General features: G+C 40.6%; 2 protein-coding genes and 1 pseudogene across 3 annotated transcripts; 2 read left to right on the top strand and 1 right to left on the bottom strand.

Annotated features, from left to right (window-relative positions):
- Positions 1-7,927: 7,927 nt before the first annotated feature.
- LOC129553827 (large ribosomal subunit protein eL6 pseudogene) lies at positions 7,928-8,802 on the bottom strand (annotated as a pseudogene).
- Positions 8,803-13,698: 4,896 nt separating this feature from the next.
- On the top strand, positions 13,699-48,991 carry NLRP14 (NLR family pyrin domain containing 14). Of its 2 annotated transcripts, none has more exons than XM_055422535.2 (11): positions 13,699-13,990; positions 15,261-15,332; positions 19,392-20,988; positions 23,120-23,284; positions 26,993-27,160; positions 33,036-33,206; positions 33,621-33,791; positions 36,599-36,769; positions 39,082-39,252; positions 47,994-48,164; positions 48,856-48,991. In XM_055422535.2, exons 1-11 carry the CDS (start codon positions 13,699-13,701, stop codon positions 48,989-48,991), a joined length of 3,285 nt encoding a protein of 1,094 aa, XP_055278510.2. The 2 variants fall into 2 exon arrangements, with proteins under 2 accessions (XP_055278510.2, XP_088699586.1); XM_088843460.1 differs by having other exon boundaries at positions 23,114-23,284.
- A 6,649-nt stretch (positions 48,992-55,640) lies between these two features.
- On the top strand, positions 55,641-56,822 carry RBMXL2 (RBMX like 2). The gene has a single exon (XM_055422534.2). The coding sequence runs from the start codon at positions 55,641-55,643 to the stop codon at positions 56,820-56,822; it is 1,182 nt and encodes a 393-aa protein (XP_055278509.2).
- The last annotated feature ends 1,375 nt before the right edge of the window (positions 56,823-58,197 follow it).

Raw genomic sequence — 58,197 nt, 5'->3', positions numbered from 1 at the left:
TCACCTGGATTCAGTCATTTTAGTCCCTCAGTCGTGTCCGATTTCTTGCGACCACATGGACTGCAGCACGCCAGGCTTACTTGTCCATCACCAACTCCTGGAACCTGCTCAAACTCATGTCCCTCGAGTCTGTGATGCCATCCGTCCAACCATCTCATCCCCTGTCCTCGTTTTCCCTCCTGCGTTCAGTATTTCTCAGCAACAGGTTCTTTTCCAGTGAGTCAGTTTTTTGCATCAGGTGGCCAAAGTATTGGAAGTTCAACTTCAGCATCAGTCCTTCCAATGAATATTCGTGACTGATTTCCTTTAGGATTGACTGGTTTGATCTCCTTGCATCCAAGAGACTCACAAGAGTCTTCTCCGACAGTGTGGAGATTCCTTAAAAAACTGGAAATAGAACTGCCATACGACTGCTGGGCATACACACCGAGGAAACCAGAATTGAAACACAGGTGTACCCCAATGTTCACTGAAGCACTGTTTACAATAGCTAGGACATGGAAGCAACCTAGATGTCCATCGGCAGATAAATGGATAAGAAAGCTGTGGTACATATACACAATGGGATATTACTCAGCTATTAAAAAGAATGCATTTGAGTCAGTTCTAATGAGGTGGATGAAACTGGAGCCTATCATACAGAGTGAAGTAAGTCATAAAGAAAAACACCAATACAGTATACTAACGCATATATATGGAATTTAGAAAGATGGTAATGATGATCCTATATGCAAGACAACAAAAGACACACAGATATAAAGAACAGACTGTTGGACTCTGTAAAAGAAGGCGAGGGTGGGATGATTTGAGAGAAAGCACTGAAACACGTTTATTACCATATGTGAAATAGATTGCCAAGATCAATGCATGACTCAGGGCACTCAGGGCCAGTGTATTGGGATGACCCTGAGGAATGGGCTAGGGAGGGTGGTGGGAGGGGTGTTCAGGATGAGTGACATATGTACACCTGTGGCTGATTTGTGTCAATGTATGGCTAAAGCCACCACAATATTGTAAAGTAACTAGCCTCCAATTAAAATAAATAAGTTAGTTAATTTAAAAAAAGTCTTCTCCAACACCACAGGTCAAAAGCATCAATTCCTTGGTGCTCAGCTTTTGTTATAGTCCAACTCTCACATCCATACATGACTACTGGAAAAACCATAGCTTTAACTAGACAGACCTTTGTTGGCAAAGTAATGTCTCTTATTTTTAATATGCTGTCATAACTTTTCTTCCAAGGAGCAAGTGTCTTTTAATTTCATGGCTGCAGTCACCATCTGCAGTGATTTTGGAGCCCAAGAAGATAAAGTTTCTCACTGTTTCCATTATTTACCCATCTATTTGCAATGAAGTGATGGAACCGGATGCCATGATCTTAGTTTTTATTAAATGTTGAGTTTTAAGCCAGCTTTTTCACTCTCCTCTTTCAGTTTCTTCAAAAGGCTCTTTAGTTCTTCTTCACTTTCTGCCATAAGGGTGGTGTCATCTGTATATCTGAGGTTATTGATATTTCTCCTGGCAGTTTTGATTCCAGCTTGTGCTTCATCCCATACAGCATTTCTCATGATGTACTCTGCATTTAAATTAAATAAGCAAGGTGACAGTATACAGCCTTGACGTACTCCGTTCCCGATTTGGAACCTGTCTGTTGTTCCATGTTCAGTTCTAACTATTGCTACTTGACCTGCATACAGATTTCTCAGGAGGCTGGTCAGGTGGTCTGGTATTCCCATCTCTTGACAAATTTTCCACAGTTTGTTGTGATCCACACAGTCAAAGTCTTTGGCATAGTCAATAAAGCAGAAGTAGATGTTCTTCTGGAACTCTCTTGCTTTTTTTGAGGATCCAGTTGATGTTGGCAATTTGATCTCTGGTTCCTCTGCCTTTTCTAAATCCAGCTTGACCATCTGGAAGTTCACAGTTCACATACTGTTGAAGCCTGGCTTGGAGAATTTTGAGCATTATTTTGCTAGTGTGTGAGATGAGTGCAATTGTGCATTCTTTGGTTTGAGCATTCTTTGGCATTGCCTTTCTTTGGGACTGGAATGAAAAGTGACCTTTTCCAGTCCTGTGGCCACTGCTGAGTTTTCCAAATTACTCTGGGCAAGAATCCCTTAGAAGAAATGGAGTAGCCATCATAGTCAAGAAAAGAGTCTGAAATGCAGTACTTGGAGGCAGTCTCAAAAACGGCAGAATGATCTCTGTTCATTTCCAAGGCAAACCATTCAATATCACAGTAATCCAAGTCTATGTCCTGGCTAGTAATGCTGAAGAAGCTGAAGTTGAACAGTTCTATGAAGACCTACAAGACCTTCTAGAACTAACACCCAAAAAAGATGTCCTTTTCTTTATAGGGGACTGGAATGCAAAAGTAGGAAGTCAAGAAACACCTAGAATAACAGGCAAATTTGGCCTTGGAGTACAGAATGAAGCAGGGCAAAGGCTAATAGAGTTTTGCCAAGAGAACGCACTGGTCATAGCAAACACCCTCTTCCAACAACACAAGAGAAGACTCTACACATGGACATCACCAGATGGTCAATACCGAAATCCAATTGATTATACTGTTTGCAGTCAAAGATGGAGAAGCTCTGTACAGTCAGCAAAAACAAAACTGAGAGCTGACTGTGGCTCAAATCATGAACTCCTTATTGCCAAATTCAGATTTAAATTGAAGAAAGTAGGGAAAACCACTAGACCATTCAGGTATGACCTAAATCAAATCCCTTACTATTATACAGTGAAAGTGACAAATAGATTCAAGGGATTAGATCTGATAGAGTGCCTGAAGAACTATGGATGGAGGTTCGTGACATTGTACAGGAGGCTGTGATCAAAACCATGCCCAAGAAAAAGAAATGCAAAAAGGCAAAATATTTGTCTGAGGAGGTCTTACAAATAGTTGAGAAAAGAAGAAAAACAAAAGGCAAAGGAGGAAATGAAAGATATACCCATTTGAATGCAGAGTTCCAAAGAATAGCAAGGAGAAATAAGAAAGCCTTCCTCAGTGATCAATGCAAAATAATAGAGGAAAACAATAGAATGGGAACGACTAGAGATCTCTTCAAGAAAATTAGAGATACCAAGGGAACATTTCATGTAAAGATGGGCACAATAAAGGACAGAAATGGTATGGACCTAACAGAAGCAGATGATATTAAGAAGAGGAGGCAAGAATACACAGAAGAACATACAAATAAGATCTTCACAACCCAGATCATCACAATGGTGTGATCACTCACCCAGAGCCAGACATAAAGCTTGTGCATTTATGTAAAATAAAATATGGCCAGAAATTTGTAAATTAAATAAAAATGCAGATGTCTAATTCATTTTTACTAATATACTGTTCTGGGACCCTCAGTTTCTAAAACTTTGTTTCTTTAACAGTTTCCTTTTTAAATTTTTCATGAAATAAACGTTCTATTTCATGATTTTATGAGCATGTTAGAAATGGTTTCAGAACGAAAACTGCTAACATACATAGCTTCTTTTAAGATGTATGGACTTGTGAATATAATATTTAGCACATTACTTGGATAGCTGTCTCTCATCCTCACCCTATTGGTTATTCTTTTCAATTAATTTTTATATGAATCTTTACAATCTAGGACTCTAGTTTCTGAGAGTAATTGAGGTTGTTGGATCCATCTTGCTAACCAGCCTAGAGTTGTATAGAGTGTATATCAGTTGCCTAGAGTGTATATATTTACTTAATGACAATGAATGCTGGCTCCTACTTTGCCAATAAGGTTTGAAACTCTCCATGAAGATTCCAGCTGAAGAAATACTACCTTAAATGAGGTTATAGACAATTCTGCTGCTGCTGCTGCTAAGTCACTTCAGTCGTGTCTGACTCTGTGTGACCCCATAGACGGAAGCCCACCAGGCTCCCCCGTCCCTGGGATTCTCCAGGCAAGAACACTGGAGTGGGTTGCCATTTCCTTCTCCAATGTGTGAAAGTGAAAAGTGAAAGTGAAGTTGCTCAGTCGTGAATCTCCCAAATCTTGCTGCTGCGTCAACCAGAAAAGGTCTTTAGAATGATTAATCCTGAGAAAAAGGAAGCCATCCTAAAGGGACACACATTTACCCTTTTGATCTAAGGTCTCCCATCCAAGAATTAGACAATTCTAATTCCTGAAGCTGCTAGATTTATTAGGGTGGAAGTCAACTTTGAAGGACCAAGGCCATATTCATACAAAAGCAGTTCTAGTCATGTGGGATTTGGATGAAATTGCACTATCTATATCAGCACGGAGTCATGGTGACCATGATGTTTGATGTAACTCAAATGTTCCTCATATCTATCAGTCAGGCTCTTGCTGGAGGGGCTCCCTGGCTGCTCCATCATCAGGATTATCTGCATGGTCCATGCCCTTTCTGCAAATGTTACCTTAGCAGAGTGTCTTCCCTTTCCACCCTAAGAGAAATAAGACCCTCACTATCCCCCACCTACCAGCACTAGGTCCCTTACCTCACTGTTTTTCTCCTTAGCAAAGATTACATATGATACTCTACAGTTCTGATATATCTCTACTTCTTCGATAGACTGTAAGCTCCATGGGAGGGGTGGGAGTCAGGGGGATGGGAGTAAAATTTGGATATTTTATTCCCTTCAAGAGACCAAGAAAACTGTCAAGCAGGAAACAGATGCTCAAAAATTACAGGAATTATTGGATGGATGAATAAAGGGACGTGGTTTATTAGGAATCCGCCAGTCTAGGAAAGGTCAGATGAACTAGGGCCCAACTCCCAGACTCTCTCTTCCCCACGTTATTGATTATCTGGAAAGAAAGGAGGCTGTGTGCTCCAAGGTGTGCTGCACACAGAGGCTCCTGTAATGAACAATGTATCTTTTCGTAGCAGCAGTGTGTGGTAACGCTGTTCCGAGACTCAGGCGGGGAGCGGGAGGATGAGAACAGCCCCTTGTCCAGCGAACTAATGGGAAGACTCTCTGGGCCTGACCTTGAGGGGCCAACAGCCCCGGGCGGTCCACGCTGCCCTCCGCGCGCTTTTGCAGCACTCGCGGCTCGGGAGGGAGTTTTAGTGTAAGGATCTAAGAATGAGTTTCCCTTTCGCATTAGAGGGTACCCCTTCTCTTTTTCCTTTCTCTCTTTGGTTCGCGGTTTTCAGCGCTGCGATGGAATCTTCGCCACCAATGTCCACCGTGCGACGCAAGGTTATAGAATGACCCTCCTCTTCCCTGCGTGTGTTTTGCCCGCTCTAAAATACAAAGTTACATCCCGTGAGAGTCTTGCCGGAATCCGCATTCTGTGTGGAAGACAAGGAAGGGTAGGCCGACCCCGGCCCGAGGCCCAGGACGGGAGCTGCTAGGACCCCCAGGGTGGAGAACGCAGCCGGCTGGAGGGCGCGGGAGCCGGCCCGGCGGGCGAGGCCGCTTCCCAGGTCCCAGCCCGCCGCACCCGGGGAGGCGGGGAGCCCGGGGCGGGGTGCGCACGTGGGATAGAGTCCAGTGCGGTCGAAGACCTCGTGTGGCCTCTAACTCGAGTGCAACGCCCGCTTCTTAACGCTCCTGAAGTCAGGTGGTAAGATTTCCCCTCTCTCGTGAATCCTAATGGATTCAGGCACTCCTCTGGCCTCTCTGCCCCAGCAGGTGTTGATCCTTCAAGCCCAGATCCTTCCCGCCACCTGTGCTTCGCCTTTATTCCTCATTCCTCCACCCTGGGCAGCCTCCGCCCGGTTCTCGCCGCACTGAAGACAAAACTGTCAGCTCTGCAGTCTGGGCTCCTCGCTGAAGGTCTTTTCCCCCGTAAGTAGCAAAGTTCTAAAAAGCGCGCGTATTTGCTCACTGCATCAGTCACCCTCTACCCGCATAGTACTGAGACTTCATCACTCGCTCTCCTTCTCCCTCAGCAGAGACCTAAAATTGCTCTCTTCACAGAGGTCTTCCTTGAACTCCCTCTCGCCAAATTCAAGTACAGGTGTTCATTTCTTTGTCTTTCTTAACATTTGACAAGTTGATATTGCCTCTCACCTTTTAATTTTTTTCACTTATTTAAGTAATGTAATCTGATTAAAGAAAGTTGTCACAAATTGTCCTAAGCCCAAAACACAACCGTGGTTGATACTTTGGTGTATTTGGTTATTTTTTTTTTAATGGGGGGGTTTCAGTTCTTTGGTTGTAATCTTTATACTCCTACTATTTGCTTTTAACCATGCACGTGTTGCATATTGCTGTATGAAGAGATCATTTTAATAGCTGAAAAAGTGTTTCATTTTTTATGCATTCATTTCATTAATCATCTTTACATTTTAATTAGTTGACAATTATTTATGTGATGCACAGAAAATTATTCTGTTATGCCCCAAACTTTCTTTTCTGTATTTGTAATTCTTCTCATTGGTTAATTTCCCAGAGAGAGGTTACTGATTGAAAAGTCATGCATGTTTTTGAAGTTCTGCATAGTTGTTAAACATGCAGCTTTCCAAGAGTGTAACAAATAACATTTACACTAACAATGTTCCATCTCATTCTCATTGTCAGTGTGGTGTTGTTTTTAAAGTTTATTTTTTACATTTTAATAAGTTTGAAGTGATATCACCTGGTTTGTATTAGTTAGGTATCTGCTTAAGTTTGACCATTTTCTGAAATATTTATTTTCCATTTTCCCCTCGGTCTGAAGTGGTTATTTACAATAATTTTATTTCAGTGCTTTTCTAATATATTTGTCTTCTTTCTTTCTGGTCATATGAACTAAAATCGTTATTTTAGAGGAGACTATAACTCATATAGAAGACAATATTCAACATAAATGTGCATTTAGTGAGTGATAACTGAATGATTACTCATGTAAGCCATCACCAGATCAAGGAATAGAACATTACTATTACTATACTACACTATATTAACTTATTACCATTACTGTAGAGTGCCCAAGAACCCAGGGGATCTTTCCTGATTACAAATTCCTCCCTCCCTGCAGAGGTAACAATAAACCAGTTTTTATGGTAGCTACTTCCTTACCACTAGCCCATTTTTAAAATATGGCTTTGACACTTATACATGTATCTGTAAACAGTATACCAGTTTAGTTTTTTTACTTTTTTAGTTTTGATATTTTTTATAAATTGAATTATATGGTATATAATCTTTGGGGGTTTGACTTCTTTCATGGGTTATCTTTGTGTGATTCATCCTAATGGCATGTAGCTACAGGTCATATATTTTCATTGCTGTCTAGGATTTTGTTGTATGAATTTATTGCAGTTTATTTATTGGTTCTACTTATAAGTTTAAAGAAAGGTTAAAAGATACTCTGGATCTCTTCCAGTGCTTAAGAATTGGCAAACAGTGCTGTTGTGGCTATTTTTGTATGTCTCTTGGCATATACTTGCACACACACATTTCTGTTAGGTATATTCTGAGGACTGTAATTGCTCAGCCATAGGGTATACATGCTGCTGCTGCTGCTAAGTCGCTTCAGTCGTGTCCGACTCTGTGCGACCCCATAGACGGCAGCCCACCAGGCTACGCCGTCCCTGGGATTCTCCAGGCAAGAGTACTGGAGTGGGTTGCCATTGCTGTCTCCAGGGTATACATAAATCCAACTAAAAATAACCGTTTGTTTTAGAATAGTTTTAGATTTACGGAAAGAGTTCTTGTGCATCCACCACCCAATTTCCCCTATTTTTAACATCTTGTATTACTGTAGTATATTTGTAACAGCAAAGATATGAACTAAAAGTATTCATTCACACTTAGTTCAGATTTCACTATATTTTCCCTGGTACTCTTTCTGCTCTTGAATCCTTTCCAAGACACCATATTTTAGGCATCTTGTCTCCTTAGTCTTCTCTGGTCTGTAACAGTTTCTCAATCTTTCCCTGTCTTTTTTTTTGGGGTTTTTTTTTTTTGGGGGGGGGGCGGTGTACAAGTTACTTAATTAGGTTCTTTGTAAGAAGTTCAGAACACTACTTGGTGAAGATAAATTCCATTTGTGAGAGCAAACACAGAATGGGGGTCGCCCTGGAGCTGAGGAACAGCTTTGATACGTTGCAGAATTTGTGAGTACACACCCTTTCTGATCAGCCTTGTGCTGCTCTGTAGTCTTATATTTCCCGCTCTGTGGGTCAGAGATCTCACCTTCCTGTTGCCTAGGCTTACACAGCTGCTTCTTGAAGTAAGCATCAGTGAGATGTTCTGGGATTTTTCTCTCCACTGATACCAATTTTAGAGGAGGTGGAAATGAAAAGTTTCTGGTGTGTTCTATGCAGAGGAACTTGATTGAGGGACAGAGGCCCAATCACAAGTAGTAAGCTACTGCTCAGCTTACTTCAGGAAAGTGACCCTCTTGCCTCTGTGGCGCCCAGTGAGGACGATCTGTGTAGCCCCTGGAGTGACGCTAGTGTCCTACTTTCTCACAGGCTTACTGAAGGGTTTTCTGCCGTGACTCAGCAGCTTTCCAGCACATCTTCAGTACGATAATACCTAAGCATTTTGCGCAGTTTGACCACTCAGGTACCACCATTCTTGTCACGGTTTTGTGACAGTCTTGTCTTGTGTCTTGGTTTTGTGACAGTAGCAAGAACCTGCATCTTCTTTTTCTTTTCAACCTTGGATTTAGCCACTGAGTACTTCCTCTTGTACAAGGCCTTTCTGTAACACATAGCCAATTGGGAATATCTACGAATTCCTCTGATCTGGACCGGGTTTCAGCTGCAGTGGGGTTTCCCCTTCTTAACCTTCTTCACTTTTTAAATTTTCTCAACAGCATCAGCCTTCTTGGCTTTAGGATTTTTACCCTTAGTATCTGGCTTCTCAGCCTTTTCACCCACCATCTTGCAAGATAGGAAAGAGCTCAGTCTTTCCTCATTTTTGATCTCGATAGTTTTGAGAAGTACTGGCCAGGTATTTTGTAGCATTTCACTCAAGTTTGTCTAATATTTTCCTCATGGTTTTACTGGGATTACGGATTTAGGAGAAGAATATCGCAGTGATTATAAGCCTTTCTCATCAGTCACATCAGTGGTACATCCTGTCAGTGGTGACTTCCGGTTGATGATATTAACCTTAATCACCAGTGTTTGTCAGGTTTCTTCACGGTTCACACTCCTCGGTGGTAGTGGGCTGGGGGTAAGATCTACCTCCTGGAGGAGGAAACCGCTACATAAAGTATTTGGAATTCTTCCATAAGATTTGTCTCTCCCCATCCCACCCCCATTAATTTATTTTTTCAGTCGTTTATCTATCAGTTTGGACTTAATAGACATTTGTTTTATCCTTTAGGTTATAATCCAATACAATGTTATTTACTTTTGCCACTAGGAGCTCTTTTGGGTTGGTTCTTGTGTATTTCTGATGTTCCTAATCCTTTTCCTTTCCTTAGTTTCTGGCATAACAAGAAGCTCTAGACTCATCTCATATACTCCCAGCCCCAGCTCTAGAATCAACAGTTTGTCCAAGGAGCCCTCGTTAGTAGTTAATGCCAACAGTTCTAAAGTGGTTTTACTAATTTAAACTTCAGCCCTTTATTTGTCAAATTTCCTATAAACATTAGCTGTTTTCAGTTTACTTTTTGCATTTGAATTCCTATGGACAAGAAATTTTATTTTCAACATATTTAACAATGTATCTCCTGATAGTTATCTTGATTCTTGATCATTTCCCTTAATTTTTCCAAGCTGCTAAGTTCCTGCTCTCCTAAGGTGTAATGAATATGCTCTGCTTTATCCCAGTCTGCTTTGAAGTATTTACAATGTACTGATTTATGTATCTGAGATTTATTATGTGAGGATACTAATTTTTGTCTGAATGATTTACAAGTTGTCTTAATAATCTTCACTGAATGTTTCCCTTCACAGTTATATTTCTTGTCTTCAGTTCAGTTCAGTCGCCCAGTTGTGTCCAACTCTCCGCGACTATGCTGCTTTTCCTGAGGTGTCTACTCTGTTTCTTTGATTTGTTACAGTAATGACATGGAGAAGGGCTGATGATGACATGGAGAAGGGCTGATGAGTTATATAATTATAGCAGTAGAGGTTAAGGCTTTGAAATTGGTTTCAACTGGGGCAATATGCTTCCCTGGGGACATCTGGCACTGTCCAAAGACATATTGTCACAGCTGTGGGAGATTGAGGTTCTAATGGCATGTGGTGGGCAGAGTCCAGGAAGGCCACTGAACATCATACAGTGCACTTACAGTGTCCCCCAAATAAAGAATCATCTGGCAAAAGATGTTGGTGGTGGTGAGATTGAGAAACTGCTATAGGAGATTCCAGTGGCCCTATAAAGGAAGTCAGGCAGAAACACATGAAAAGGGTAGGAATATCCTCTTTCTTAGATAGAATGCAACTTTTCCAAGACCTTGTCATCTCTACCCTCTTTGGAAAAGAATCCCTCCTTCCTTTATGTTCGGCCATTATATATTTAGAAGTCTTCCCTTTCCCCTAGCCCAATGTTGAGCAAAAGTCAGGTATCAGAGCATAGTCACGCAGATTTCATTAAATCAGAATTCCCAGTGCCTGAAAAATAAAATTAAAAGGCAAGTGGTTCATAGTAGAAAGAAAATGAGCTTTGTAGCCTGATAAGTTCCTTGTCAACTCTGTAACCTGGGCAAACTTATTAAGTTCTGAGTCCATGTATCTGTAAAATGTAGATAAAACCAAGCTCTGGGGACTAGAGAACATTTTCATTAAGAAACTATCTCAGTAGGTTCTCAAGAAATATGATAATTATTAATACATGCTGAGAAAATAACTTATTTTGAGCAAATATTCTTTAATTATCATAGGTAGTAAAAATTTCCGTCAATAAATTTGCAAATTGAAATAGATCCTCTTAAGCCATGGGTTCCCATTTTAGTTCAGAACATTTTGGAATTTATGAATGCCTTCCCAGAAAAGGAGTCACACCAGATGACATCTGCTTTCTTCTTCCCAAAAATATAAGCAAAGGAAGATCACAAAACAGAACAGGAAAAAAAAAAGTCCTTAAAGAACAACATAAAATCTTTGGAAAGGAGGCGAAGGCCTATTGTACTCTATAAGAGTTGTAGATATCATTTTGTAAAAACCGAAGGGATTCAGAAGTTGCAAATCTTGGCTCAAAGGAACACGTAGAAAGACAGGAGGAAGATGAAGGAAGTATGAGGTATTGTAAGAGCCAAAGAGAAAGAACATCAAGAATTAAGACAGTTAAAATTGTAATATTATATATATGGGACCCTATAAATTAGGGGCATGCATTATCTTCTGATCCTTGAAGAGGTAGGTACTGTTATTTTTCCTACTTAAAAATATAAAAACTGAATCCCCCAAATGCCTACCTACTGGGTTTTACAACAGTGATCACTGGTATGAGTTTTCCCAGCGAAACTGGGGTAGCAAAAGTTAGATTGCAAGGGACTGAAGAGGTATAATAGGTAAAGTATAGAAGACTGAGGATGTTTGAAGGTGAAGGAGATGTGGAGTAAAGGAAATATTTGTGAAAGACTATGGTAGACTTGGGCATGTTTAAATGCTGGTGAGAAGGACCTCGAGGACAGGGAGAAGTTGAGGCTCGAGAAGGGAAGAGAGATTTTTGATGGACTAAGTCCCTTAATTCCTGATGCTGATGAGATTCGGATCACAGGTGAAGGAATGAGCTATAGAAAAGAAGCTAGAGCTCACATCTTTTGTTACAGGAAAAAAAGGAACAGATAAGCCCCCATGCAGTGATAACTGTACATTTCTGGGCAGGAAGTTGAGGGTGTGGTATTCTATATCACATTTTCCCTCACCTACCATATTTTGTATGTTCTGGAGAAATTTTAGTGTTCCTTTGAAGTTTCTTCAAATTGAGTCCTTTTTGCTTCTTTTAAAAAATTACTGTAGAACCTGTTTTGGTTGGATTCTACCTATAATGTAGAGTATTTCTACAGTGCCATTAAAGCAAATAAAAACAATCCTGAAACAGCTGATAACTCACCAATTACTATATGAGAAAGTCCTAATTTACCTTGTGATTTTGAGATAATTCACCTTCTGTTTAAGAAGTAAAATTTCCCTCTGTACATTTTTTCTTCCCGCATTCATCTTTTCCAATCCTGCTGGCAAGAGTAGCAGGTGGCATATGAAAGGCTGGAAAGGAGAGGAGGGCTTGAAGAAAGATCTAGGGTGAGTTCCAGGGGTATCACTTACTAGCTCTATCTCTTTAGGCAAATCACTGAAGCGGTGATGGGGAGCTCGAACATAAGATTTAAATGATTAACTGGAGTTCCTGCGCTAAATGAGAAACTGAATAAGGCTCTTAAGATGGCTGATAAATAAGGAAAACACAGGGCTCAAAAGACTAAGGTTGAATTGCATTTGAAGAACTGTCATGGGAGTGAGGGGATGAAACTGTTCAGTTAACTAGAAAGTATTAGTTTAAGAGTTTAAAAGATTCTACAGAGTTTGAGTAGTTGTTGATGATAAAGTCTGAGTGAGAACATTGGAGTGAAGTGCTGGAGTGGAATGAGTTCATGAGAGTCGAGGTCAGGGATGGGTGAGAATGCTCTTTTGGAAGGGCTTTACCTTTTAACTCATCTATAATAATTTTAATATTGAATAGATGTGAAAGGAGCTTGTGAGCTAGGGAACACAGATCATCAGGAACTGGTACGGATTTGTGACTAAAGTTGACATGACCAGACTAGGAAAAAGGTGACATGTGCCAATTGCATGTCATGCTTTAAGATGGTGGAGGTACAATAATAACATTTTATAGTTTGAGATGTATGTTGGGTGTTGGTAGGGGAGAGAGTGAATGAAGAAATTTGCCAGTACTTAATAGAAGCCTGTTCTGAGCCAGGTGATACATGAACTCTACCTCATTTAATACAGACCATAGTCCTCTGAGATTGGTTCTGATGTCCTCGCTTTGCAGAAGAGTAATGAGAGATGTTATGACCAACCTAGATAGCATATTAAAAAGCAGAGACATTACTTTGCCAACAAAAGTCCGTCTAGTCAAGGCTATGGTTTTTCTGGTGGTCTTGTTTGGATGTGAGAGTTGGACTGTGAAGAAGGCTGATTGCCGAAGAATTGATGCTTTTGAACTGTGGTGCTGGAGAAGACTCTTGAGAGTCCCTTGGACTGCAGGGAGATCCAACCAGTCCATTCTAAAGGTGATCAATCCTGGGTGTTCATTGGAAGGACTGATGCTAAAGCTGAAACTCCAATAATTTGGCCACCTCATGCGACGAGTTGACTCACTGGAGAAGACTCTGATGCTGGGAGGGATTGGGGGCGGGAGGAGAAGGGGACAACAGAGGATGAGATGGCTTGATGGCATCACCAACTCGATGGACATGAGTTTGAGTGAACTCCGGGAGTTGGTGATGGACAGGGAGGCCTGACGTGCTGTGATTCATGGGGTCGCAAAGAGTCGGACACGACTGAGCGACTGAACTGAACTGAATGAGAGATGGATTGCCTTCCTTGATTTCTTACAGCTCATAAGCATGGGGCTGGGAGCAACTGTGGGGAAGGTGGAAGAAACATAATTAGAGAAATGCTTTTATGATAGAAAATATATTACAGTGGACAGGAGGTTAGTACTGAGCCTGAAACAGTGGGCTTCAATAAGTTTGTTGAATTAGTCGGTGTTTTTGAGGTATTTCATTCTCTAATCTTACTTTTCCACAGGTCCCAGTTACCCCATGTTCTTTGGATTATCTTTCCCCACTGAAGCTTGAATATTAATCCATAGACAAGATGACGCATTTGTCGTCTTCCTCCTTCTTTTCTGATTTTGGGCTGCTATTGTATTTGGAGGAGCTAAACAAAGAGGAATTAATTAGATTCAAGTTACTTCTAAAGAATGAGACCCTGGAACCCAGGTCCTGCAGGATACCCTGGTCTGAAGTGAAGAAGGCCAAGCGGAAGGATTTGGCTGACTTGATGAGCAAATATTATCCAGGAGAGCAAGCCTGGGAGGTGGCTCTCAGTATCTTTGGCAAGATGAACCTGAAGGATCTGTGTGAGAGAGCAAAAGCAGAGATCAACTGTGAGTGGTGATGGAGACATACCTGGGGGTGGGGAGAAGGTGGTGCTTCCTGGAGCCCATTGATTCTGTGAATGGTACTTGGGAATGAAGTCCAGACCATTCTCTGGTGTACAAGTTCCATGGTGGTCATGTATATAATGGGAGTTTGTTGAATCATTTGAGGTGCACTAAAAGGCTGAAGAGTTTTGAGTACTGTTGTTCAGTATGGCTCCTTAGGATATGTTATGCTAAATCGCTTCACTTGTGTCCGACTCTGTGCAACCCCAAGGACTGTAGCCTGCCAGGCTCCTCTGTCCATGGGGTTCTCCAGGCAAGAACTCTGGAGTGGGTTGCCATGCCCTTCTCCAGAGTATGGCTCCTTAATTGGCAGTAATTCATCCATCTGGTACTGATTAGAATGATTAAAAGAACAGAGTGATTAGAAAGAATTGCCCCATCTAGTGTTCCTTTGCCTAAACTACAAATAAAGTAATTCAGTTCAGTTCAGTTCAGTCACTCAGTCGTGTCCGACTCGCCACGACCTCATGTATCACAGCACGCCAGGCCTCCCTGTCCATCACCAACTCCCGGAGTTCACTCAAACTCATGTCCACAGAGTCGGTGATGCCATCCAGCCATCTCATCTGTCGTCCCCTTCTCCTCCTGCCCCCAACCTTTTCCAGCATCAGAGTATTTTCTAGTGAGTCAACTCGTCGCATGAGGTGGCCAAAGTATTGGAGTTTCAGCTTTAGCATCAGTCCTTCCAATGAACACCCAGGATTGATCTCCTTTAGAATGGACTGGTTGGATCTAAGATACTCAAATATGACCTTAAATCTTTGCTGAAATATGAGGAATGGGCAAAAAATAAAATATTAAGAGACATAAAAAAACTATTTTTTGTCATTCCTAGGTATGAAATACTGTAGACCTCTAAAATTCCTTACTCACATTTAAGGCTTTACAGCTCCAAAATGTATATCCATTATTTCTTTGAGCCTTACCACATCCCTGTGAGGTCAGTATAGACAAGGAAACTTAGGCTCAGACTAGACCACTTGGCTTAGAGTTACAAGGTGGGAGGCATGGCAAGAAGTATCCTACTTCAGTGTTCACACCACATCACTTTTCCGCCAGCTAAGCTGGTGGAGTCTGGGGCTCTGTTGGTTCTAGTTTCTTAAATCCAGATGATCATAGAATTGGACCACTGAGGAAAATTCTGGCCCCTATGTGGCTGTCAGCAAATTCTTTTTTTGGGTAAATCTCATGTTCCTTTTGGAACCTGTTGCAGGGACTGCCCAGACCATAAGAACAGAGGACAGCAAGGCCAGAGAGGTACAGGGTGATCAGGCATCAGTGCTGGGTAAGTAGGTGGGCTTTTTGTCAGATTTGGGAGGTTTGAGCTTTTGAAGCATAATGGAATATTATCTCTCAGGGGACTTTTGTTCAACTCTTGCTCATTTCTTGCGATATACTAACTGCTCAGTGATTATCATTCAGAAAGAATTGACAAAACCAGCTCTCTGGACGAAATCAGACACAGGATCATGTTAATTCAGAGTGTTTAGAAATGACCCTGTCACAATTGATAGTCTGATGAACAAAGGTATCTTGATATCTTGTTTTATGGACTGAAGAGTTCATAAGAGTTGGCAGGGACAGTTTGGCTTGTTGCATCTCTTCTGTTCAAAATGATGCTGTAATTGAGTTCCAGGATGGTGACCAACTAATCTACATAAAATGTAATTTCTAGGACCAGGTTTTCTTAGTCCTAATTCAATACCGTTTCCAGTCCCCCTGCTTTGTTTTGAATTCTATATAAGCTGAACCCCAGTTTCTATAAATTGAAGTATAATACAAAGAAAATGGGACCATGTGAGAAGTCTTTGTTCTTAACTGTGCTGCTTTTTAATGGGCTACATTATTTCATTCAAGAAATAATTGAGAGCCTACTTTGTTCAAAGAACTGATAAATAAACACTTCCTATTGTATTAAATGATTCTGAAGATAAGTTCCTGCTTGGGCAGTGATTTTTGATACAATATAAGGAAGTTTATTTTTGTGGTATCATGATCTGTAAATTTAGGAAACCAAGATTCTACCTCCATAGAAATTTACTTTGTAAAATTTGGAAGATAGATAAAGTATTACAAAGGAGATTATCCTTGTAACCCTGATTTTTAAAAAGTGCAGCAGTGTCTGAGATGTTATACCATAAAAAGGAGTATCTGACTTCTAATACCATACCTTCCCCTGAGGCAGAAATAAGGATAATTTAGTGGGATCTGGACTTTGTTAGATGTTTGTACTGAAGGCTTTAGTAGAACAAAGAAAAGAATGATATACTTTAAAAAATTAAAGTAATTCCAGTTTGAGATATGTGCTGTGAATGAAAAATATACTATGTTCTGAGAGAATGTATGGAGGAAGGAATCCCATTAGTATTCAGATTGGGATTGCATTGAATCTGTAGGTTGCCTTGGGTGATATGGTCATCTTCACTTTCTGGAGAGTTTTTATCCTAAATGGACATGCATTTTGTCAGAAGCTTTTTTGGCATCTATTTAAATGATTGTATGATTTTTATTATTTGTTAATGCAGTGTCTCACACTTATTGATTTGCAGATACTGAACTCTCCTTGGGGATAAATCCCACTTGATCATGGTGTATGATCCCTTTAATGTGTTGTTGAATTTGGATTGCTAGTGTTTTGTTGAGGGTTTTTACGTCTATGTTCAACGGTGATATTGGCCTGTAATTTTCTGTGGGATCTTTGTTTAATTTTGGTATTAAGGTAATGGTGGCCTCATAGAATGAGTTTGGAAGTATTACGTCCTCTGAAATTTTTTGAAATTGTTTCAGAAGGGTAGATGTTAAGTCTTCTCTAAATGTTTGATAGAATTCACCTGTAAAGCCATGGTCCTGGACTTTTGCTATGATCCACAGTTTCAATTTCATTGTTTGTGATTGGTCTGTTCATATTTTTCAGTTATTCCTGGTTCAGTCTTGGGAGATTGTATCTTTCTAAGAATTTGTCCATTTCTTCCAGGTTGTCTATTTTATTGGCATATAGTTTCTTATGCTAAAGCTGAAACTCCAATACTTTGGCCACCTCATGCGACGAGTTGACTCACTGGAAAAGACTCTGATGCTGGGAGGGATTGCAGGCAGGATGAGAAGGGGATGATAGAGAATGAGATGGCTGGATGGCATTACCGACTTGATGGACATGAGTTTGAGTGAATTCCGGGAGTTGGTGATGGACAGGGAGGCCTGGCGTGCTGTGATTCATGGGGTCGCAAAGAGTCGGACACGACTGAGCGACTGAACTGAACTGAAAGTTTCTTGTAGTCTCTTATTACCCTTTCTACTTCTATTGTGCCCCTTGTAATTTCTTCTTTTTCGTTTCTAATTTTATTGATTTGAGCCCGCTCCTTTTTTTTCTTGGCGAGTCTGTCTAAATGTTTATCAATTTTGTGTATCTTTTCAAAGAACCAGCTTTTAGTTTCATTGATCTTTGCTATAGTTTTATCTCTGTTTCATTTATTTCTGCTCTATTCTTTATGATTTATTTCCTTCTTCTATTTTTAGGCTTGTTTGCTCTTTTTTCTCTAGTTTTAGGTGTAAGGTTAGGTTGTTTGTTTGTGATTTTTCTTGTTTCCTGAGGTAAGATTTTATTGCTATCAGCTTCCCTCTTAGCACTGCTTTTGCTGCATCCCATAGGATTTGGATCATTGTGGTTTCATTTTCATTGATCTCTAGGTATTTTTTTATTTACTCTTCAGTGATCCATTGGTTGTTTAGTAGCATATTGTCTAGCCTCCTTGTGTTTGTGTCTATGTATTAGGTAGGTCTGTCCTACGAGGCCCAGCAGCACACGTCCCCCTGGTCAGCAGAGCCGTATGCTCTGGGGGTGGGCCCTACTATTGTGGCAGGGCTGGCTACTGTGGACACACTGGTAGGCATGGCTGGCCCCTGGTCCAGTTGGTTGCTAGGCCCTGCCTAGTGCAGAGGCTACTGGCTGCTGGTGGAACTGATCTCAGAGGAGCTGGCTACATGGCCTGGGGAGTCCTGGTCCTGGTGCTGTCCCACAGGTGAGGGGGGCTGGGTTGTGGCTGGCTTCAGACCCAGGTTTGCCAGAGCTGATGTTGACCTGCCACTGGGTGGGGTTGGGGCATGTTGTGACTGGTTGCACAGTCTGGGATGACCAGGTGGTGGGTAGGGCCAGATCACAAGTGCTTGGCTTTAGGAGTACAGGGATGTCAGGACTGGCTGGTCTGTTGTTGGGTGGAGCCAGATCCAGAGGTGACCAGCTGTGGAGCTCTGGGGGGTTCCAGGGTTGGTGCTGACCCACTGATGGGCAGATCCAGGTTTGGCTATGGCCTGGCGGTCCTACAGCTGGTAGATGAGACCAGATTCCAGGACCATTGCTGGCCCACTGGTGGTTGGGGCTGGATTTCGGGGAAGCTGACTGAGGAGCCTAAGATATCTTGGAGGTGGTGTCTCCCTGCTGGTAGGTCGGGCCCCGGGGACTAGTTCTGACTAGCTAGTGGACATGGCAGGGTCCTGGTGCTAATGATCTAGGGGAAGGATTCCAAAATGGCTCTTGCCAGCACCCGTGTTTTCCTGGTAAAATCAGCTCCCAAAGTGGCTGCTGTCAGTGTTATGAGGGTAAGTCCCAGGTGCCTTCTGCCTCTCTGGGAGGCTCTCCAACATCAGCTACTTACTCAAGTTCCTTTCATATTACTGCTTCTACTCTGGGTCTCAACATGTCAGATTTTGTGTGTGCCCTTTAAGAGCAGAGTCTGTGTTTCTCACAGCCTTCCAGGCTCTCCTGAAAGTAAGCCCTGCTGTCTTCAAAGCCAAATGTTCCATGGGCTCGTCTTCCTAGGGCAGGACCCCAGGGCTGAGAAGCTCAGTGTGGGGCTCAACCCTCTTGCTCCTTGAGAAACATGTTTGCAGCTGTTCATGCCCATTAATGTTTTATCTGTATAAAGCAGATTATTTTGATCTATAGTTCAGATCTGTCTGCAGATCCTCTCTGGCTGTTATTATTAACTGTTTCCTATATTCTCTTTTTATCTGGAGAATGGCTCTGTTCTCCATACATACCATTTTTTTTTCTCTATAGAAGTACAAATAAGAAAAAATACTTCTGGAATGAATCTAATTTTTATTTTCCATCATAAATTTCTGCATTGTCAATTCTTTTTTTTTTTTGACAATTTATAATGTGAGTTTTAAACCCACCGGAATATTTTTGTTTTATTTACATTCTTTTCTCATCTAAACCAGCTGTGCTTTGATTTCAGCCTATATCACTCCTACTCTATGTCCAGTATTCTTAACATTGCAAATCATAGAATTAATTTTGATCATGTGTATCTTTTTTTTTCAATCTCCCTTCTAACTGACTTAGGTGATGGAGCAGAATACAGAATTCAAATAAGGGAAAAATTTCGCATCATGTTAGATAAGAACCATTTGCTTGGGAAATCTGAAGATTTCTGTCATGAAATTGCTCAGGAAGGCCGAGAACTATTGGAACGTTTGTTTGATGAAGATGTTAGAACCGAAGAGCAGCCACAGACGGTGGTCCTTCAAGGGGCTGCTGGAATAGGCAAAACAACGTTGGTGAGAATGATGATGTTAGATTGGGCACAGGGCAACCTCTACCAGCAGAAATTTGCCTATGTTTTTTATCTCAATGCAAGAGAAATTAACCAGTTGAGAGAGAGAAGCTTTGTTCAGTTGCTGTCAAAGGACTGGCCCAGCACAGAAGGTCCCATTGAAAGGATTATGTCCCAGCCAAGTAGTCTTCTTTTTATTATTGATAGTTTTGATGAACTGAACTTTGCCTTTGAGGAACCTGAGTTTGTGCTGTGTGCAGACTGGACCCAAGTGCACCCTGTGTCCTTCCTCATGAGTAGTTTGCTGAGAAAAGTGATGCTTCCTGAGTCGTCCTTGTTGGTGACGACAAAACTCACAGCTTGGAGGAAACTAAAGCCTTTGTTGAAGAATCAGCATTCTATACAGTTACTTGGTATGTCTGAGGATGCCAGACAGGAATATATTTACCAGTTTTTTGAAGACCAGAGTTGGGCCTTGCAAGTATTCCATTCCCTAAGAAACAATGTGATGCTTTTTAACATGTGCAAAGTCCCCGCAGTATGCTGGGTCGTTTGTAATTGTCTGGAGCAGCAAATGGAAAAGGGTGGGGATATCACGCTGACTTGCAAGACAACCACTTCTCTGTTTGCCTGCTATATCTCTAGCTTGTTGACACAAGTAAACAGAAGCTTTCCTGGTCTCCCCAGTCAAACCCAACTGAGGAGCCTGTGCCACTTGGCTGCCAAAGGAGTATGGACTATGACATATGTATTTTACAAGGAAAATCTCAGAAGGCATGGGTTAGTGAAATCTGATGTTCCAATTTTCCTAGACACAAATATTCTTCAAAGGGACACAGAGTATGAAAACTGCTATGTGTTCACCCACCTACACATTCAGGAGTTTTTTGCAGCCATGTTCTATGTGTTGCAAGGCAGTTGGGGCACCAGGGACGATTCCCTTCAGTCTTTTGAAAATTTGGAGCTGGTGCTTGAAAGCAGCAGTTATAAAGACCCCCATTTGCTACAGATGAAACGCTTTTTGTTTGGCCTTTTGAATGAAGATCAACTGAAACAGCTGGAGGAAACTTTTAACTGTACAATGTCACTGGAGGTGAAATGGACAATACTTCAGTGGATGGAAACGCTGGGAAACAGTGAACAGCTTCCATCACACCTGGTTTTTCTGGAGTTGTTTTTCCACTTGTATGAGACTCAAGATGAAGTATTTGTAAGTCAGGCAATGAGATATTTCCAAAAGGTTGTCATTAATATTTGTGAGGAAATCCATTTGCTTTTGTCTTCATTCTGCCTGAAGCACTGCCAGTGTTTACGGACCATGAAGCTGACGGTAACTGAGGTATTTGAGAAGAAGATGTTAAACTCAAGCTTCCCACCTGAAACTTGGTAAGTGGGTTAGGTCACTTTCCTGGAAGTGCCCTGCAAGGGAGTGAAGGATGTAGACGTTGTCAGAGGGAGGGGAAGAGTTGCTTAACTGAGGTCCGAGAGCCAGGATAACCTTTCAGAATTGTCCCACCTTGAGACAAGGAGGCCAGGCACTGAAACGCCCTATTGACCAGTCACAGCTACTGGTGAGGAAGGGGCAAAATGTGCCTGCAGTTGCTGTCTTGGCCTGAGGGCAATCCCAAGAGAAGCACTTGACTGAGAGCTTCCACCAACTAGGGAATGAGTGTTTCAGTTCTCAAGGAGGGAGGCAGCACAGTGCTAACTTCCATCCACTGTAATATATTCTTTTTAAAAAAATAGGGACCAGGAATTTCTTGCTGAACCCAGAGTACATAGGTCATTTGTCTGGGTTGTTTCACTTTACTGACCTCACTCACCTTCCCTATTACCTTGATATAGTTTGGCCTTTGCATGAAAGATTTAGTCCTTTAACACCCTAAATAGTGAGATAAGAAATAGTAGGTGCTGAAGGAATGTTTTGAAAGACTAAATGCACCTTCAGCATTTTATGCATATTATTTTACCCTCTCTCCTTTCTCAAGTTACTTTTTCTAACTCTCTTGAACTATGGTATCAGTTCCAGATTTAATTGATTGAGGGCTTACTAGGTGGCACACAGCTATATAATCACAGAATATTTAACATGTTATCCAGGTTAATGCTGGTCAAAACCATATCTCAAATTATATTTAAGATTATAAGATTGAGATTCAGAGAAGTTCACCCAGAAAGTTAGAGTACAGCTATCAGTTATTGATTCAAGCACAGATCAAATAATAGCTAACATTTACTTAACACATACTCAATATCCCTCTAAATCCTAGCTCATTTAGTCTCCAACAATCCTACGTAGAGGCTGTTATTTCCATTTTACTTGTAAAAAACTAGGGTACCAAGAAGGAACATAACTTGATTGAGGTTACACATCTGGTTATAGGTATTTGGTTTCCCAACTTTACCCAAGTTTCCTTGTTGCTATTACATACAAATGTATTCCTCTTATAAGAACATGCATTTCATTTCTCTTGGAACTGTGGGAGTAAGAATTGTAGACTGGGATGCTATGACCTTTCCTGTCCTTAGGGAGTTGTGAGTAATCATCTGGAGTCAGTTTTCTTAACTCTGACTTCATAGTTCTACCTATAGAAGACATGATTGAACCCAGAACATTAGAAAGTATTCTATGCCTAAGGATAAGTATTAGGAAGGAATTCTAGCAACTATTTTGCTAGTCTTTGTGCTGCTTTCCCCTTATCTATGTTACAGTGTTATCTGATTCTGGAGTTGCCATTGTCGTGAAAATAAAAGACTGAGAATCCCATGTTTTTTTAAAAGAGACATTATAGGTGACCTCAGCCTATTTTATGACATAACTACATTGTAAACCTCACAAGAGAGGGATCTCTGTCTTGTTCACCGTTTTATACATAGTATGCAGTGAGCACTTGCATGTCTGAATGAATGATTTACCACCTCAATCTCAAATTTAAATTTTCTCAAATTTAAGACCCTGAATGATGTAGAGACCACCCCTCTGCAATGTCATTCATCCCAATTTAAGCACGGCATGGGGGAACCAATATTTATTGAGTAGTGAAGTGGATCACTATATTGCCATTTCAAACTATGCAGTTTTTACATAAGAATTATTTTGAATTGAAGGCATCTGAGTTCCCCAAATTCCTTATTTGCCTAAAAGCAGAGCCTTCCAAAATATCTCAGCTTTTTAAATTAACTGTCATAAATCCCCTCCCCAGAGTAACTCTAATCTTGTCTTTGTGAAGACAGCAGTTGGGATGACACTCAGACATTATTATCACCATCATATCTTCAGTCTCTCCTCCAAGGGGCCCATTTAACTTACCAAAAAGCCATTTGTTTTCCTATAAGTGCCCTTTCTCCCTCTGCCTTTCTTCTAGTAATTGAGGTATATAGACTTCAAATTCCAACCACTCCTTTGAGTTACTCATAACTGAGTAACAAAGACACTTGCTTTCACTCAGTACCATCTTCTGAGAATTGCCTGAGCTGAAACAGATTTGTTGGTCTTTTTCTAATTATTTAGGCAAAGGGCTGGCAGTCACATTTTTCACTGGTGGCAAGACCTCTGTTCTGTGCTTCATACAAATGAACACTTGAGAGAAGTGATCTTGTGTCACAGCAACCTTGATGAATTAGCAATGAAGATTTTTAATCAAGAACTAAGGCACCCCAACTGTAAACTACAAAAACTACAGTAAGTCTGGCGTGAGAAAAATGTAATGGAGTTATTCTACTTTCTTTCTTTATCCCACCTCCCACTCCTACTTATTAGGGGGAACTAGTAGTAAACAGTAATTAAAATCTACTGCATAAAATACTCTTAAGAACACCAACTATGGAAATGTCTGGAGTTGTGGGAGCATAAGTAACTTTTTCTGGGGAAAACTGCACAGAGCGTAGAAGTGGTTGACCTGGTTTTTGAGGCTTGATTAGGAATTTTCTAGATAAAGAGGAACATAGAACTAAGGCATTCTACTCAGGTCAACAAAACATTTTCAAAGATAAGTTCCAGAACATACTGTTTCTTCCCCATTCAATACAATGCACAGATATTAAGTGTTTAGTTCATTAGGTTTTGACAGTTTCTTACACCTTTTAACAAATACCCAAAACAAGGTAGAGAATAATTCCCTCACCTCGTAAAGTTTCCATGTAGTCTTTTCTCTATTTACTTCTCTCACTCTGTCCTGTCCTAAAGGCAACCACTTTCTGACTTCTAGGACTGTAACTTTGTTCTCGGAACTCATTTAGATTGATTCATACAGTATGTGTTTCTTGTGTTCATCTTATTTTGCTCAACAAAATGATTTTTGAAATTCATGTTATTGCATGTTTTAATCATTCGTTTCTTTTAATTACTGATTAGCAGTCCCTTGTAATGAATGACATACTACAACTTGCTTACTCATTTTCTTGTTAATGGATCTCTGGATTATTTCCAGTTTATGGCTGTTATGAATAAGGCTTCTATGAATATTTTGTACCAACCTTTTTTATGACATGTTCTTATGTCTTGGGCTAATACCTCGGGATGGAATTGTTAGCTCATAGATGTATATTTAACTTTTTAAAAAATTCCCAACCAGTTCTTCAAAGTGGTTTTACCATTTTATAGTCTTGCCTGCATTGTATATGCGTTCCAGCTGCTCCTCATCCTTGCCAACATTTGCTGTTTCTTTTTCAAAATTTTTATATCTTCATTTTAATTTAGATACCCTACCACTTTTTTACATTTGCTTGTTCACATCTCTCTCTCTTGTCTGTTGGCTCTACCAGGAGCTGGAATTTATCCTATTTTTTTCTGTATTCAATGCCCATCAATGTGCCCAATGCCTGATTGGTGCTCAGTAATATGTAGTGAATGCTGAACAAATAATTGAGACTTGTTGTTTCCATTAGCACTGGAGATGAATGTTCTTTTTTTTGGAAACAGGCTTCCCTTTAAATATTTTCCTTAGAATCTCTTGTAAGTAGATGAAGCCTGGTCTTGCATATATTTATAAATGTTGATGTTTGCCCATATGTGATGATGAAGTAGTTAAGTCATTTTCACTTACCTGCCTTCATCTCCCCCACAGTGTCCCTTCACTGGATGCCACCAACTCAAATCTCAACAACAGCTAATACTGGGGCTTCCCAGTTGGCGCCAGTGGTAAAGAACCTGCCTGCCAATGCAGGAGATATAAGAGACATGGGTTTGATTCCTGGGTCGGGAAGATCCCCTGGAGGAGGGCATGGCAACCCATTCCAGCATTCTTGTCTGGAGAATCCCATGGACAGAGGAGCCTGCTGGGCTACAATCCAAGGGGGTAGCAAAGAGTTAGACACAATTGAGGCAACGCAGCATGCAATGTCTTCTCTGGGGTTAAATGGCTCCCTCTTTTAGAATGCGAGAGTCTCTTATGGGGGATAACACCATGAAGACGGCTCTCAGTCTTTCTCACCTTCAGTTCAGTCTCTCAGTCTTGTCCGACTCTTTGCGACCCCATGAATCACAGCACGCCAGGCCTCCCTGTCCATCACCAACTCCTGGAGTTCACTCAAACTCATGTCCATCGAGTCGGTGATGCCATCCAGCCATCTCATTCTCTGTCGTCCCTGTCTCCTCCTACCCCCAATCCCTCCTAGCATCAGACTCTTTTCCAGTGAGTCAACTCGTCACATGAGGTGGCCAAAGTATTGGAGTTTCAGCTTTAGCATCAGTCCTTCCAGTGAACACCCAGGATTGATCTCCTTTAGAATGGACTGGTTGGATCTCCTTGCAGTCCAAGGAACTCTCAAGAGTCTTCTCCAACACCACAGTTCAAAAGCATCAATTCTTCAGCGATCAGCTTTCTTCACAGTCCAACTCTCACATCCATACATGACCACGGGAAAAACCATAGCCTTGACTAGACGGACCTTTGTTGGCAAAGTAATGTCTCTGCTTTTTAATATGCTATCCCTTTTCCCTGACAAAGGGATTGTACTTTCAACTTATGTTTAGTGAGTGCATTAGGCACCTTTACTATATGATGATACCTAGCACTCTAATTGAAGAAGGAAATGGCAACCCACTCCTGTGTTCTTGCCTGGAGAATCCCAGGGACAGGAGAGCCTGGTGGGCTGCCGTCTGTGGGGTCGCACAGAGTTGGACATGACTGAAGTGACTTAGCAGCAGCAGTAGCATTCTAAATGGGTACAAAGCTTTATTCTTTTGGTGTGCTTGGCTGGATGGGGGGTGAGAGTGAAGGGTGAGTGATCTGCAAGAGTGAAGGGAGATGCTATCACAGAGGTTTCTGAACGGTTAGAAGTATGACTATACTGGGCATTTGGGGCCAGCAGTGGCACTGGAGGACCCAATCTTAAGTCTCTGACAAAGTTCAGTTCAGTTCAGTCGCTCAGTGGTGTCTGACTCTCTGCGACCCCATGAATCACAGCACGCCAGGCCTCCCTGTCCATCACCAACTCCCGGAGTTCACTCAAACTCATGTCCACAGAGTCGGTGATGCCATCCAGCCATCTCATTTTCTGTCATCCCCTTCTCCCGCCCCCAATCCCTCCCAGCATCAGAGTCTTTTCCAGTGAGTCAACTCGTCGCATGAGGTGGCCAAAGTATTGGAGTTTCAGCTTTAGCATCAGTCCTTCCAATGAACACCCAGGATTGATCTCCTTTAGAATGGACTGGTTGGATCTCCTTGCAGTCCAAGGGACTCTCAAGAGTCTTCTCCAACACCACAGTTCAAAAGCATCAATTCTTCGGCGATCAGCCTTCTTCACAGTCCAACTCTCACATCCATACATGACCACGGGAAAAACCATAGCCTTGACTAGACGGACCTTTGTTGGCAAAGTAGGAGATGGAAAATTAAAAGTTGGCCAATTTAACTTACTTCATATTTTGCTTTCGGCTGTCTCTTTCTCTACACCTAACAAAGCCCATGAGATGACAGGAAATATTTTGAAAAAATGTGTTTTGCTAATTATGCCTATCAAACAGTTGACACTGTGAACTCACGTTGGCTTATTTAAAGGATTAATGTTGTAATGCAGTATTTGGAATAGCCCCAATAATATTTGGTCATTGTTCCTGAGACTAAAGAGTAAAAAAACAAACAAAAAAAAACCCTCTTCTGCTTTCCTTATGTTACACCTTCTTTTCCTTCAAGGTTAAAAAAAAAATTGAAAGTGTTAGTTGTCAGGATATAATGGACATCTAAGTCATAACCCAGTCTTTTTCCTAGGCAGCATGCTGAATCCTGAGTGTATGGTCTTGACCTGGAATATGAGAAACCTAGTGTCAGATAAAAGATGGTAGAAATAATTAGACAGTGTCTAAGAGCTGGGCTTGAAAAGAAAAGGATGTTGTAATCAGGGACAGAGATGATGATGTAATCTCTCCTGTGTGTTTTTTCTTCTGAAGGTTAAGATTTACTTCTTTCCCTGACGTTTGTCAGGGTATCTCTAGTTCTTTGACTCACAATCAGAATCTGATACATCTTGACCTGAAAGGGAGTGATATAGGGGATGATGGAGTGAAGTCATTATGTGACGCCTTGAAACACCCAGACTGTAAACTGCAGAATCTAAGGTAAGTCATGAGTTGTGTGTGTGTGTGTGTGTGTGTTTATAATTGAGACTTTTGTCTGTCCAAATAGACTCTTACAGCCTGGACTTGCTATTCTTTGGGCTAACTTAAATTTACTTTCCTGATACCAAATAGCAGGGGTTAATAGATTCAGGCTTCTTTCCTCCTGACAGGACTTACAACTCCTCCCACCTCCCCCACTGAAGAACTCCATTATATAGTTGTCTGTGTCTCCATCTTCTAAGTCTGGGGAAAAAATGGGAGCAGACCCAGAATTTGTAAGTTTTTCATATTTAAATGCAGGCATACTCACTGTATGTTTGAACTCTCACAGAAAAGAATGCAGCAACATTCTTGGGGTGAGGTGTGCAATGCTGTGGTGGACTAAATTTTTTTAACTTAATTTTGGATAATGAATCCCCCTTACCTTATAATTGCAACACAGTGACCAGGTCAGAAAGTTGAGGAAGAACGGTGCAGCAGCTGTCAAGGTACTTGATAGCTTTCACACACTACTGACAGGCCTGACTTTCTTTACAAAAGCGAGAAGGTTAGCAGTCATACTTGGTCTCCACACTGTGTAACAGGTTTCAAGAAAGATCTTATTTTCCAAGGAAAGGCACTTAAATCAACTTCTGTCAACATAAAAACAACCAAAAAACAAAAACAAAAAATCATTACAGTAAGTTTTACCTTAGAAGTTTTGAAATCCTTAGGTTCAGTTCAGGGGAGCAAGACTGAACCTTGATACATGAAGGGCCAAGGTAAGACTATTTGTGGGGAGCAAATTATAACCTCTATGTGGACAAAAACAAGTGAAATCTGAAACAAGACCTTCTTTTTGACAATAGGCAAAAATATCATTGGGATTTTTTAAAGTCTCTCCAGTTTTTACGGGATGAAATTCACAGGATATCTGCAAAGTTTTTGGTTAATTCTTGATCATGTGTAGAGTTCAGTTGTCAGCAGGCCAGCCTAGGGTATTGGTTTTACCAACCACAAGGACATTTTAGGTCATTTTGAGGAAATTTCTCCTCTATCCAAGCATAAAACACATTAGCAGCCAAGAGTTGTTAAATGGAGGGAAAGATGTTTTCTTGAAGTGGGAGCCATGGACCCAAGAAAAATGCCTTGGCACTTGACAGATCAGCAGGACATGATAAGATTCCTTTCATCAGTTGAGATTTGAATAAGGCATTCCACTGATGAATCTTGATGTAGGCCCAATTACTAGACTTTCAAATAGGAAACCATTTCTCCAGGTCAACTATTATAGGGCTGTTGCACCAGTGCGTAGAATGTTTGGAGGCAGACATCATCAGATTTTTGTATATTGTCTTAACACTATATTCTGTAGGACTGGATGTTCTCTCAGCGTGAGTGGTCACTGGGGAGTACTCAGTCTCATAAACATTTCTTATCATGAAATGTTCCTAGGAAAAACTCCAGTTCTGTGTTTGCTTTAGGCCTCCTGTTATGAGAGTTAGAAACCACTTTAGTGGCCACGATTGTCTAGTTTAGGCATAGATCATGCTGAGCTTAACGTTTTAGAATTGGATTTGATGTTTTACTCTCCCTGCTGAATGTAGATGATGTGGGCAGCGAAAGTGTTGATAAATTAGTGGGTCTTTGCCAGTCTGTTTCACCAAATACGATCCCAGTTGCTACAGGGACTTAGCAAATTTAGAAATAGTGTTTTGAAACAATTTAAATTGTAAAGAGACTCATATCAGCCCTTGCAAATGAACATACTGGAAAGGTACACACTAATTTTCATGTGAATATTTCACTCTGATATTTACCAAAGGTTTTCCCCCACAAGAGAAGAAAGATCTTGTCTCCCTGTCTTAATAACTTCTTCCACATTGTGATAACAGGGTAGCTCTTAAAATATGTTGAACACATGGGAGGGGGGATCTTGGACATGCATTTACTGCCTAATTGTGCCCAGAATCCTGTCCTAGTTTGCCTAAACTCTGCTGTTGTCGTTACAAGCAAGGTGAGGGAGCAATCATTGGTTCCACCAAATAGCCCCCTGAAGAATGCCAAATGGTATAAATGCAAAACACCCCTTAGATCCTTCAAAGGTTTTGAGTTAGAGGGCTAACATTCTAGAAAGGGAGCATCTAAAAAGGTTGCTGGAAGAAACTAGCTAGTTGCAAAATATAAACAGAAGTTACTTGAGAACGTCAAATATCCATTACTAGGAGCGTAGATTCCTTCCTCTCAGTCCCATTGCCTAAGGACCATGTTATGGACCAGTGCCCCATGACAACTCATAAGAGCCACAGACAGCAATCAATAAGAACAACAAAAGAATAAAAATTATAATGTGCCTACTTTAAAGGGGCTTTGAAAGTTTTCAGCCAAGAGCCTCATTTTAGTGATAACATTAAGAGACTGGCTCTCCAGCAAGACCTAAAAGTAAGTTAATGCATCTTCTCTGTTTTGCCTGGTTCATTATTTAGGGGTTAAGTATGGAGTCACAAACCTCAGCTCTCACCTTCCCTTTTGATTGAGTCACTGGTGATTGATATTACATATTAATAATAATAAGACAGGGCCTTCAAACTCTAGAAAAAAATTATATATTTTTATTATTGTAATGTGAGATAAGAGTACTGATAAATCTTTTTTCTGATTTAACAAAATTCTTGCAATATTTGTAACATTTAGGAATTCCAAAATATCTATTTGAGTATTGAAAGATACGTTATTATACAGGGCAATCAAAATTACAGGCTTAAAAGCACTTAATGGTTGTTCTCACAAGACATAGCAACAATCTGTAAGGTTCAGGTACCCTATAAGATTCCCTTGTTATGATAAAACAATAAAACACAGCAAAAATGTTCTTACAAAATATTTTCTGATTTATGATACCATCTGCTTTTCTTTGCAGATGCAAGGGAAAGAAGGATCATTTTCTTTTTATGAGGCTGATATTTCATTCATCAAGCGTTAGGTCCATAGCTGAAATTCTATTAATTGGCACAAAGAAAAGAGATTGAGAAACTCAAACTTATAATATGGAAAAGATAAGAGCAAAATAGATTCTGAACAAAGGGACTCTGGGGCATGTACTGTTTATATCTCCAGTCAGAAACATTGTTTAATGTTTCAGTACCACTTCTAGATTCATAAATGAGCTACATTTTGTTTCATGTCCAGCAAGTTATAGTGCCTGCTTTTAATTGGTAATTATTAATTATTACTCTTCAGGGTTCCCCCTCATATGTGTGCTTTCCACTCTGTGGAAAGCAATACATTTAGTATACCTCTGTCATATAATTTCCAGTATGTTCATTTAATCTAGGATTACAAGGGCTTAGATATTCTACCTTTTGAACTCTTCTAAAACTTTCTATCATGGCAACACACATGACTGCAGCAATTATTTAGACTTAATTCTATAAATTTAATTTTTAATCAGTGTGTACTGCTAGTTTTTTGGTTTTGTTTTCTTAAACTCACCTTTCTCACTGTATAAAATCTTAATTTTGATTCATTGCACCATTGGCTAGTACAATTTTAAACTAATGCAGTGTGTGTGAATGATACATTTGCCAACTTCTTTTATATCCTTGGATTGCCTTCATAGATGAATGACAGCGTATCTGGGTCTCAAGCCTCCACTCTGTTCTGCACACTTTGACTTAGCTACATTACTTTCTAACATTGAGGTTTCTAAAGAGAAGTCTGAGAATAATCTGCCACTTCAGCTGCACCTTCCCAGACTTTCTCACTAGTGGTCTCAGAATTTTTTAAAATTAGTTTTACATTTTGTTACTTTCGACCCTGATGCTAGGAAAGATTGAAGGCAGGAGGTGAAGGGGACAACAGAGGACCAGATGATTGGATGACAGCACTGACTCAGTGGACATGAGTTTGAGCAAGCTCCAGGAGTTGGTGATGGACAGGCAAGCCTGGCATGCTTTAGTCCATGGGGTTTGCAAAGAGTCAGTCACAACAGAGCAAGCGACCAACTGAACTGAACTTTTGAACTGCTGGAAACCTCTGTTTTTTCCCTGTCAGCAATGATTTCTTTAAATTAGTTTTTTATATTGACTTAAGGGCTCACTCTTTTGCATGCGCTGTCTCTGTGTCTCTTTTTTAAGAGCATCTGATAGTCAATGGCTGTAGCTTTCTTCCTATATAATTCTTTAAGAATTACTTTTGTCCTCTTAATCTTTTATCCTCTCCTTCTAGGGGAGTTTCTTAGATTTATTTATGCTGATTTTGCTCTATTGTGTCAAATACAGATGTCAGTTCTCTGTTGTTTTTGTTTTTCCTTTGTTTTTGTTTTTTTGGTTGATTGAACCCACGTGAAGCATTCTCACTTCTGATGTGCTATTCTTGTTTCACAGAATCTGCATTGCCCTATAAATTTAAAATGTGAAAGAAGCCTTTCTAAACATTTCCTTCTGTTTCCTAGTTTTGTTTTTTATACATGTGCTTATTTTCTGTCCCTTAGTATAATGTATCTTTTTCTGTTAAGCTTTAATATTTTATCCACAGATCCCATAATGGAATATCTTTTCTGTCTGGAAGAGCTCTATCCATACATAGTTTATAAGATTTCCCTTGTTTCCCTAACTGCCTGGTTGGCTGTTGATATAATATCTTCTTGCATTAATCTACTCAGGATCCCATAATAAAATACCCAAAACAGCACAGACTGGCAAGCTTAGAAAACACAAGTTTATTTATTACGGTTCTGGAAGCTGGAAGGTCGAGATCAAATGCTGGCAGAGTTGGTTTCTGGGGAGGCCTCTCTCCCTTGCTTATAGATGGCTGCCTTCTTGTTTGGTCTTCACATGGCCTTTTGGGGCATGTACTCACTCCTGGTGTCTCTTCCTCCTCTTATGAGGACACCAGTTCTATTGAATTAGGGAGTCTACTCCTATGACCTCATTAACCTTAATTACCTCCTTAGAGGCCCCATCTCCAAATACTGTCATACTGGACAGGGAGCATACAAATCTGGGGAGTGCAATTCAGTCCATAACAACTTTCAGAACAAGCTGAGGTTTTTCAGCTTTAGGTCATGTTCTAGGTCATCCACTAAGAACTAATTCTGGACTGAGGAGGGAGCTTCTCCTGTTCCTACCTCTCTGTACCCTGATTTTGACATAGAGACCCAGTTCTCAAGGGACTCAAGTTGATAAGTCCTTGATTAAAGGGAATAAGCAGAACAAGTCCAAGTTCCAGGAATGCTACTGCCTGACTCTGCTTACAAATAGCTGATATTACTCTCAGCCATGTTTAAAGCCCAAGTTTTATGTAAATGAGTCTCTAAAAATAAGTGTTCTACATGCACTTCTTATTTTCTTATGTTTCCCTTCCTCTTTTAAGAAATACTTAATTTTATTTCTAATTCACTTCTTATTTTCACTGTTAAGGACAGAGTTACTTAGAAAACACAGGTTGGCTGCCATGAATAAGTGAAATCTTGACAGTAGTTTATGGTTATTTCAGCTTCCGCCCCTGGTTTCCTGCCCGTCTCAGTTCTATTTCAGAAGTCAGAGTGTGCAAGGGTACAGCCATCCTTCAGTCTGCCTTCCTCATGTTGTCGTTGAAAGAAATTCCTCCCAGATAAAAAACAAGATTATTATTTAAAAATACTTTTTTGAATGCTTTCTTACATATTTTGTAGGGAATTGGGGCGGTAGGGATGGGAGGGACAAGCTTCCTACCCTCCTCTTCCTGTCTGTCAGAGTCCTGTGCTTTAGGTAAATCACTCTCGTTCCGTGTAGGGAAGCTGGGTTTTCAGAACAGGTCCCAAAGACTGGGAAACCACACCCTGTGGCTGAGTGAGTTGGGGTTATAATTCTTTTCTGAGGAGTGGTCATTTCTATTTTTCTGTATCGTTTTCCAGCTTGGAATCCTGCGACCTAACTACAGTTTGTTGTCTGAATGTCTCTAAGGCTCTCGTGAGAAGCCAGAGCCTGTTATCTCTGAATCTGTCAACTAATAATCTATTGGATGATGGAGTGAAGCTGTTGTGCGAGGGCTTAATGCATCCAAAGTGTAACCTGGAGAAACTGTCGTGAGTCTTTCTGTACTGTTTTCTACAGAGACATTTTTTTTTTTTTGTAACTTATAATTATGAACTGAGTGGGGAAACTGGGTCTTGGCATTAATTGGCTCATTTGTCAATCCTTGATGACCTCCTCCTTCTACCTCCTTCCCCCTTTCACTTGACTTTTAGACATTCCTTTTGTTTATGATAGGCATCTTATTTTCATTCTTTTCCAGGCCTCTTCTCTGTCCTCTTGTATTTTGTTTCACCATACCTTGTCCATGGCTGCAGTGGAATTCATGATTTAAGTAGGTTTGATGAGGTTGCTTCCATAGTAGAGATGTAGGGGTTGTTAGTACCAGCTAACTTCCCTCTAAAAGGGGAGAGAAGCATGGACTTTGGGACTTGACTGACCCCTCTTCATCTGTGTTTCTGCTTCAGCTTAGAAAGCTGTGGCCTCACAGTAGCTTGTTGTGAGGATCTGTCTTTGGTTCTCATCAGCAACAAAAGGCTGACACATTTATGTTTGGCGGACAACATCTTGGGAGATGGTGGAGTAAAGCTTATGAGCGAGGCCTTGAAACATCCACAGTGCATTCTACAGAGCCTAGTGTAAGTGTATACTAGTTCTTAAAATATATATATATTTATTGTTATTTACTTGGCTGTGATGGGTCTTAGTTGTGGCATTCGGGATCTTCGATCCTTATTGCAGCGTGTGAACTCTTAGTTGCAGCTTGTGGGATCTAGTTCCCTGACCAGGGATCAAACCCAGGCTCCCTGTGTTGGGAGTGCAGAGTCTTAGCCACTGGACCACTAGGGAAGTCCTAGTGTCTACTAGTTTTCATCATTCCCATGTAATATACATTTTGAAATATATTTAAACTAGGAAAATATTATGGACATATTATGTCCCTTGCTTTTTCCCTGTTGTCTACAATGATGAAGATGATGAGGGTGATGATATTAATAATTGCCATTTATTGTGACCCTACTCTGTGCTGGGCCCTGTGCAAAATTTGTTTAACCTGCACAGAAGTACCCGCTGGTGTCAAATTGGTCACCTGAGTTCTAAGTGCTTCACTGAACAGGTGAGGATTGTGAGGCTTAGAAAGGTTATGCAACTTGCATAATGCTTACAAGAAAATGAGGTATCTAGAATTAAAGTCCACCGATCCAACTCTATATTCTGGGCCCCAAACAGTTAAATATGTGTCACTACAATTAAACAAAGACAGTATTCCATGGTATGGCTGGGTTATGATGTGACTATACTATTTATTGCTGTTAGGTAGTGTGAGAAGTATGTGAGTTCATGTTGCTGCATAGGATGAGAGAAGAAAACACTTCAAAACCATGATTTTGTTTGATTTTTGGTCACCTCACAAGGCACCCACTTATTGAGCTTTTTTACCTTTCCAATTTGCTTCAAATGCTGAATGACCATAGAATGGTCGACATTGAGTTCTTGGGCAACTTCTCATGTAGTTGTAAGAGGCTCAGCTTTGATATTGCCAGCCACTATGCTCCTCATCTTCAAGGCTCTTGTCACCTTTGCACAAACTTCTTGAACCACCACTGCACTGTACATTCATTAGCAATTCCTGGGCCAAATGTGTTGTTGATGTTGTGAGTTGTCTCCACTGCTTTATGATCCATTTTGAACTTAAATAAGAAAATTGCTCGAATTTGCTTTTTGTCTAGCATCAATTCCATAGTCTAAAATAAATATAAAATAACCAGCAATTAATAAGTCATTAGCAAAAAAACATGAAGTGAGAAATGTGCATTAAAATGATGTATAACATAATCACATTTATTTAAGAATGCATTCCAATATCAAATGGCAAATTTCAACAGTGCAAAACCCACAATTACTTTTATACCAACCTATACAAGATTCTTTATCAATATTAATTAGTTGAAAATAACTTTAAAAATGATTTGTGTTGAACGTCTTTTCAAATTTTTTGATTTCTACTACTCTAGAAATTTCTTCTTTCTAGGCTCAGCTTTCCCGTTTTTTTTTTTTTTGTTATATCTATTATGGTTATTAATGTTACATATACATTATCACTATTATTTTTATATATTATAAATAACTTACCTGTTGTATTTCTAACTTTCTTTATGGTTATTTTTAGAAAATAGAAGTTTAAAACTTTCGTGAAGTTGAATTATCTTCCCCTTCATGACTTAATAGTTTAATACATTTTAAAAATACCCACTTCTGTCATCTTTTTCATAGTCATTGTGGCTTGTGAAAGTCAGCCTGCCAGGCTCCTCTGTCCATGGAATTCTCCAGGCCAGAATGCTAGAGTGGGTAACCATTCTCTTCTCTGGGGGATCTTCCCAACCCAAGGATCGACCAGGTCTCCCACATTGCAGGCGGATTCTTTACCATTTGAGCCACCATGGCTTAATTTTTAACACTTATTCCAAATTAATTTTGTCATAAGATTTAAATTTACTTTGCCCTACATATTCAGTTCAGTTCAGTCGCTCAGTCGTGTCCGACTCTTTGCAACCCCATGAATCACAGCACGCCAGGCCTCCCTGTCCATCACCAACTCCCGGAGTTCACTCAAACTCATGTCCATCGAGTCGGTGATGCCATCCAACCATCTCATTCTCTGTCGTCCCTGTCTCCTCCCACCCCCAATCCCTCCTAGCATCAGACTCTTTTCCAGTGAGTCAACTCGTCGCATGAGGTGGACAAAATATTGGAGTTTCAGCTTTAGCATCAGTCCTTCCAATGAACACCCAGGATTGATCTCCTTTAGAATGGACTGGTTGGATCTCCTTGCAGTCCAAGGGACTCTCAGTTCAGTTCAGTTCAGTCGCTCAGTCGTGTCCGACTCTCTGCGACCCCATGAATCACAGCACGCCAGGCCTCCCTGTCCGTCACCAACTCCCGGAGTTCACCCAAACTCATGTCCATTGAGTCGGTGATGCCATCCAACCATCTCATTCTCTGTCGTCCCCTCTCAAGATGTCCCTAAATCATTTATAGCATAATGTATCTTTTCCGTTCTGATTGGAAATGCCACATTTAATATGTACAGAAAGTCCTCATTTAATTAGGATTCCTCCCATTCTACTCCATTTGCCTGCTCCTCTGCTCCACAGAGCTACTTCTGCTATAGGATACTATATTTATATACAATGTAGGGAAGTTAGCATGGTCTTTTTAGTAAGAAAAAATTCTGAAGAACAAGAATCCAGTTTGAAGCCAAATTTGGCACAAACCTAAGGATACCAAGTGAGACAGCCAAAGAGGCAATGAGGAAGGAGGGTATTTGATCTGAGATAGATGGAGGGTCAGCAAGAAGACAGGGGATTAGAAACCTCTTCAAAGATGTACAGATCTAAGTGGTAGAGCAATGATTCCATCTTTCCTCACATTGTCCTTCCCACAGGCTGAGGCGCTGCCATTTCACTTCACTCAGCAGTGAATCTCTCTCAACCTCTCTCCTGCACAACAAGAGCCTGATTCATCTGGATCTGGGGTCAAACTGCCTACAAGATGATGGAGTAAAGCTTCTGTGTGATGCCTTTCGGCATCCGAGTTGCAATCTTCAGGACCTGGAGTAGGTGTTCTGTGACCTTACTTTTGTGTAGCTTTAAGTACTATGAGGGCAGGGGAGATGGAAAAAGAAAGTCTGAGAGCAGAGTATCTGTCAGAGAAGAATACACAGCTAATTCTCTCTCATTCTGCGTGAGAAAGCTGGAGTCTGTTCATCAGATTTTTGTTAAACAGTTACTACAGTAATTACAGTCAACTTCCCTCATTCCCTCGGTTAAGGAGGGTCAGAGACATCAGGTTGAACTGTATGTAGCCATTTCATTTTTGCCTTGGTTGTGCTTCAGGGAGTCTGTTGAGTGTCTTCTACCTAAATCCAGGAAGCTGAATTGTGCTTTACTAGTTTTTCTTTCTTAAACTCGGGTTTATACTTAGGTCAGCTTTGAAAGAAACTGGGAATGAAGTTTTTAAGAATATCCAAGAATTATTCTTAATCAGCAACCATTTTTAATTCCATTGCAGTCTGTCTTACTCTGGGAGTGGGTACACAAACATTTGCGTTATATGTGACTTGAGGTTTCCTTTTTATATGATGGTATTTCAGATAAATGTAGTATTTCATTTAAATACTTACATATAATTATCTATTTATTTTAATGGCCACATAATACATAGTATTTCATTAGGTAAATATTGTGGCTCAAGTGAAGCAAGATAAGAGATGTCACTTAGAAATCTCACTTTCCCACTAGGACCTCCCATGGGACTAGTAGCCTGGGTGAGTCATTAAGGGTCTAAGCCCAACACTGTTTTCCTAGAACTATAAGCTAAAGATCGATGGTATATCCAGAAGCGTTTGGCCAGATTGGGTTGACTTATGATAACCAAATTTTCAAATGAGTTTAATAGTTGATTGTCATTTCTATAAACCCTGAGATGACTGAACTCTTGGATTCAGTAAGTACCTGTACTTCCTCTGAGAAAATGTATATGATATGGTTTACGATGTGATTTTCTGGTTTCTTTGATTATTATTTACCTGGAAGACAGAAATTTACTTCATGGAGTTTATCATTAAATCCAGTGCCTTCATTTCAGCTACTGCTGCTACTGCTGCTGCTAAGTCGCTTCAGTCGTGTCCGACTCTGTGTGACCCCATAGACGGCAGCCAACCAGGCTCCGCTGTCCCTGGGATTCTCCAGGCAAGAACACTGGAGTGGGTTGCCATATCCTTCTCCAGTGTGTGAAAGTGAAAAGTGAAAGTGAAGTCTCTCAGTCGTGTCCAACTAGTAGTGACCCCATGGACTGCAGCCCACCAGGCTCCTCCGTCCATGCGATTTTCTAGGCAAGAGTACTGGAGTGGCTTGCCATTGCCTTCTCCGTCATTTCAGCTACAGAGATATAATTTCTATGTGGCCTATGCACACAAGATGTTTGCTTAGCCTGCTTTTTCTCCTAAGCATTGCTGTAAACACATAGACAAATTTGTGCCTTCTTAACCACTTTCAAAATCTGCAGGCATGCCTATTCTCTCAACCGATATTTACAACAGATATGAGCTAGATGCTCAGGGGACTAAAGGCTATCTCTAAGGTTATGCTCTTATTCTAAGGCAACTTACAAAGTGCTGAGAGCAGGGAAATAAATATAAAGCCAACTATGATAGATTCCATATGTTATAAGGATATGGCAAAGTCCCAATGAGCAAGGAATGGGACAGAGGAAAGTTATTTAATTTAGGCTTGAAAGATAAAGAGGATTTTGTTATGTGCAGATATTCTAGGCAGAGAGAAAAGATGGGGAATGCAGATAGATTTGATATATTTGGGGTAGGGTAAATGGATGTGTATGGTTGGAAAATAGGGTGGGGACAAAATATGGAAAGAGAAAGAAAGGCCAGATTGTGAATGCTCTTGAATGTCCTACAAAGGACTTGAAGGAAATAGCTTTTTGTATGTAGCTTGCTTCTTTCTTCTTTGGAAACAGTACTTTTAGATTCCTTAACCACATTTTAATTTCAAAAATATATTAGAAACTGAAGGCACAGAGATCTTTGGATTCCTCAGGAAAGTTATATCCGATCTCTTTTTTTTTTTTGGCAGAGGTAGAAATAAATGTTTATACCCTTGACTTGGGAAACTTACTAGAAAACAACCCATTTGTGGGAGGAAGCAAGTTTTACCTGTTGGTTTTTCTTGCTTATTAAGCAATCCCATCTGTTTTTAGTGGTTTAACACTAGACCTTCCTGTTTGCATCCTAGGTTATAGATAGAAAAGGCTTAGGGAAAAAAAGGCTCAACTGCCTGGGCATCCCTTCCAGGAATAAACTAATAGAGCCTCACAACTGAAAATCTCACTTCTCTTTTTTATTTCTCACAGATTGATGGGCTGTGTTCTCACTAGTGCATGTTGCCTGGATCTGGCTTCTGCTATTTCGAACAACCCAAATTTGCAAAGCCTGGACCTCGGGAACAATGACTTGCAGGATGATGGAGTGAAACTTCTGTTTGAGGCTTTGAGACATCCAAGCTGCAATATTAAGAGGCTTGGGTGAGTTCGGTTTTCCTTAGGAAAATGATACCTATTTGGTGGCTTGTATACCTAGAAGAAATTTAGTATATGCAGAGAGGATGAAAACTTAATGGGGCTAGAAGGTAAATTATTCTCAAAAATGAAAATCTGAATTTCATATATACAAATTGGTATATTACATGTTATTAGTATAGAAGCCACATTTCACATTTGTGTCCCCCTTAGTGCTTTGGACATGGTATATATTAAGTTCAGTTCAGTTCAGTCGCTCAGTCGTGTCCAACTCTCCGCTACCCCATGAATCTCAGCACGCCAGGCCTCCCTGTCCATCACCAACTCCCGGAGTTCACTCAAACTCATGTCCACAGAGTCGGTGATGCCATCCAGCCATCTCATTCTCTGTCGTCCCCTTCTCCTCCCGCCCCCAACCTTTCCTAGCATCAGAGTCTTCCAGTGAGTCAACTCGTTGCATGAGGTGGCCAAAGTATTGCAGTTTCAGCTTTAGCATCAGTCCTATATTAAGTAAATAGTGCTTAATTTAGGTCTGCTATGTTCTGTCATCCTTCGGATATTCCATCTGTCCTTGAATTAATTTTTCTTAGTAAATCAAAGGTTTTACTAATCATTTTCTACCTGGAAAAATGCTGTCTGTGGTCTCAAGGAGCTTGCAATCTAACAAAATCTCATCCGATGTTCTGAGTACTTTTTATGTTGAATAATGTTTAAATTTTTATTTTCTTTAAATGTTGAATGGATTGGTATTGGCTAGTACATTTTTCGGAGAAGGCAATGGCAAGCCACTCCAGTACTATTGCCTAGAAAATCCCATGGATGGAGGAGCCTGGTAGGCTGCAGTCCGTGGGGTCGCTGGGGGTCGGGCACGACTGAGCGACTTCACTTTCACTTTTCACTTTCACACATTGGAGAAGGAAATGGCAACCCACTCCAGTGTTCTTGTCTGGAGAATCCCACGGACGGGGGAGCCTGGTGAGCTTCCGTCTATGTGGTCACACAGAGTCGGACACGACTGAAGTGACTTAGCAGCAGCAGCAGCAGCAGCAGCAGCAGCAGTACATTTTTACTTATACAGCATAAATTATTGACCTCTGGGTCAAGAAATTTGCTCTACATGTGGGAAGCCTAGACACTATGATATGTCTTCCTGGCTCTTCTAAGAAAGTGTTGCTTTTTTTATGTTTCCATTGACAATTTACAAATATTTATATATACATATATTACACACACACAAATATATGTATTACATATATATATATTTCACAATAATTATGATATTACTTTTGGATCTGACTTTTAATTTTATTCTGCCTGTTTTAGCCAGTTACTGTTTAATGCATCCTGCCAGGAGAGTGGGATCCTATCAGAGACAGAGGACTTGATTACTCAGAGGATAGCCACATAAGCATTGGGCATGTTTGTTGGCAGTTTCCCTTGTGCCCCAGGTCCCACAGGGTCGATGTGTAGGACTCAGTGGATGCCTGCACAGGCAGTTGTTGCATTCCAGGAGAGGAACGTTGAGTTTGGGGGACCCATCATTTCATAGTCAGCAGTGAGCAAGCCTGCCCTTTGTCCTGGAGGGAGACATTTCTTCATCCCTTAAGGTTGCTCACTGCACACACGTCCCAGGGAACGATCAGGTAAAGTGTTGTTGGGACCTTGCATTTTTGTCAGTAAAACATGTAGGAGGGTGACATAGCCACAGAAGAATGTCTCCCAACAATTTCCAACAAATTTTCTACACAGCAGAAATAGTTTTCTACAGAAGTCTTGGCTTCTGGTGAATTTTCACACAGATATGCCACTCCACTGGCCACTCTGATTAGTGAGACCAACAAAGGCTGGGGCCAAATTTGTTCAGTTTGTCTCTATGCCATTTAATTAAGGTCACTATCAACAGGACTCCAAGCACAGGATGAGGCCAATTTGCAGTATTGATTTAAAACATGCCCCAGGGCCCTGGGCTTTGCCAGCTGAGTAACAATTAAAGGAACAATGTGTCCAATTTTCAATTATAATTCAAGAAAGGGAATTTAGAATGACCTGCTCCTGGTGTCATTGGCAATAAATAAAGGAGGCAAAAGATGGGCCAGAAGCAATGCTTTAGCCATTAAAGAGCCCTTCAATGGTCTACACTTCCCCACATGCAAACATATAACCTGAAGGTGCACAGGTGGCTCCAGTGTGGGGTTTGTTGTTATATTTGATTTGGGTCACCATTGTCTTGCTTTGGTTATATCGGGCAGGCAGTGCCACTGAGGAGTTACAACTGCTTTGTTTGCCAAATGTGGCATAACCCAGGCTGTTCCAGCATTAAGAGAATCTTAGTGAATTTGCATCAGACAGATTGAAACAAGTTGATACCAGGTGCCCTGTGAAAGGGATCTTACATTTGGGGTCTGCCTTTGAGGCCGCAGGCATAACAGAATAGTTGAGGACCTGCCATGCCCATGTGAGATTTTCTGTTTTCATAGCATGTAGACAGGCATGACAACTGGGCAGTGGGTCCGGGTGCCAGCTACTGCTTGACTCAAGCAAACCGCGTAATTATTTGTCAGGTGGCAGTGTTGGATCCAGGGTGACAAAGAGAACCATGGTGGTTCTTCCCACTTCCTGAACTTCTCAGGTTCTAAGGTGTGCCTGCTCCAGCTATTAGTGCTGTTAGTCTCCCTCCCAGTCATGAACTCGGTGTGTCCCATCCCAGTGTCTATAACTTCACTTTTTCTCTAATCATCCCCCACCAGCACCAGGCCTTCCGTCCAGAGGGATCAGGCAGGAGAGGAACAAAAGCAATTTTACAGTATTTATAGAAACCCATTATATCCCACATGTTGGCTTGTTGGGGAGTTGTCCAGCATTGTACTCAACCAAACGATTGTTATTTTCACGAGCTATGGCCTTGTCAGTCCAAAAGAGAATCCAGGTATCTGATCTGAATTAAGTTTGAATCCCAAAGTCCTTTTATGGCTGACCTGCCACCTGGAGGGTGTATCAGTCAGGGTCACCTGGCGTTGCTTTTCAGGAGAGAAAAGCATCATGCCCAAGAATGACCAGAATACAATCCTGAAACTTCAAAATAGTTTTTTATAGAAGCTTCCATCCCTTTCATCCTAATCATTACCCAGGAGGTAGCCAAAGAGAGATGAGCATGGATTGTCACATTTTTTGACTAAACTGCTCCTCTAAGGAATGTAGACCAGGAGTTAGTGAGGGATGTAGAGTCAGTAATCTTTCTTATTTAATTTTCAGGGGCTAGTCCAGAGATATTTTATTTTTTGCATATCTGAAAATGTCTTAGTTTTCTATGAACTTGAATGAGCACATTTGATTTTCTTCATAATATTTTGGTTATCCTCTTAGAGTTCTGAAGAGTCCGCTGCCTGCTAGCATTGAATCTCGTAGAAAAGTCTGAAACCAGTTGGTTTTTCCCCTTTAATATCCTTACTGTTTAAAAAAAATGGGGGAGGGGGCTATATATCCTTCGAATTTTCCCTTTGGCCTTTGTTGAATTTTCTTTAACAATATTTTTCTGGGGAAATGGTGTGCCATTTAAGTATGTAGGTTGTGCTTTTTTTTTTTTTGGTAGGTTTTCCAATCTTTAGTTTCTGCTTATCTATTTGACTTAATTTTTTTTCAGGATTACTAATTATGCTTATGTTGGATCTCTTTTGTATTTCCGTAATTATGGACAATGCTTTATGTATATTCTTTAATCTTTTAAAACTCACTCTTCTTTTGCTGGATCTTTCTAACTTATGCTACATATTCCTAAGTGTATTTTTAGCAGTTGTGACTTCTTTTAATGTGGGCTTCATTCTATAATTTTTTTCTTCTGTTACTTTTAAGCTCTGCCAAATCATATTTTAAACATTTTATTTATAAAATAAAATATACAGAAAAATAAATAAAACTACTGAGGTTCAGTAGTCAGGTTCAGAAATTGAATTTTTCCAGTAAACTAAACTCCCCTCAGTTATCCCTCCCAAATCACAACAGCTTCTCTCCTGTTCAAGAAGTAAACATCTTGACTTTTACAGCAGTAATTTGTGTTTCCCTCTATAGATTTATATAATATATGTAATCATAAACAATATATTTGAATTTTGCTTGATTTTGAACTTTCTATGCAGGGATCATACTTTATGTATTCTTTTGTGTAATGATTTTTTTTTGCTTAATGTTATGATTATAAGAGTCATCTAGTTGTTTCACGTGGCTGTTTTTACTCATTTTTATTGCTATGAAAGATTCCAGTGAATGACCATACTACCAACTATTGCTAACCTGAAACAAATAGACTGCCAGATATTTCTCTGGGAAAAATGGATTTATTCAGGATCCGCAGAGAATTGTAATTTGGGGTCTGTAACCATGATGAGCCATGTGCAAGTCTCTACATGGCAAGGAAAGGAGAACGTGTTTATAGAGAGGAAAAGGAAGCTGGGGGGCTACAGCAAACTAAGAGTCTGGCTTTTCACTGGCTGTGTCCTTGCTAGGAAAGAAGTCCTTGTTGGGCAGAGCTATCTTTGCAGGGTGTGAGATCTCCCCCTTCTGGTCTCCCAACTCTATTTAATTGAGGTTTGTGTTTATTATAGGTGTCTTCTGTGCTGTGCTGGACTTAGTCGCTCAGTCTATTTTGTTGGTGGACTTTTGGATTGTTTTCTTTAATGATTAGAGCTGCTATGGGTATTTTAAAACATGAATTGTAAGACAGGTGTTTACGCATTTATCTCCAGTAAATAATGTCTGACTCTTTGCAACCCCATGGACTGTAGCCCACCAGGGTACTCTGTCCATGGGATTCTTCAAGCAAGAATACTGGAATGGGTTGCCATTTCCTTCCCCACAGGATCTTCCTGACTCAGGGATTGAACTCCGATCTCCTGCATTGCCAGGGGAGTTCAAAAGCTACCCACTCCAGTACTCTGGCCTGGAGAATTCCATGGACTGTATAGTCCATGGGGTCTTAAGAGTCGGACATGACTGAGCAACTTTCAATTTCACTTTCTTTACCACAAGCACCACCTGGGAAGCCCATTTTAATACATGGATTGTAAGACAGGTGTGTACACATTTATCTACAGTAAATAATTAGAAGTGGAATTATTATATTATTGGGGATATCCCCAAGGATTACACCCATTATGCTACCACTGGCTGTGTGTAAGAGTTCTTGTTACTCTATTCTTGTCAATTTTGTCAAGCTTAATTTTTAAAATTTTAGCCAATCAAGTGTGGTTTTAGCATATGACTATGTAGACTGTGTAGAACTATATGACTATATGACTGTGTAGAACTGTAATTATTTCTTCCTTGAACTTGGCAGAAATTTCTGGTGAACTTCTGGCAAGTGATGTTAGCCATTTTATCTGAAATTTAAAACTTACTGGCAAGTGTCTGTTATTATCTGCTTAATTTCTAAGACATATCTAGTGTTTAGATAGTCATGTTTCATTAATTACTATATTTTTCTATTTTTGTTGAGTTTATTTCGCCATTATTTTTCTAAATTCTTGAGTTGGATGTTTATCTCATAAATATTTCCTTCTTTTCCAACAGACTTCATTAAGTCGTTAAGTTCATCCTACAAATTTTGATATTATATGTGGTATTTTTGTTACTTTTGAGTTTAAAATATTTACCTTATGATTTTTTTCTTCAACATATGGATTATTCTAAACTGTACTACTTAATTTTCAAACAGAAGAAGGGTTTCTTATTATCTTCTTATATTTAACCTCTGGCACCGTCATCTGAGAATACACTGTACATGATTTCAGTGTTTAAAAAGTTGTTGACATTTGTTTCATGGCCCTTATATAGTCAGCTTTTAATATGTGTTCCATAGTGCACTTGGAAAGATTATGAAAAGTTGTGGGTTGCAGTGTTTTGTATCGGTTAAGATCGTTAGTTCTGTTGTTTAAATCATCTGGTATTCTTAATGATTTTTTCCAGATAATTCTATTATTGTGAAAAATATGTTAAAATCTCTGCTATAGTTACAGATCTGTGTATTTCACTTTGTAGTTCTGTTAGTTTTTATTTTCTATATTTGAGACTTTTATTAGTGACCACAAATTTAGAATGATTATTTCCTGATGAATTCTTGATAGTATTTTATGTCTCATAATGCTTTTATGTCTTATGTCATATATGCTTTTACCATAAGGTTTGTTTTGTGTGATATTTATGTACCTTGTTTCATAATTATTGGGACTGTTGCCCCACCACATTTAATGCGTATTTCATGTAGACAGTAACTGAAAAACATTATATACCCAGCACCTATATAGGCATTCAAATGTTGAATAGCTAGGTGAACAGAAGGTGAAAATTAAAATTAGTTGGTAGGGGGCAATCATCCATTCCAGAAGGTTGAGTTTAACATACTTCATCAGTTCATAGTATTATATATATATTTTCTTTCTCTTTTAAAAATTTTTTATTGAAGTATAGTTGATTTACAGTGTTGTGTTAATTTCTGCAGTATAGCAAAATGACTCAGTTATACGTATATATGTATTTTTATATTCTTTTCCATTATAGTTTATCCCAGAATATTGAATATAGTTCCCTGTGCTATAGAGTGGGATCTTGTTTATCCATTCTATATGTAATAACTTGTATCTACTAACCCCAAACTCCAAGTGCATTCCCTACACAGCCTCTCCCATGGTAACCACAAGTCTATTCTCTATGTCTGTGAGTCTGTTTCATAGATAGGTTCATTTGTGCCATATTTTAGATTCCACATATAAGTGATATCAGAAAGTATTTGTCATTCTCTTTGATTTACTTCACTTAGTATGATAATCTCTGGGTCTATCTATGTTGCTGCAAATGGCAATTTTTCATTCTCTCTCATGACTGAGTAGTATTCCATTGTGTATATATACCACCTCTTCTTTATTAATTCATCTGTTGATGGACATCGAGGTTACTTCCATGTCTTGACTATTGTAAAAAGTGCTATTATGAATATAGGGGTGCATGTATCTTTTCAAATTATAATTTTATCTGTATATATGCCTGGGAGCAGGATTGCTGGATCATATGGTAATTCTATTTTTAGTTTTCTGAGGAACCTCTCTCCTCTTTTCCATAGTGGCTGTACCAATTTACATTCTCACCAACAATGTAGGAGGGTTCTCTTTTCTTCACACTCTCCAGCATCTGTTATTTGTAGAGTTTTAAATGATGGCCATTCTTCTGTTGTCAGGTGGTACCTCAGTGTAGTTTTGATTTGCATTTCTCTAACAATTAGCCATGTTGAGTACCTTTTCAGGTGCGTATTGGCCATCTGTATGTCTTTGGAGAAATGTCCATTTAGGTCTTCTGCCATTTTTTGACGGGGTTGTCTTGTTGTTGTTGAGTTGTATGAGCTGTCCGTATATTTTGGAAATTAAGTCCTTGTTGGTCACATCATTTGCAAATATTTTCTCCCATTCTGTAGCTTGTCTTTATATATATATATATATATATATGTGTGTGTGTGTGTGTGTATATATACACACATACAGTTTCCTTTGCTGTGCAAGAGCTTGTAAGTTTGATTAAGTCCCATTTGTTTATTTTTATTTCTGTTGACCTAAAAAATCATTGGTATGATTTATGTCAAAGAACGTTTTGCCTATGATCTCTTCTAGGAATTTTATGGTGTCTTGTCTTATATTTAAGGCTCTAAGCCATTTGACGGAGAAGGCAATGGCAAGCCACTCCAGTACTCTTGCCTAGAAAATCCCATGGATGGAGGAGCCTGGTGGGCTGAAGTCCATGGGGTCGCTAAGGGTCGGATGCGACTGAGCGACTTCACTTTCACTTTTCACTTTCACACATTGGAGAAGGAAATGGCAACCCACTCCAGTGTTCTTGCCTGGAGAATCTCAGGGACGGGAGAGCCTTGTGGGGTCACAAGAGTCGGACACGACTGAAGTGACTTAGCAGCAGCAGCAGCAGCAGTCCCAAACTCCAAATCCAACCCTTCCCCACCTCCACTCCTCCTTGGCAACCACAAGATTGTTCTCTATGTCTGGAGTCTGTCTTACAGATAAGTTCATTTGTATCATATTTTAGATTCCACTTATAAATGATATCATAGGGTGTTTGTCTGACTTAGTATGATAATCTCTAGGTCCATCCATATTGCTGCAAATGGCATTATTTCATTCCTTTTATGGCTGAATAATATTCCATTGTATATATGTACCACATCTTCTTTATCCATTCCTCTGTCCATGGACATTTAGTTTGTTTCCCTGTGTTGTATACTTTGACTTTTAACACTCAACATCATAGTTCTAAAATCTACTTACGTTGCTGTGTTTTTAATTCTAAGGATTCAGTTGCTTCCGTTTTCCTTGGGGTGCTTACATATTTTATTTATTCCTGGACCATAATTCTGTTCTGTTCTGTTCAGTCGCTCAGTCGTGTCCGACTCTTTGCGACCCCATGGACTGTAGCCTACCAGGCTTCTCCATCCATGGGATTCTCCAGGCAAGAATACTGGAGTGGGTTACCATTTCCTTCTCCATAATTATGAACCTGTAATTCATGATTAAGGAAGGGATATATTCAACCCATAAACATCTAGAAATAATGAATATTATATACCTCGACTTTACCCTATTTGTGCTCATTTTTTAAGCTTCTGGAGTTACCCTACACTCCCATATCACAGGTCTCTTGTGTGCATGCTCTCTATCATGAGATAAAGTTCATTTATCTTTAATCTCTCTTCCCTTCAGGTTGGAACACTGTGGTTTGACTTCTCTCTGTTGTCAGGATCTCTGTTCTACTCTTAGCAGCAACCAAGGCCTGATAAAAATAAGCCTGACAATGAATACCTTAGAGCGTGAAGGAATTATCAAGTTAAGTGAAGTCTTGGGGTCTACTGAATGTAAACTACAGGTTCTAGGGTAAGTCTTCATTGGCTTCTCAGGGGAGAAGTTTCCTGGAATGAGGCATTTGGGGAGCCACTCATTAATGGCAAGCCTCAGCATCAACCTGATTGTGAATCCTTGGGTATTTTCCAGGCCCTTATTTGTTTTTCTCAAATAGAAGAGTGAATTTCAAGAGATGCAATGTAGCGTAGTAGTTAAGAGCCGAGAACTCTAGAGCCAGACTATCTGAGTTTGAACTCTGGCCCTGCCACTTACTAGATATTTGAACTTGTACTAATTTCTTCCTTTGTCTGTAAAATTGGTGAAATGACAATATTTACTCATAGGGTTATTGTGAGTATAGATCACCTGAGTCCATGCAGGCAGTGTTTAGAACAGCGGCTAGCACATAATAAACAGTGTATGTGTTGGCTGTTTTCATAATCATGAACAGAGCTATTTTGCTTGAATAGGAAAAGTCTCTTGACAGATCCTTTAAAAATCTTAAATCTGTTTTCCCTTTATCTTTTGTACTCTATTTTCCTTCAACTTCTATGTCTCTCAGTGTATCTCTTTTTCCTTACCTGCTGCCCAGCCATGTTAATATTCTCTCTCTACGAACAGGTCTTTTCTTCCCCTGAAATAAACTCTTCAGAGAAAGTAAAGGGCTATGGGAAAATTGAGAGGTGTTTTTGTGGCAAGAAGAGGTGTTCCCTTGTCTTCTCAGGTTGTGCAGAGAGGCCCTTGATGAGGAAGCCCAGACGCTGCTGGAAGCTGTGGGGAGTAGCAATCTACGCCTGGCTGTTAAGCAGGACTGTAATGATCATGAGGGAGAAGATGGTTCCTGGTGGCAGTGTTTCTGATTTGAAGAACCTGATGTTCTTCAATGAAGTAATATAAAGGCCTCAGAGTGACAAGGTGGGGTGGGAGGCTCTTAGCATCAGATACTCCGTGCCCAGACATATAGCATGTGATGTCTGTCAGATATGGATTAGTCACTTCTCTGTAAAATGTCTGTTCTACTTCACATGGGAGTTAAGAGGCTACAATAAAATGGAAAACATAAAGCTCTGTGGAAAATATAACATGGTTTGAGTTGAATACAGAATTTAAGGATTCAGATGTGAGAAGCCTGGAAATGAGACTGGAGAATGGGCCAGGGAAGATTATGTTAAAGCCCCTTAGTTTTCTTTCTCTCCATGCCTGCTGCCATGGCTCTCTTCACAGCCTCACCATCTGTAGCACATTTTATTGAATGCTCCTCTGTGTGTTCTTGGGACCAGTCGGGGCAAAACCACTGAGTGTTTTCTTAAAATGCAGATTTCTGAGCTCCATACCAGATTTATTGAATTAGATTACTGGGTGAGGTTCCCAGACACTGGCATGTTTAATAACTTCCCAGGCAATTCTTTGGTACATTACTCTTTAAGAATAACAAGTCTCAATAGAAATAGGAGTTGCCTTTTCACTGTGAAGATAAATGAAGATATGAAGATTATTGGAGTTTCTAGAGCTAAATACAGATTCCTTCTTTTGGCAGAAACATGGTATACTAAAATTTTCAGTGGGAGAATGTCTTGCCATGCAATTTATTGCCAAGTAACAAACCATCCAAAAACATAGTGGGTTAAAACAATAACCACTTTATTATATCTCATGACTGGATGAATTAGAATCCAGAAAGGGCCCAGTTAAGCACTTCTTATGCTCCACATGACATCACCTGGAGTCTTGTGGTGATATTTAGTTGACAGTCATATTGCTCTGCTCTTTAAGACTGAAGAGGATTTCAGTCACATGCCTGGTGCCTTGCAGAGGATGACTGGCTGGCAGGCTGGGTTAGGCTGGGCCCCTCTTCCCTCCAGTCTTAGGGCCTCTCCAGCAGGGATGGAGTAATGAATGGAGGTTCAGGCCTTGACAAAGTCAAGGGGAAGTTGCCAGTTCTCTTAAAAGGTAGGCCCAGAACTGGCATAAAGTCAATTCTCTATTACTCCATTGATCTAAACAGTCCAAGCCAGTCTAGATTCAAGGGCAGTCACTGGTTGGTGGGAATAGTGTTAGAGAATTTGTGGCCTTCTGTAGTCTACCACACTCTTATCCTTTTTCTCCCTGTCTGTCTCTTTGCTGGTATAATAGCTCCCAAGTCAGCATAGCAGGGCTGGAGACAAGAGTGAACCATGGCAGTTAGAAGGGGGCAGATGGCAATCGGGTGAGAATTTACAAGTAGTGTTCCTGGAGCTGATATATGCACACAGAACAGTGATGACAGGTGGCATTTGGCAGAGATGACACCTAGAGAAGGGTCAGTATGAGGTTAACTCCCAGTGATACAGTTGTGCTGGCTAAAGAAAGCTAGCCTCAGGCTGTTATAAACACAGAAAATAAAGCATACATCAAGGAAGTGGCATTCCTTTCATAGGGCAGCCCTGAGCTGCAGTGAGCAGCATCTTATCCTTCATAAACAACAGGATTTCCAAGCTTCCCCAATAAAACTCCAACCAAGGAGTAATAAATGCTGCTGCTTTTTTTTTTTGGTTGCACTGTGCAACCTGTGAGATCTTAGTTCCCTGACCAGGGATTGAACCCTGGCCCATGGCAGTGAAAAAAGTGCCCAGATCTAACCACTGGACCATCAGGGAATTCCCCAAAACTGTGTATAATCACGGTGATGTCTACCAAACATTCAGATAAAGGAAAATTCTTTTGTCTTTTTAACTAAATTTCAGATTATTACAGAGGAAGAAAACTTTCCCATTTCATTTTATAAAGTTAGAAAAACTTTGATAATAGAACTTACAAAGATAATACTAAAGAGAAATTTATAATTGTTTGTCACATGAATATATACTCAAAGATGAAATATATTTAAAAATTATTTCTAACAGTTAAAATATACCATGACTATTGTGATTTGTAACAGAAGTACGAGAGGACAGGTACTAGAAGTAATTTTATAATTTATTCCATTAGTTGACTGATGGAGAAAGACCAAATAATCATCTTAATATATATTGAAAGGGCATTTAATAAAATTTAGTCTTTTTGGTCACGTACTCCCATAACATAAAGACTGTTTACCCTGAGCTAACAGTATACTGGAAGCAATGCCATTTACATTTTGCACACGTGCCTGGTATCACTCAACTGAACAGGTATCACTGCTATCAGGTAACCCATGGACCAGGATCAGGATGAGGCAAGTAAGGCACTTATTCTTCTGGTTGTGCAAGTTCCAGGTCAGACACCATCTTTATTTAAATTTTTAACATTTGGTTATCATGGATATTTTTGCTCTAATTTTTATTTTTAAAAATATTCCACTAAAATATTATTTATCTTCATTCCTGAGGGGCTTTTTGGCACTCCTTAAATTTTGTGCATCAGGAAAACCACTTTCCTCATTGTAAATAGAGCTCTATGTTAGGAATGGTTTGCAGTTTTAAATAGTATAGTTAAGGAGTCAAATATGATAGTGAAAGAATCAAATAGGGCGGTCAAAACAAATGTTGTTTGATTCTTTACATTTTGTCTGTTTTCTTTTTACAGACTTAAAAATTATTTTTATTTCTATTATCTTTGAATTTGCTTTGTTAGTATGCTAACTTAAATTAGATTCTTATTGATTTCCAACCTTCTCTTTTATTATAAGCATTAAGACTATAAATTTCCTTCTATTTGCATTTTAATTGAATTCCCATCATTGACCATGGAGTCTTTACTGAAGTAGAGTTGATTTACAACATTATATAAGTTTCAAGTGTTCAGTTCAGTTCAGTCGCTCAGTCGTGTCTGACTCTCCACGACCCCATGAATCACAGCACGCCAGGCCTCCCTGTCCATCACCAACTCCCGGAGTTCACTCAAACTCATGTCCACAGAGTCAGTGATGCCATCCAGCCGTCTCATTCTCTGTCGTCCCCTTCTCCTCCCGCCCCCAACCTTTCCCAGCATCAGAGTCTTTTCCAGTGAGTCAACTCGTCGCATGAGGTGACCAAAGTATTGCAGTTTCAGCTTTAGCATCAGTCCTTCCAATGAACACCCAGGATTGATCTCCCTTAGAATGGACTGGTTGGATCTCCTTGCAGTCCAAGGGACTCTCAAGAGTCTTCTCCAACACCACAGTTCAAGTGTACAACATAGTAATTCACCATTTTTAAAGTTTATATATTCATAGCTATGAGAAAGTATTGTCTATATTCCCTGTGTTGTACAGTATATCCTTGTAGCTTATTTATTTCATACATAGTAGTTTGTCTTTTAACCCCCTGCCCCTATATTGCCCCTCCCTCTTTTCTCTCCCTCCTGGTAACCACTCATTTGTTCTCTGTATCTGTGAGTCTCTTTTTTGTTGTATTCACTAGTCTTATTTTCTAGATTTCATATATAAGTGATATTATATCATATTTATCTTTCTCTGTCTGACTTCTTTCACTAAGCATCCTTCTTTCACTATCACCCTTCAAGTCCATCCAGAATATGAACTGTTTTCATTAGCATTCATATCCAAATATTTTTATTTACACGAATTTATTTTTCTGTAACCCACATGTCACATGCTGCTGCTCCCCTGTCCCTGGGATTCTCCAGGCAAGAACACTGGAGTGGGTTGCCATTTCCTTCTCCAATGTGTGAAAGTGAAAAGTGAAAGTGAAGTCGCTCAGTTGTGTCCTACCCTTAGCGACCCCATGGACTGCAGCCTACCAGGCTCCTCCATCCATGGGATTTTCTAGGCAAGAGTACTGGAGTGGCTTGCCATTGCCTTCTCTGACATGTCACATAGAAGTGTGCTTATAAATTTTCAAACTTAGGCATTTTTAAGGTTACCTTTTTGTTATTGCTTTTAACCTAATAGAGTTCAGATAATGTGTTCTATATGGAAACATTTTTTGAAATTAGTTAAGATATAATTCAAGGCCTAGTATATAATCAATTTTCTACATATGCCTGAAAAGAATATGTGTATGTATGTATATATGCCCCTTAAATCAAGCTTTTTAATTATTCAGTTCAAATCATCTTGTACTAATTTTTCCTGCTCAAACTATAAATTATTCAGAACATTTTCTTTAACTCTTTTAATGGAAAATTTTTCTTTTTTTCTTAGAATTCTTTAAAAATTTCCTTTAGATATTTTGAGGCTATGGCAATGGGTAAATGTAGTAGAAATATGTCACAGGCAGCTTTGAGCTCACATGCTTTCAGCTTAGCAACCAAGGAGAAAAGATTTCTTTTATTTCCCTGCTTTAGTTTTAAATGTCTTCCAAAGACTCCAATTGGTTCATTGAGAATCCAGTGATGTAGTAAAATAATTTTCAAGGATTTTAAATCATGGCTCTTATACAAATGCAAAATGAACCCTTATTAAAGAATATTATCAATTCATTAGAGAACCAGTGAGATGCTGGTTAACAAAGCATTTGAGGAAGAAGGATTTATAGATCCATCATGAAAAACATTAAAAAGATTTTTAATTTTTATATTGGATTATAGTTGACTTATAATGTCCATTCTAAAGGAGATCAGTCCTGGGTGTTCATTGGAAGGACTGATGCTAAAGCTGAAACTCCAATACTTTGGCCACCTCATGTGAAGAGTTGACTCACTGGAAAAGACTCTGATGCTGGGAGGGATTGGGGGCGGGAGGAGAAGGGGACGACAGAGGATGAGATGGCTGGATGGCATCCCCGACTCGATGGACATGAGTTTGAGTGAAGTCCGGGAGTTGGTGATGGACAGGGAGGCCTGGCGTGCTGTGATTCATGGGGTTGCAAAGAGTCGGACACGACAGCAACTGAACTGAACTGAACCTTATCTAAAAGTCCAGAATGAAAATAATAGATTGCAAATCCAAAGACTATGGAAAGAAGGTGAAAAAGACAATAGCAGCAAATAAAATCAAGATAGAGGATGAGCAAAGAAAAAGGCTAGTTCTTTCAAAAGATAAACTTCTGGCAAGAGTGATCACATAAAATAAAGCAAAACAGGATATGGCTATTGAAAAAATCAATTTTCAAGTTGAACAAAAATGGTAATTTTAGAAAAAAGTATATCTTACAAAAACTAAGTCAAGAAATTAAAAAAAATCTAACTAGACTGAAAAACTAAGCGAAATTTGGGCAAAAATCTCCTCAGCTAGGTATGGGAGAGAAAATATTGGCTAAGACCTTTTATGCTTGGAAATGTAAAATTTCTAAGTATGAACAAACAAAATTCATTAATATATTTAAAAACGAATACCTCCCAAACAGGTAAGTTTACTTCAGAAATAAATTAATAGTGAATATACTAAAATTATGTTACTATTTAATAAAAAATTGTTACTGTAAACTGATGTGATCCACTTAAACTTTCATTTCTATTCATGCATGCTAAAAAAAAAATCACAAAACCTTAGAAGAGCCCTTATTAAAATCAGAAGCATCATAAAAAATGCCTTTTACTACCCTTTTCAAGATTAAATGCTATGGCGATAAACAAATGTAGCATTATTCACACACAGAGTCAATACAGTAAAAAAGAAAAAAATGGTTTTAGACCATTTCCTCTCAGGAAACGAGAGTTCACTAATTTACTCTTCACACTTACTTCCATTCAGAGACTATCATAAGGAACAAATTTGAATCGTGTAATTCGTTTGAATGAACCCAGAATGTTTTGTTTTCCTGAGGTCTGCCTCTTCTCTCAAGGTTAAGAGGTGAAGCCTTTAGTGTTCTTTGCTTGCTTAGGTGCGACTTTGACAGGTGTCTGCGTGCTTTCACATTTGCCTTTACTTTGTCCCTGAGGTGACTTTCTGTTCAATACTTATCTGAAAGGACGGTTTCAATACTACGCAACTACGAGTCCTTTGAAGGCTGAAAAACGGAAGAAAATAGAGAAGGGAAAGATGGTGCATCCAAAGAAGGGCTCCCTCTCCTTCCTATTCTACCAGGGAACCTTCCACTTACCAAGTTCTCTCACCCCTTGGCAATGCAAAATATCTTATACATTTTATGTACAAAATTCATTTAAAAACTTTAAAATTGTTCTTATTCCATTTTTCGATTAATTTTTCTGTTTGAATGTGGTTTGGGTAACTTGGAATGCATTAAAATTCTTCTCATTAAGAACAACGGGGAACATTTTTTGTTTCAACCTAACGGCTTTTCATTTCACAGCGGAGCTTTCAGGAATCAAAAGAATTGAAGCCAAGGATAGGTTAATCAGCCGAAGTTTAACGACTGGAAAAAAAGTTACAAAACCGTCAACCTTCCTCGACGTCGGCGGGACTACGGCCCCGGCACCACCAACCAATCACAACCAGCAAGAGCCGAGCAGGCTGAGGGAACCAGATCAGAGAGGCACAAACCGGAGCGTTCCGCCTGCGCAGCGGGGGGCGAGAACTGCGGTTCCGGGGTTTCGCGACGACGCCCCGCCCAACCAGTAGGAGCCGCCCTCGACCAGCGGGCTCAGAAGGCACGACGACTGCTCGCCTTCGCCGCACACCGCCGCTGACCGACCACCCGACCGGCAGACATGGTGGAAGCGGATCGCCCGGGGAAGCTCTTCATTGGGGGGCTCAACCTCGAAACTGACGAGAAATCCCTCGAGGCCGCGTTTGGCAAGTACGGCCGCATCTCCGAGGTGCTGTTGATGAAAGATCGAGAAACCAACAAGTCCAGGGGCTTCGCGTTCGTCACCTTCGAAAGTCCGGCAGACGCCAAGGCCGCCGTGAGAGACATGAACGGCAAGTCCCTGGATGGTAAGGCCATCAAGGTGGCCCAGGCCACCAAACCGGCTTTCGAGAGCGGCCGGCGGGGCCCACCCCTGTCCCGCAGCCGGGGCCGCTCGAGGGGCCTGCGCGGGGCCCGCGGCGGCGGCCCGCGGCGCCCCCCGTCCCGTGGAGGGCCTGCGGATGATGGCGGCTACGCGGGCGACTTCGACCTGCGGCCCTCCCGGGCCCCGCTACCCATGAAGCGCGGGCCGCCGCCACCGCGGAGGGCCGGCCCACCTCCCAAGAGGGCCGCGCCGTCGGGCCCGGCTCGCAGCGGCGGCGGTGGTGGAATGCGCGGGCGGGCTTCGGCCGCGCGAGGGCGAGACGGCTATGAGGGCCCGCCGCGCCGGGAGCCGCCGCCGCGCCGGGATCCCTACCTGGCTTCCCGGGAGGGGGGCTACTCTCCCCGAGACGGCTACTCCAGCCGCGACTACCCGAGCGCCCGCGACCCCCGGGATTTTGCCCCCTCGCCCAGAGAGTATACCTACCGCGACTACGGCCACTCCAGCGCCCGGGATGAGTGTCCATCGAGAGGCTACGGCGACCGAGACGCCTACGGAGGGCGCGACCGCGACTACGCGGATCACCCGAGCGGAGGCTCCTACCGAGACCCCTTCGAGAGCTATGGGGACCCCCGCAGCGCCGCCCCCGCGCGTGGGCCCCCGCCATCTTACGGTGGCGGCGGCGGCCGCTACGAGGAGTACCGCGGCTGCTCGCCCGACGCCTATGGCGGCGGCCGCGACGGTTATGCTGGGGGCCGGAGCGAGCGCTACTCCGGGGGCCGCGACCGGGTAGGCAGAGCGGATCGCGGGCTGCCGCAGTCCGTGGAGAGGGGGTGCCCGCCCCCACGCGAGTCTTACAGCCGGTCTGGCCGCAGGGTCCCCCGAGGCGGAGGCCGCCTGGGGAGCCGCTCGGAGAGAGGAGGAGGCCGGAGCAGATACTAAGCAACAAACCTTGGGACCAAAACCAGGTTTCAAAGAAGCTCAAGAGAAGAAGAGCCTGTTCTGTGGTAACTACCCAAGGACTAGTGCAAGGAAGAATTGTTTTTCACTTTTTAAGAGTTTCCTGTTAACTACTTTTACATGATTATTTTTGTGTGTGTGCATTTGAGAGGAAAAAGTTTAAACTCGTTTTGATTTCGTTCTGGAATTGTTAACGTTTCTTTCAACAAGCTCATTTAAAAGCATACGATTTGAACCTGCTTACTAGTCGTCTTGTATTTCCAAGTAGAAATTCTCCTAAAGTCTTCCTTCCTTCTAAATTTTCCTGATAAATGAGGCCGAAAGCTCTAAGATCTTTTAGAAAGATCTACTCACCTAAGATGGAAAATTGGATCATTCTTTACATTCAAATCCAGCTAGATTGGAGGGGGGAGGTTGAGTGGGAGGGATTGGTGTGTGCGACTCCTGAGATTTCAAGGTGTCTTTCAAACTAAATCTCAGTGTTACCTGTATTAAAAAGCAAACAACTGACAGCAACAACAGAAACCGCTTAGATCAATATATATAAAGAAAGTTCTATTTACAAGTAAGTCTTTAAAAAAAAAAAAAGGAAATTGCTGGGCATATTTTGCCTTTTTTCGTACTTTGAAATCTGCAGAATTTCCTATTCCCTTGCTCCCCAAAGTACCACTCTTGTGTTGAACTAGGATGGAATACTATATTAAAGATTTGGCCAACCAACCACAAAGCTGCAAACCACCCCTCTTAAAATCAATACCATTCATTTTCACCACCAAATTATTAACAAATATATAGAAGTGATAGAAAATATATCATTGGTGGATTTGGAAATCCAAATGGCTTCTATTCCAAACTGCAAGCTACTGCCCTTTGGCTCTAGGAAATTGGAAAATTGGTCTTCTCCTCACTAGGGGTGGAAGAATCAAAAGTAAGCATCATTAGAGCTCAGAAACTCAGAGAACCCCTGAGAGCTTGGTATTTCAACATCAGAGGAACTCAGTGTAGTATGAGGCACTTGGGTCTTCCTGTCCACAAAAGGCAAGTTGAGTGGTCCATACATTTATGGTGGGGAGAAGGGCTTGAACACAGACTTTAGAGGCTTCCTCCAAAGTGGCTCACTAAGGATATGAGAGTCTCCTTTGTTTGCCCCAAGTGCAGGCTAAGAAACATCTTTTCCATTCAGCTCCTGTGGAATTTCTCTGTTTATCTGAAAGAAAGGTAATTGTACAGTAAAGACCAAATGAAGAATCGGGTCAAAATATTAGCCATGTTCAGTGTAATAATGGCTGGAGAAACAGATGAACACATGAACAGCAAAAGTACTTAAAAGAGATCAGAATATAACATACATGATTCT

Source organism: Moschus berezovskii, chromosome 14 (genome assembly GCF_049115385.1).
Source record: "Moschus berezovskii isolate FMDL1 chromosome 14, NW_MosBer_1.0, whole genome shotgun sequence".
Classification (NCBI taxonomy): Eukaryota; Metazoa; Chordata; class Mammalia; order Artiodactyla; family Moschidae; genus Moschus; species Moschus berezovskii.
The sequence above is the reverse complement of the archived record's forward strand: the minus strand, read 5'-3'. Positions and strand labels throughout refer to the sequence as shown.

Bases quoted from the DNA above. Each gene is read 5' to 3' on its own strand.
- NLRP14 (XM_088843460.1), top strand. From the start codon at position 13,699: ATGACGCATTTGTCGTCTTCCTCCTTCTTTTCTGATTTTGGGCTGCTA. The intron at 15,333-19,391 runs GTAAGTAGGTGG...TAACTGACTTAG, and splicing joins TGATCAGGCATCAGTGCTGG to GTGATGGAGCAGAATACAGA. The intron at 23,285-26,992 runs GTAAGTCTGGCG...TTTCTTCTGAAG, and splicing joins TGTAAACTACAAAAACTACA to GTTAAGATTTACTTCTTTCC.
- RBMXL2 (XM_055422534.2), top strand. From the start codon at position 55,641: ATGGTGGAAGCGGATCGCCCGGGGAAGCTCTTCATTGGGGGGCTCAAC.